The 72089-nt window shown below is 39.9% G+C and overlaps 1 protein-coding gene across 5 annotated transcripts; it reads right to left on the reverse strand.

The window, feature by feature from the left end:
• Positions 1-4193: 4193 nt before the first annotated feature.
• pbx3b (pre-B-cell leukemia homeobox 3b) lies at positions 4194-59642 on the reverse strand. Of its 5 annotated transcripts, XM_075468514.1 has the most exons (11): positions 58149-59642; positions 57505-57578; positions 16568-16809; positions 15541-15731; positions 14426-14561; positions 13601-13630; positions 9544-9709; positions 8909-8986; positions 8381-8493; positions 7459-7548; positions 4194-5856 (listed from the first exon to the last, which is right to left on the reverse strand). In XM_075468514.1, the coding sequence occupies exons 1-11, from the start codon at positions 58394-58396 to the stop codon at positions 5764-5766; spliced, it is 1461 nt and encodes a 486-aa protein (XP_075324629.1). In that variant the 5' UTR covers positions 58397-59642; the 3' UTR covers positions 4194-5763. The 5 variants fall into 5 exon arrangements, with proteins under 5 accessions (XP_075324629.1, XP_075324630.1, XP_075324631.1 ...); XM_075468515.1 differs by lacking the exon at positions 13601-13630; XM_075468516.1 differs by lacking the exon at positions 8381-8493 and having other exon boundaries at positions 5766-5856.
• Positions 59643-72089: the final 12447 nt, after the last annotated feature.

The raw sequence follows: 72089 nt of genomic DNA on the forward strand, positions 1-72089 counted from the left end.
ATATTTCTTTTGACATATCCAGCAAAAAACATGAATAAAAAAGAATATACTATTCCAAGCAGTATTGCTGTTTTGTTTGTTTTGTTTAAATTTTTCTAGTAGGTACTTCCAATATTTATATTTACAGCAGTCACAGCATTACTAACCTTGCCACTGTTATTGCCAAATTAGAAATCTAGACTGACTTCCTTTACCCTCAAATCCTGCAAACCCTTACCTGACATATGCACCATTTGCAATGATAATAGCCACAACCTTCAGGTAGTTCACGGGGAGAGTTTTCTTTCTTTTATGAATTCAGACAAGATGTTTGATGTATAATTTGAGTCTTTTGCTTACAAGTCATGATTTGTACACTAAAGGCTCTAACATTAATTTATACATATTCTAAAATATCTTTAGATACGATGTTCTACCTTCTAACTTGTTCACTGAACTCATTTGCGAACAAATGTGAATCCTCATGAATCTTTATGTGGTGAGCAAACCAGTTGGGATGATGTGTAACTGGCGCATGAGCCAAGCAGAGTGGCATGTTTCATGGTTCCATGGTGTTAGTATGTTCCAGTGTTTGTGTATTTATAGAGAAGACACATTAGAATATTGTTTCTCTAAGAGACATCTGTCATTTGCCACAGCTACTTCCACCTGCTTTGCAAGTTGTGAAGGCCCTATGACATCTTTCTGAAATCAAAGCAGGAAGTTAATAGGCTTAAAATAAAAGCAGCCTTGATCTATTTAAGTTGATATTGGTAATATTGAATCTAGAGTAAGTTGCATCATTTAGAGAAAGAAAAATAATTCTCTTTTGTGACCTGGCATCAGTATATTTTAGCAGCATGAAGGCAGTACTTGCTTGTTGACATGTGTTTGCGAAGAGGTAAGACAAACATCTGCTTTCTATCAAAAGCTTTTGCAAGCCTGTTTTTTTTGCTCCCAACTAGCTGAAAGGAGCGACCATCAGTTCAGAGATGAGAACTCCTAGAATACCAAAATGGCTGAATGGGTTGAAATGAAATTGAAAATGAACTTCTAAAGATGTAGGGAGAGTTAGGATCAAATGTTAATTAACTCCACAGTTTTAAGCTCAAAGGCCACTCAGAACTAATCTCTTAATAGTAGTCAGATCTGCTGAAGAGATTAGTTCAAGGAGTCTATGGCCCATAATACCTCTGCTCAGTAAATCACACCACATACGCTACTCTCAGCCTCATATCTCTGGCTTCATGAGCATCTCCTAAAGCAAGCTCTAATGGAGCAAAATCATGGATGGTGGTTATCAAGTTAACTAAACATTATACATTCAAATTCTGGTAAACTCAGGTCTAAATGAGATGCTCAAACTATAAAACGCTTTCATGCAAAATCTTGGAAAAACTAACGTGCTTTTGAACATACAAGGACACTTCCTTAATTGCTGTTTTAATAAACTTAGATTTACAAAAAATATATTGCAGAAGAGAGTAATTTAGGTAATAATTTCCCCCTTTTTTTTTTTTTTCAGATCTAACTTTTTAGCGGGATGTATGAAATAATTACTGTCTTACCTACAGCAGTCAGAGTGCTCTCAGTTCGGAGAAGCAGGGATGATTAATGATGTGTGAGCCAAGCTAACCACTGCAGGTAAGCGATGCACGACAAGAAAGACATTTTTGCCATTTAGGGCAGTGAAACTTAAAAGATTTCACAACAGTCTAAGCAAACACTATATTATATATATAACACAGTTTTGAATAAGACTTTTGTCAACTTTGTCACTGCATTTTCTCAAAAGAAGAACACCTTTGTTGCATCACCATCCATGGTTGATGTAACTGTAAAATGCAAACGTGACACAGTATAAGAATCCTCACTATGGCATTCACTCAAACCACAAAGAAACTGTTAAGGTTTTGGCTGTTTTAAAGACTAAAAAATATTTCTTGTTGTGGCCCTCTTCTAAGCAGCAGTTAGATTGGCTCGAACTTTAGAAATCTTACCTGATTCTACAAGCTGAGAGTGCACTGACCTCCACTTACAACAGGTAAGGCACTGACAGTTCATTTTAAACAAACTGGTTTATAGTCCCTATGATGTATTGTTGGTTGTTGGATTAAAGAGTAAGGATAAGAAATGAGAGTGAAGCTAGACACACTTCTAATTAACTAAAATGAAAGTAGAATTTTTACAACTAATTGCAACTGCTACAAGCATAAACTCAAAGATTCCCATATACACTTTTCATTTTCTTCTAAATAACTCTCACAGTAATTTTCGTTTTGAAACAAATTTCTATATGAAATCTGAATGATTACAATCTGAGGTTTCTTTTTTCTTATATCTTCTCAGTCTTTGATCAAACACCAAATTTACACCATATTGCATTTTGAAACTACTGCATACTTTCTGGAAACTCCATAAAGACTTATCGCATCACTTAAGTTTTCAGGAATGTATAATTGATTCCACTAAACGTAGAGTGAACATCATAATGCTTGCAAGCAGTGGCATTTTTTTGAAGCAGTTGTTAGTGCATCTCCATATGGAGCCACATTTAGACATGAAAAACAGATGTATATATGCCTGCTTATGTATTTCTGTTTCAACCTCATACCAATCCAATTTAGCAGTAGTGGGATGCAATTACAGCATTTTACATTTTAATATAAACAATCACTCTATTGAAATATGTTATAACATGGGTCTGTGAACAATGCACTATAGGCAATAAATCAAACCATGAAAAAATTGCATTTTATATTTAATCTAATATGAACTCTACCTTAATAATATAAATGATATCTTTCTCTAATTTAATTGGCACTAGCTTGGTGCATACTGCTAATATAATTCTGAATTTCCATATTTAATGATGCATGCTTTTCATGGTGAATTTTACTTAGAAAATGTCGTCTTTAATGAACCTTAGAAAAACCTCTAATAGGCCTAATCTGAGAAAATGTAACTTCTTTATTCAAAAGGTTCTGGGACCAATTTTGCTGAATGCAGTACTTAAAATCCAGTTGTTTAAGTCTTGGGGAAGCAAATGTATTTATTAGTAAAGGTAGAATGAGCAAATAGATTGTAATCTAAACAGCAACACTGCAGCGGCCTCTGTATTTAGGTTCACATGATATCATAATTCCTGAAAGAAGATGAAGGTATGGATATGCAACCTCCATTTTATCATTAAAGAATAGTCAGAAACCACATTACCTTGGAGCAAACTAGCTTCTATGGATTCACTAAATGTTAAATTAAAAAGCAGGGAAGTTGTAAAACTAGCCTTGAGCATATTTCTTGAAATCAATAAAAAATAGTATGATGCAAAGTAGTTATTCAAATAGCTACTTGATTCTAATCATTTGATTAACTCAGGCAACACGATTTTTCAAAATTTAGATTGCCAAGTAAAAATGCCATCTCTATGTTTTTGGACATATGTGGCATTGATATATAAAATCCAGATCAAGACAAGAAATTTTTAGAGAAAGGTGCTCAGTGAAGCTCTACACTGGTTGAGTGGACAAATATGCTCTTCTGGGATACCGGCTGCACATTGTGCTTGAACTAAACTAGTGCTGTTATGTCTCTTCTCTTCTTTTCCTGCCATATGTTTAAATGAAACCACACATGAACATTCCCGGTTGCATCCACAAGAGTCATACTTGCTGCTTATCACGAGTGCTGATATTCTTTACTTGCAGCAGTGGGCAAGCACTGTGTTTCAGAGGTGTTTGCAGTGTTGAAAATCTGGGAGGGCCTATGACCATGAGATACATACACTGAGCACAAGCTGAGGTGGAAGATGGGAATGAAGAACTCTGCTGAGAAAATGAGAATAAATGGATGTCAATTTCCATGTGGAATTGGTAACCAATGATCCATTAAGCCAGCCTTTCCACAACAGACAGACAAAAGAGCCTGAATTAGAAGTGCCTGACATTTCAGTTAATTGCACTAACCATGTCAGCTCACAGTAGCAGCAAACAGGATTCTCTTCCACTCGCCACGATATAAAAGGCATATACACATTCAATAAGTGACGCAAAATATTACCCCAAATTTACATTTGTTTTTTAAAAATGTGCACTACTAAAACAACGATAAAAAACAAAAAGTAGAAACAAACATCTGTTTCCGGCTGGTGAGAAAAGAGTCAAGCGTCCCCTACTTACTCTTTAAGAAATAAAGAGAAGGCAAAAGCACTCACCTTACTGTCATGAAAGCAAAGGGTTTATTCATGTTTGAAATTACACAACTACCACAAGGAAGACTTTTCTGTCCAGGGTGTAGTCTGGTTAGAAAGTAACACTAAACATCTTTAATACATTAGAATCACTGCCACAAATCATTTGTCATGACTTTTCAGTTTCAGAATCACATACAATAGAAAAGAGAGAAAAGAAGTCTTGAACCCTGTTGAACAGAGCTGGAAATTTACAGTTCTGAATACTGAAACCTCTATGCATTACAGTTTTATAGTGTTTTTTTTTTCCTTTTTTTGAATGATTTAGTAACAAGATGAGCAACATTCAAAATGTTTTTTTTTTTTTCTCAGTATTTACAACAGTTTTACTGTTTCGTGTTTATTTATCGACAATATTCATCGCACCCCCTCATAAAAGCCACATACCAACAACATCTTCATTCCCCTTCCCAGTCTATTTTCCATGGTATCCATTTTGTAATCATTTGATTTTTTTTTAAATTGTTTTTGTCATTTTACGTTGCACTGCAGCAACATCATTTTATTAAAAGATTAAAATATACATTAGATTACATAGAGAATGGAAAGTTTACAGTGTTCCGAGATGTAATCAAAATAACTACATAAAAACATTAAATAAGGGCCAAAGAAACTATGGTGGTGATATTGTTTAGAGGTAGTAAGTGAGCACTCTAAGCTACAGAAATGTTGTAAATGACTGCTTTCTATGAATGAGGTAATAAAGCTGTTTATTGATTGGTGGGATGTATAATTACTCTTAAGCTATATTATATACAAATTTTCCTGCGTAATGGGGCCGACTCCTGTGTGCCATAACAGAATGATCAACTGTGTGTGTCTGTTTGTGTATGGTTGGGTGGTTGATTCCATAAGCAGTACAAAAAAGCAATGTTTACATATGTACAACAAAACATCAAATGATAAAATATGGAATAGTGTCATGTTATAGTCAAGCAATTAATTACAGAGTTTGAAAAGTCATTTCCTTGTACTGATGTATACAGCTGTAAGGCAAAAATAAATCTTGAAAGTAACGACAAAGCTGCCATTGAGCTGTCAGCAGTAGCATTGTTGAGTTGTGGAACAAGATTGCGAGCACGTTATGAGTCAAAGAAACAGCTGTGTTAATTGTAAGAACTGAACCAATTATCAAAATGGAGATTAGCAATCAAATCGAGAATCAAACAAAGGGGTATTTGAATTGACATAAAATGTCATCCAGTATTTAGAGCTGAGCGTCGATAATTATCCTGAAAGTAACATCTGAGGGTTACAATATTTGTACATGTCTATGTGTTACCCCTACAACAAACAAATAAAAGCAAGGTGATTACACTTGATTTAAGCAGAGAGAAAAAAACCCTAAGCCACCAGGAAACACTTGGTGTTCATAATGGAGGATGTCATTTGCATGTGCGCAGCATGGTCGTGGAAAATTTCAAGGTACAGGAAAACCAATCCATTGGGAAAAATGTAATTCTTTTTATAACCTCTGCCGTTCAGCAAGTTAAAAGTCCATGTCCAGCTTGAGGCGGAAATGCATTTATAGCGGATCAATTCGAGGTATCGGAGTGCACACTGCCAGGTCCTTCTGTTGGAGAAATTACAGAAGACGGAGTTGTTGCATCTTGCCATCCTCCATTAGCCTAGGACACAAATGGGAAAGGCTGAGATTACAACCACACTCTGCAATATGAACCTGGTAAACTCTAGACACAATAAAAATGGAAAGGAAACGACAAAAAAAAGAGAAAGCCGAAACAATGGTTGCACGAAAGTGTCAACTGGTATTAAACTGCTGCAGATACAATGATGCCATATGATTACTCCAGTCTTTGCAATACAGTGGCATCAGCAAAGAGACTCATAGCAACAAATTTGTTCTGTGTCTGGACCAATGGGAACAGTCCCTGAAATCAGTGTCTAAGCAGATTTCAGCAGCAACCGACAGCTTGTCGCTACATATTCTCCTGTCAGTCAAGAGGAGGGAGGGCTCGACCGGGTGAGGTGGAGAGAGCTGAGTGAAAGTGACAAGGCAGAGCCTCTCCAGGAGAGCCAGTCTTAGCCAGCCTGACCATGCTTTGCTTCAGGCATGACCTAGCCTTTACTGGATCCCTCTACGTCACCGCCCACAAAGCTAAAGGTTAGTCTGTGCAAATATATCTATAAGACATTGGCTGGGTTGTTGCTAAAAAAAATAAGAGTCATAGTTGTTCTTTGCCATATTTCATCACTGTATCACTCTAATTTCCTTTTTTTTTTACGTGTTACTGTTATTCTGTAGTGTCAGTTAATGTACCAGCTCTCTAAAGTAGAGCTGATACTGAGCTTTGGTGAGCCAGTACACACAGGTCGACACTGCACATGGAAGTGAGAAACCTTGTGAGAAAGTGAAAAACACTTGATCCTGCTAGGAGCTGACATGTCTAAAGAGCTTACAGCAGTAAGGCCACAGCAAAGCCAAAATGACACCGAAGGCACAGCATGCTGGAAACAACTGCCCCCATTTGTTTACATAAAACACACAGATTTAGTTTCATAGAAATCTTTTTGTAATTCTAAGGTATCTGTAAATGTAATATTATGTTATGATGGTTAAGATCTAAATCATATTAGACTGTAAATATGTGTGCATTTTACCCAACAGGCATAAGGTAACAATAAAAAGAGAACAGCTCTGATAGAGTGCAGACATAGAGCTGTCGAATACTGTTTCTCTCTCATTCTCTCCCTCAGCCTTCATCCTCCCTCATCACCAAAATTAATCTTTACTCTGATAGCTTCAGATTATGTGCTGCTTTACAAAAAGGCGCCATATCAAACCTCATCAGGGAAGATGGAATTCATGTCTGAAAAAGGCTGCAGGCGATCGCATGTTCATATTTTATCGTGAAGCTAAGTCTATGGAAAATTCTGTGAAGCATTGCAAAACAGCACAAATGCAACAGACATGGTGGAGTAAAAGCTTCCTTTTTAAATCTTAGTTATGGTGTGAGTCAAACAAAGCAAAAATGGTAATCTTATTTCTCACATTAAATTGATATCAGTTAATGAAGTGACAATATTGCACGGTATACTGTACATGGAAAACACTTTTGGAGACTAGGTAAAAACTCCAGGAAACTAATATTTTGTACTATGTCATTAAATAGAATGAAAATATAAACAAGCAACATATTTCTTATGATAAATACAGAAGCTAACAATTTTAACAGTCTTCATGTGCAACTTATAAAGCCTCTACTTACATTTAAACCATGTGGACTATACATGGTGTTCCTCCCCAGAGCATCATTGTATCCTGCCGTCTGACTGATAACATGGCGCAGGGTATCCACCTGAAGGGACAGACAAGGTGGACAAGCTGGTCAGCTGGGTGTCTCGCAGCTGTCCAAAACTAACTGTAAACATGCTCAGTGAAGCAAAAGATGCTAACAAGTGTGAAATCAAAAAGAGAGACTGAGACAGCAAATGTACTAACCAGGTACCACAACTACTTGACTCGATAATGAAACAAAGAAAAGCTACTAATGTCACAAGCATGCTCAGATCTAATTTATTTTCATAGTGGCAACGAACTGATTAACAAAAGATGACAGCATAAGAGAAAATAATAACACATACATTATGGCTGTTTTAAATGAGATTTAATTTTTCTATCTTTATCATAAACAGGCATAGATTTTTGGTAGAGTGTGTTGGTTGTGTAGCAGCATTAAACTCACAAGATGGAAGACAGAGACAGCAAACAATAACAAGATGAGACAGGAAGACAGCAATACAGAGTACAGAAATAAAAGGGGAAAACATAGTACCATAAACCCAATACCAACCCAAGAGCTCAAGTCAAAGCCAAATGCATTCAACACAATGTTTGTAACCAGCTAATTGCTTTGTAGCATGATAGCAGTGGGGTGGGATTATATTTTGGCTGCCAAAATATTCCATCCAAAGCGAAATAGTCAGTACACACTTCAGTCAGTCGGATGTTGTCGGAGGCCTCACTTGGTAATTTGAACTGCCCTCGCATGAGCAGCGTGTTTTTTTTTATTTTCTATTTTTTTGGTTTCATGTGCTTCAGACTGCACTGTGGATGGCTCAGTACACAGGCAAGACAAGGACAGCTCTCTGCACTGATTGTCAGGAACTGTCCCTGATTGTTGATCCTACCTGTGACTGTACATTGGCTCCGACTTGTGCCCCTTGGTAAGAATCCCCATTCAGACTCTGCATGCTCAAGAACATGTCCCCAGAGTTTGGGAGGCTAAAAGAATCTGAAGAACCTGGAAAGGGAAGATGTAAGTAGCTGAATACATGAGAGGGCTATAAAAGGAAAGCAGAGACACACGAACCCACGCAGAAGTAACACAGACACACAGCACGCACATGTCTGCGAAAACAGACCCAACTCAAGCAGACAAGCACACAGAAGAAAGACTCCCACAGAGCAAGCAAATATGAAAGGGAAGGAAGCGAAGCAAGGGACCAAACAGAAGAAGACGATATGCAGATCTTTTTACGAATGGAGTGAACACAAATGGAATGAGAATCACATGACACAAAGGGACCAGTTCTACATGTGGTTGGTTGCTTAAGCTCCCAATAGTTCCACATCACCTACTTCCAATATAAAATTGTCAGGGAGGTATCACATGGTAAATGACAAGGACAATAAGAAGCTTATGAAAAGACCAGTACCAGTAAACATGTTGCTTAAAAGAGAGTTTTTGCTCTCTGCAGAATCCAGCTGAAACTCTTCATCTTTCATCTGGAATCCTGGGTGCAAGAAAAAGGGACCACTTCATAAGCTTACCACATCCCGACGCAGGTAAACCTAATCCATTCTCAGCAATACATCACTAATTACACTGGACTAAACATGATCTTTTAGCCTTTAAGCTTTTATACTTTTCAATAGAAACAGCATATGATGCCATTTTTACAGTTGGCAAAATGCTCCCAGCAATTACACCATATTTTGCAAAAAAATCAGTGGGATTACAAACCATTACATTACAAATGACAGGAAGTTGACAGAAAATCAGGGGAAAACAAATCCCATGGCAAGATTCTGAATTTCCTTCTTTTTATTTATTTCCCAAAAATACATGTGTTCTCGGTTCACAAGTCAGGAACGCACTCTTTATGCATGAGTTTGCTTGGCACCGACTGTCTTATAGACAGGAGACACTGTGATCCCCAAGCTGGGAGCAGAGCCTGTCACTCTTGCCAGTGTGAATGGTGCATGAGAGAGTGAGGCAGGCAGGCAGCAGGTTAAGGACTGAGGTAGAGGGCAGATCTTTTATTATTTGTCTATGTGCTGGAGTGCCTACCGGAGTTAGGAGTGGTAGGGGAGTTGGCCTGGCTGTTCTGCACTGCAGCGGCTGCAGCGTGTGCTGCATTTACAGCAGTCTTGGCGGCATACAGGTTGGCTTCTTCCTGAAACTTGCCAATGTTTTTCTTGTACCGGATCCTTTTGTTGCCAAACCAGTTGGAAACCTGTGTGGGAGAGCAGAAGGAGGAGGAGCAGAGGAGTCAGACGTCAAGCAGTCACAGCACCGTGCACTGAGCAGTGTGATTGTTTCAAGATGTCATGTTTGGGTCCATCAAGTACCCAATTCCCAGCCCCTGCAGTAATGTCCGCCGGGTACACAAGCTAATTAAGCCATAATCAGGAGCCACTTGTGTCTTCTCATGGATGGGAGCATGACATGCTCTCAGATCTGTCTCCTGACAAAACTAAAACACAAGAGGCTCCTACTGTATTGTGCAGACGTTAAAGTCAGTGTATTGTTTTTCCTGTATCAGTACTGGTTGTAAAAGGTTACAAATTTTGACATTTCTCCTTCATATTTAATCCCCTAAAGAATGCTCACTGATTCCACATCAGTGACTATATGTGTGACACCTCATGCAAATGCGATTTCTTGAATGATTAAATATCATCAAGCAAAGTAAAAAATAAGATGTTTAGCTTACATAAGGCAACATGTCAAATTTAGCATAAACTTTGCACAGATTTGTTTAATGTTGATATTTGACAATAATTATTATTCAAGCATGCACAAGACTCCATAATCAAACATAATGTTTCTCTTAATTAATCATACTTTAATTCAGAAAATAACAAAACAATACATCAATGAAACATTTGTGTATGTGTGAAGGTGCGTGTGTGTGTGTGTGTGTGTGTGTCTGAGTGCATGACTGATGATGTGGAGTGCAGCTTCTGTTAGAACTATTCAAAATAAGTGTTAAAGGTAAAGACCTTGTGTTAAAGGGTAAAGCCATGTGAACAGATTATTGGGGCAGCGAGGGTAAACTGATGCATACTAAAGATCGAGATGTATTTTTAATGGGAGAAAAAAGGACCTCTAATGGCACAAGGAAGAATTGAGATTAAATAAATATTTAAAAAGTGAGTGGAGTCAGATTTAGAAATGTTTATTTTTTTGCTGAAATTATGATGTCCACCATCGGGCACTGAAAAGTTGTGTGCAGAATGAACCTTATGTGTGAATGCTGGCTCTGCAATAACAGTGGAATAATAATGAGATGATGCTTGTTTTTAATGGTCCTATAAATTAGAGTGTCTTGTCGCTGTGCTGCAGCCCCCCTCTCAGACCTTGCAGCCCACGGCTGGACCAGCCAAAGAGCAGCTGCCCCTAATGACGCTTTATTTAATTTCCACCCATGTGCTTAAATTTTAATATCCCCAGCAGCCCGCCAATGCTGTGGTGTAAAAACTGACTGGATTTGCAGGACATCAGATCATTTCTATCCTGCACGTCTCTGTGCTCTAAATCTTTAATATCTAGGCAATTAAAATTAATGACCATTCAGGCAAGGCCCACTGTTGGCAGGGTTTCCTTGACATCAATTGTTTGATGGGTTTACCTAGAGGTTAAACTAACAAGCAAGGTTTAATTGGAAGCAATGAAAGCCCTGGCCATCATCCTTTTTACTTAACCTGCTTATAGTGGATTGTAGGGCTAAACACGGTGCAATATTCTCGCTCATTTAGACAGCTCACAATGTGCCCACAAACCCCTGAAAATCATAGAAAATGTTTTTTAATGCTGATCAGTCTGTTTAATTTAACAAATCTTGATACAGTGTATTAAACAGATCTACATTTACGAAAATGAAGACATATTTATACCATTAAGGGTGACTTTATAGACACGGACTATACATTAGTTTACCACAGATCATTACTTTCAGCAATAGAGCATAATGCAAGCAAATTCTGAAGTAAAATGTGACTGATTATTTAATTAAATATTAAGAGTTTTAAATTATATTTTTGTTACATTTTCATTTCTGTTTTACCATATAGTGTGTTATGATTTTATTCTAAAGCTACACTGTGTTACAAGCCTGGATGTCATTACATCTTCAAAACATCACTCCACACCTCTTTCCTACACACACACACACACACACACACACACACACACGTTTTTCTCCCCTGTCCACTGAACTCTGGCGTCAGTGATTCTCAGGTTCAGCTAAATATTGAACAATTGCACGGCACTGGAAGGTGTGCAGCACAACCTCATCTACAGAACTAATTCCCCTCTGTCTCGTGGCAGGCCATGCATTCAATTGACTCCTATGTTGGTGAGAACCTGGCTGTGAGACTGCATTGCCTGATATCAGCTGCATCAAAGGCACTGACTGTATAATGACCATGCAGACCCCTTGCAAAGACACGATGCCACTGCTTTCATTAATGCCCATGAGGCAGGCCAAAGCTGTAGATAATAATTCAAACCATTTCAGCATATTTAAGGTCAATACAACTCTCTGGTCAATATGTGGCAAATCATGATCATTTCTGAGATAAATTAAATCATTAAGAAACATTGAAGTGTCCCTCAGAACAACAACAAAAAAAAAATATATATATATATATAAATATATATATATATATATATATATATATATATATTGAAAATCCAAGGTTATCTTTTATCGAGCCAGGATTAAATATTAAAAAGTGAATAGGTTCCAAATTATATCAGATTATATCAAATGTTGCCTCTGAAGTATCTGACACAAACAACAACCATCTAATGCCATGCCTTTGTTGCAATGCACATGCAAAGTGACAAAGGAAATACGATGGAGTCCTGCATTTAAAGACCTACTTAGGAAATATTATCAATGTGAAGCCATCACTGTACTTGAAATATTTGCTAAAAAGAGGCAGGACTGAGTAATAAAATGGGACACATGAAACAGGGATATTAATGCACACATTCAGAATTTTGTTAGTACAAGGTTATCATTGCAGTATATTCAGAGGGCTTTAAATGAATAAAAGAAACACTGCTTCTGAGCTGCAAGAATCTGGGTTTACTCTAAGAGAAGAGGCCTGTGTGTCACATGCATTTTAAATTATCTCTGCCAAAAGGATGCAGGGTCTTTCATCAGTGATGATGCATCGAGAAAAGCTGCAGAGTGATATTGGCATACCATTCACAACGGATGGCGTTTACTTAATGAACTACGTGTGCAATCAACAAAGCACCGCTAAAAGAATACGGGGGTGTTTGAAAAATGACTTTGCCGTGCCCTCAAAGTGACCACAGAGAGCTGTTTGTGACTGAAAGGTTGAGCCACTGTGAAGGATGACATACTTATGTTGCACCTGGCATTATGTCAAGCTTCAGACTTTGTTACTCACGTAAAATGAGTCAGAATAAGTCAATAAGAACGTCTGCCATGGCCACCACTTATCGAGGAGTATGCCACTAATGGGGCCTGAGATGAGTTCAAGTGAAATTTTAAAAGCCCTCTAATTTCAGCATAGACTGAACGGTTCTCATGGGAACAAATCTGTGGCCTTGTTTTGGGAGACACTTGAAACACAGACAGGACCTCAGCTTGTTGAGGCCGGTGGTCATTTCTTTAAGCAATGTAAAACACGATGTCATCACGATGTGGGAGAGCAGTAAATAAACTCAGAGCACTGACTGAGGATTCTAAAGACCACACAATTATTCAACGCTCTACAACACACAAGAATAATAAAAAATGTGGTGAATAATAGCTAAAAATCAAAATTACATGTCACACATTTGTACACACATAATATGGTGATAACATGGGTATAGTGTAAAAATATGAGTCAATCAAAAATAGGCTGTGGTCTTGTGTGACTTACAGGTGGGATGTAAATGCTGAATACTGTCATCCACTCATTTTTAAAAGTAAATTCAAGCTTCACATACTGTATTCTAGCATTAGCATTGATCCAGTGGTGTGAGGGAGAGGGAGGGGAGGGGGGTTCTGTGCAGTGGAAAACTGTAAACCTATTACATACATAAACAAAGGAGGTACAGAGAAAATGAAAACAGTGGATCAGGAGAAGTTATGACATACCTGTGATACTGTGATGGTGCTTCCCACCCCCTGAAGGCAAAAAAGAATGGGCTTTTACAGTATCTGACTCTTCATGACTACACTCAATATTCCCCTCATCACCCCCTCCACACACAGACAAAACACTGCAGATTATTGTATAGATTCATGTTTCTATGATATTGTGTCTCATGAGGACAACCATAGAACAATAGAGGATAGTAGTCACAATCATAACAGAAAAAAATAGAGCACAGGATAATAATACTTTGGATGTGGGGGTAAGGTGTGAGAGATATTGCCTTCAGGTTTACTCAACGAGGAGGCTATGATATATAAAAAGTGGGAAAGTCACATCTGTATGTGTGAAATATAAATAAATTAGCCGACTCCTGCAAGGTCACTGAAGAGCAAACATACAGATAAATACCCAGTATCATCCGGTGTTTGGAAGCACCAGCCTTTAAATGCTTTTCTTAAAGTAATGGATGATACCATTTTTTTTCCCCAGCTTATGACCTGAATGACTGACCCGGCAGTAGAGAGAGCACACATGGTGGATGGGAATGAGAGGGAAAAATGTCAGGGGACCCAGCGTAAGGGCAGCTAAGGAAGGACAGCATAGTGCTTTGATTGAGGCTAAGATGATGTAGGCTTCCCTTCCCTGTGGCCCTGCTCTGACTGACTGGGACCTGCCTTGACTGAAGCATCATTAGGCAGTCACAATGTCAAGGTTAGCAGAGGACATTGTGTCTTGGTGGTGTGTCCTACTGTAACGATCCCTCTAGGCTTTAGCCTTCCCCACCTTGATTACCCACCAGTTACTGTTAGATGAGCAAAACCCACCTGGGAAACGGTGATGCTGCACTTCTTGGCCAGCTCCTCTTTAGCCTCCTCACTTGGGTATGGGTTGCTGAGGTGCGAGTAGAAGTATTCGTTCAAAATTTCTGTCGCCTGCTTGCTGAAGTTTCTCCTTTTCCGTCTGAGTGGGGAACAAAACGAGAGAAGGGCCAAGCAAACCTATTAGTGAGATCGACATTAACTCGTCCATTTGGATTGCACAAATTGCACAATCAATCTCACACATAAATGGTGGAAATAATGAGGAATGGGTTCTAAGGGCCTTCAGGAGCATATTATCATGTCCTGCTCCAAGTGAAAAAACTCTGACCAATAAACTGATATACACAAGCTCGCACAAACAAATGCGCACAGTCTCAAAACACATACAATGTTTAATTTGGTCTGTTGGTCTCCAATCTCCAGTCCAAGCGTGTAATGTGTAGAGTTTAGAGCACCGGATGGGTGGGCTTCATGATGGAGCGCAAGGCCCAGTCGGAATGCATCTCGGTACATTATAGAAATCATGGCATGCACAGTTGAGCATTGTTCCTGAAGTGCCACAGCCCCGGGGATCTCCAGCAGAAACAAGGAAACTCTAACTAGATCTGGGTCCCCTACCCTCCCAAGGGCACTACTTATCATGTTGTTGAGCATTTGCTTATTTTGCCTTGTTTACTGCGCTTCTCACAGGCAGCGAGCAGCAAATGTGCTTCCGCTTGGCTGGTTTGGCCGGAGCTTGTGCCGCTCTCAGCATAGCTCCACACTGCATCGTACTGTTAGTGATTAGATTAATCCACAACACCTGCTGATGACCTTCCCTCCACCCATTACACATGACTCGGTCCCCATTTCATTTGGTCTTAACTGCTCTCAGGTGTGAGAGCATGGTTGTCTTGAAAATGGATAACGCATGGAACATGGACATAATTAAAATCATGCATCTCGGCGGTGCTCAAACTGTGTGGTGTGCCAGAAAAGCGAAAGTAACTTCAGACATGCACAAAGTCTAAAACTAACCGTGCCCACTGAGCTTACTTATATGGGTCATACAGAAGCAATAGAAGTTTCTAAATACCTATTGCACTCACAAGTATACACTAAACACACAATCCACTGACCTGGCATCAAGGAATCTGGAGCGCAGGATCATGACAGCCTCACAGGTGCTTTGCTTCAGTTGCATCTGGATGGAGCTGAATTTGCGGTGGATTATTCCCACCATGCGCTCAATCTCCTTTGGCGAGATGGGTCGCGTGCGAGACTGTTCTCTCAGCAAGTTCATCACATGGGTAGTGAACTCGTTACATGCCTGTAAAGAAACAGAGTGGCATAAAACGGCCAAAGTCAGCTGGCAAAAATTCACAACGGGGGGGTTTTTAGAACTTAAAGATTTTTTTTTGATGTTGTTTTGATTTTTGATTCATCAAATTAGTTATTTACGAACTGGTGCTCAAAGCTTAAGCAAAGTGCTTTGTTTGCATGCAACTTTGATAACATAATAGGTGAAGTCATCTTTGAATAAATGCGGATTTGCAGTTTGGCTTGGCCATAATGCAGAGTGAATTTAAACAGCTTTTCGTTAAACCAGTAGTTCATACATGATTAATTAGAATAACTCATTTACGTAGTGCACACTTTAGCTCATTACTCTGAGTAAAATTCGTTAAGTATTTACATTTAGATAATTAAAACCTGGAAACACCCTTAAGAAAGATGCATTTACTCCAGGCGAAGCGTTGTGTGCCCTCACGCCTCCTTTTGGAGAGCACAAAGTAAATTAGTCTAATTTAGCTCAATGGCTTGCTGAGGCATCACTGTTACACCTTCTATTTTCGCCCATAATGTCTCTGTGTCTAATGGCAGGCTCAAAGTGCTAAGTGAAGGAGCTGATCATACTTTCATTTAACACAGATGACGAGGGAACTCCTTTGGATCTCCATAATAAACTACAACACAGTGAATAACACAGCAATTTATTTTCTGAGCTGATTTTGTTACATCATATCTACAGTGTTCTCAGTAAAACAATGTCCATTTCGTATTCATATGTTAATGTAGACCTTGCAATACTGAAAAAGAACATATGCTATCCTTTTTTAGAAGTACAGAAAAACAACCTTGAGAGTTGCAAAGATATGTCCTTACCTGTTCATATTTCTCTAGCTCTGTGTGGTAGATCTGTCTGATCTGGGTGAGTTTGGCTCTGTAGTCGGAATGTTCGATAGAATTGTCGGCCGCCCCGCCCGAGGCCGCGGCTGCAGCTGCAGCAGCAGCGGATCCGCCGCCTTTCTCCGGTCCTGCAACTCCCTCTGCCAGCAGCATGTTGTCTAAACGCATGAGCTGGGGGTCTGGTGGGTCCTCCTCTTGGGCACCACGGATGCTGAGACCTGCAGCAGCACATGAACGGGGAAATGTTTTTTCAGCTGATGACATTCAGTGACATGATAAGACTGGAACATTTGCTTAAGAAGAAAAGTAGAAAAAAACAGAACAAATTTGTGCCATATTGTGATTTTTTTCCTTGCAGGTATGAATTGTGGGCCTCCCGTATATGTGCTGTGTTCCTGTCGCCCATGTCGATGCCTGTTGTCTTTTATTTACACACTGCGCTGCACACTGTGTGTATGGGAAGGCTGACATGACAGCAACATCTATAAACTGACAAATGCTCAATGGTGAAGTGGCACTTCTACCCTGTGAAAGGATGCTAAACAGAAAACTATACCTCCAGTGAGTGTCTCATGTCTTTCACACGCTTAACGCTGGGAACTCAAAGTTATCACAGTTTTCCTCACTATGATCAGTTTGATCATTTTTGAATCTCCTATTATTTTATTTTCCTGATTTTACATACTTTAGGATGTAATAAAAAATGGTGGAAAAAAATCTTCACACAGCAAGATGAGTGCAGAGTCATTTCTATGCAAAGGGCTTATTCATGAATTCTGATTTTGTTCTCAGGTCCTGCTATTTATTTTCACTGATTTTCAGTCTCGCCAGCCTGTCGGCATGTTGTAATCACACAGCAGATAGCATATAAGTACACCTGGATGCATAAGCAATGCATCCACAATGCCAGGCTTTCCAGAGAGTAAACACACGTAAAAACACTGCAGGTCAAAATTACAGCAAAAACAAGCAAGAGCAATCCAGTCTAGTAAGTGGATAAAAATGTGACTCAATGGGCAGTAAATACTGAGTGGCTACTCGAACATTATGATTACCAGAGTTGTTTCAATTCAATAATCCCTCCCGCAATTCAGGGATTTTCAACAGCTCATTACAGCTTCATTAAGATAGGGCCAGCCTCTGGTTTCTAAATAAGAAGATTAGTGGCTCTATTGTGTCAGCCAGTAGGCATGCAATCAGAGAAGCCCTTTTACTATGCTTTGACCGTCTGACCCTGCTCACCATCAACAGGAGTAAATACTAGAGGAAAAAACAACTCTTTTCCTCTTTATATTTTTTTTTATAAAGACAGTCGTGAGTTTAAAGGAAAATATTATGGCCACTTCTCTGATGTTTTCATCTCTGTTGGTGTTTTGTTTGTCCGCAGGGCCACTGAAACACAAATTTGCCTCTATTTATGGATCGGCTGGCTTTGAGTCTTTTAGGTGTAATGGTGTGAGAGGAGTGGATGAATGTGGCTATTTGTGTTGGAGACACTGAGATGCTGGACAAGGCTCCATCAGGCTCACAGAGCCAAGCCATCCGAGTGGACAATATGCCGCTGCTCCACTAACCCTCAACCACATCACGGTGCATTTGAACAACTCCACCCAAAGCTATCGCTCTGGACAGACTCCATTGTTTCCATTCCAGTTTGTGTGGCATAAAACAAAATGGCACATGATTCAAATGTTGATTGACCAGATGCCTGGCTACATATTTCCACATAGCCTAATAGCTGGTGGTTTATCTGCCACAACAGTTCATATTTGCCTAATTTGCTATTTACTCCCACTCTCTGATTCAACACAGGCTCAGCAGGCCGCACTTTCCTTTGTGCTGCGGGTGGTGGTAAGTAGGTAGGCACGTTTTTCATGTCAGGTATATTAAATATAACTCTGGGACGCAGCGTACATTTCCACTCCAAACCCAGTTGTCACTTTCACTCCACTCAGTCTGAATCCAGGGGAAATGCAGCTGAGGGAATTTACAGGGCTTTTCAGCTAAATGGGCATAAATCACTGGTTTCATTCAAACTAAATAATCACAGACCATAAAGAGCCACTTGTCTCTTACCATATATTACCACAACGTTCCCGTGCGCAATACTGTGGCCATTCACAGCAAAGGAAAACAGAGCGAGACATTACAAAGTGACATGTAATCCTGTTAGTTCACTGACATGTGGAGTGGCCGTGACATTTTTATCATACATGTCCATTTCTATTTGGGAAATCAGCAGGATAAAAATGATTACTCCACTGCTCCAAGAAGCAGACGGCCCTGCAGGAGTCCACCAGGGTGTGTTTGTGCCACAGCAGCTCAGGTTGGCCATTCATAACACGTGTTTAGGAGGGATGGTGCATCTGTCTCAAGCAAAATAAATACAGAAAAAATAAGAATCAAAAAAACGAAGCCATATCTCTGTCTCGCTGTCTCTCTCTGTGCACCTTTGTTGGGAGAGCTAAAGATTTAGGATTTACTGCTTAAGCTTAGCATCATCACACAACTTCCACAATATAAGCTCGAGCGAGATAATATCTTTAATTTGCTGTGCGGTTGACAAATCTGTATAGTAAGTTGAAACTCCACAGTCACATTCTAGCATTGCAATGCTGGTTTTCCTGCTCAAATCTTTATCCTGTTTTTGTCTGATGATATAGGTATTAAAACAAGTTTGGGCACCCGACTTTAGCTCTAATCCACCTCCACAGTCAAAGTGGGATTAATCTCAGTGCAAAGGGAGAGTACGAAAGTCATGTCACCTTGGTAAACCCGAGCAATGCAAACTTAAGAATGGAAAATCTACACGTTTCAGTTATTTCACATAGACCTGATGATTATGCAGTCTCACTTTGATTACCAGAACACATTAAATGACATAAAAGAGAATAGCTAAATCAGAAACTGCACTAATAATAATGTCACAATTGCCCTCATTTGTCATTCAACAATACAGGCGGGTAGCTGGAAAAATCACTTGCATATACAGTACGATTGTTCCTCATTTCTCTTCTATGGCTGAGACAAAAGGGGACAATGTGATTAATCTGTGCCTATCAGTCAGGGGCAGTTCATCTTTTCACTTCTTACAGGTTTCACAACTGCTATCAAATCTTGGCAAGGAGCAATTTGACAGATACAGACAAAGCAGTCCTTTCCTCTTATATATCCCCTCCCCTGTTCCCTGTTTATAATCATTTCCGGTTCATGGCTGCTGTCTCGTACATCATTCCCTGCTTGAAGCCCTGACAGTGATCTGAGCACTGCCTCGGGCTACTCTCCGTTCCTCCCACCTCTTTTCCCCTTGTGCCCTCTTTTATTCTGTGGGCTTAGCTGACCTTTGGCCCGCTGCTTGTTTACTCTCATCACTGAAGTGTGAGCAGGAGAGCCATAAAGGCAGAGCCCTGCTGGGTTAATGTGGCCTGCTGAAAAGGGAAGGGGTGGCTCAGGGCTTCTCCACCTCAGTTTGCTGCACCGACTGCACTGTCAAGCCACAAGATGATACATTGAAAGAGGGGCCCTTCTTACAAACAAGAGATTTTTCTGTCCAAATACCTTGATGCTTCTTGTTTGGAGTTTTTTGCCTTTGCGTATTAATGCATGTTTCTTCCACAACTGTTTCCAAAACAGCCCGTTCATTATAAATAACCCTGACCTCCTGCAGCACCTCGCTTACCCAGTGCCTTCAATGAACAGCTCCAAGCACACATCGACAGTCTGTTCATCTAATTGCATCGATCCGCTAAGGTCTCCAAAAGCTAACTAATCGAAACAGAATTTATTTTCTGTCAATATTTGCAAAGGTCATCTCTCTTAAAGCTGTGGACTAGACTAGTGTGAGGATGGAAGCATCTCAGAGGAGGAAGAGAAGGAGGAAAACTATGGCATCTCGCCTGTTACTGAGGCTTGTCCAAGGTGAGCTTTAATTCGAGCTTGGCACTCAGGATTCAAGGCTTCTAATCCACCGTGTTATTAAAAACCCCTGCCAAAGCAACACACCAGAGACTACAGAGGGCTTAGAGTATCCATTTCACAAAGAGGCCAGTGTCACTGCAGCCGCGTTCCCCGTCTCCTTTGACTTCATATCATCTCCTTTGTCGTGGCGCCTGGATCAGTAACCTTCAGCTGCAGAAGCTGAGAGCTGGATCAAATTACCATTAAAAATCTTTTGTTCTGACAAATGAAACATAAGGATCCTCTTTCATCGATGTTCTTAAAGACTTTTTTTTTTAAGGTTGGCCTACATCCACATGGCACAAAGAATCTGAGAGAATGCCTGCAGGCACTTTCTAGCATGTACAGTAATTAACATGCCATTAACACATTAATACACATTAACTATTCCCAATGTTAATGGCAGAGTAATTACCATACCTGATACTGCACTGTGGGGAAGCCAAAGCACTTTGCCACTTTGTGTTTCACTTTCTTTGTTGAGTGAGCTGAAAAGAATAATTTGGGGAGATGGCTCAGTCTGCTTTCCTTCACAGAGAAATTAGCAGTGTCCATCCGTGAGTCTGGAATGTTGCATTGTTTGCTTTGTGCTTTCCCACAAATGATCTATCTGTTGTGATTTTACTAAATCCAGAAGTAAAGCTCCTGGTGTAAACCACTAAGGACTGGTTTTAGAGAGATGAAGTTGAAACAATAAAGGGGACAAAGAGTCTTGCAGTGATTAAATGCTGTATAAAAGAAGGCACAGAATGGACTCCAAACTGGGGAATCCCTGTCTGGAATGATGATGTATTTCCTCCCAGTGCAGTGAGTGATAAGCTAATCAGCTGCACTGACAGTGAAGTGTTTCAGCCCCCCAGTGCTGGGTCAAGACTTCTCCCATCATACACCAGCAGCACACACTAAACAGACAGCGCAGCGAGGTGGTGGTGAGGACTGACAAAAAAAGTGGCTCCGGTCAGAAAAGAAGATCTCTGTCAGTTCAGGTAGCCTTTGTCCCTCGATGAAGATGATGAGGCACTCCTCCACCCACTAAGGAGGAGGTTGTGACAGCAACGGGGGGTTGAGGGGTGTGAAGCATGGAGGAGGAGGGCTTGCCACTCTCGACCCACGACTCCAAGACATGCAGGGAGTGGGGGTGGGAAAAGACAACCCAAACAAACATCTTGAAGACATTTTGCCAGGCACACCAAAATTAATCACTGTCCCACGGTGGCACTGACATTTGTGGGAAGTGACACACAACATGACAGACTAGAAGGAAAGGATGAAAGGAGACTCAGAGAGGGTGGGAGGGCCGGGTAAACAAGAGCCACTGTCACTCGCTGTGATCATGTGTGTGTGATGTGTGCATTTGTGTGTCTATTTGCAAATGTGTGAGAGTGCCCACTTTGTTTTCAAAAAGTGGGCACTCAAAAACTCAGTGTGGGCAAATGGCCAAGTAGTGTAGTGATGGCTGACCAGACCTGGCTGTGGCGACCGCACGCAGCGGTCGGGGAGACTGGCCAAATGAGTGGACAGGACCTCCGCTACAGATCAGCACACTGACTGACCCTACAGGACATATACAGCATGGGGCTCCATCATAGGGCTCACATAGTTCTCATGGTCTAATAGTCACAGAAAGAGCCAAAAAACACAAAAACACTTGTGTTTTTCAGGCAGATATCCCACACATTCGATGAGCATGAAGCAAAACATGCTCAATGTTTTTGTCAGAGAATATCTGAATCCCCGCTTATTGCATCTCATGTTTCAATATTTCATTTTATCCCTCTTATATTGAATTAGCATGTTTTGCTTATTTCTTTTCTTCAGTTTCATTTTACATTTCATGTATTGATGGCCTTTAGCTGCTAGCCTCAATTTGCTGCAAAGGTAGGCTGATTTGTTATTCAGACCCCAAGCAAATAATGCAAATGTGGCACTGAAAGCCACTTATGAAATACCCAAAGGCAACTAATCACTCGCCTCATTCCAGCCTTTCTGCAGCCTCCTAATTAGAAGCTGGAGATTGCATGAAACCAGGTCACACAGCGGGTCTCGTACACACCGATAACCAGGAAAATACGAGGGCAAAACTCCATCCAGACACCAAGCCAAGCACGCATTATTCTAGAGGGTAGAGGTGAAAAAAAAATGCTATTCACTTTATTAATCCCATATATTTCACTGTATGCTTCCAAAGAAAGGATTTAGTCTCGAAGCATTTAGTATATGTGTTTTGTATTTGTGTATTTTTCAGTGCGTGTGACTGCGTGTGTGCAAACGTCGGCTTGCGTGCGTTTGAAAGCAGCATGCTCACATAAGCAAAGAAACGGCATTGGTAGCATACAGCCAACCATGATCTACCGCCAGAGAGATTATTCTTTGCAGTGCCATTTCTGCAAGAGAGTTGACAGTCCATCATTTAGATTTTGCAGTGTATCCACGAAAAGGCTGCATTGCCTGAAGCAGAGGGAGCTGCTCCTTCCTTCAGTGTCTTTTATATAAGAGAATTCAGCTCCAAATTGTAAAGCCAGAATCCTTTGCTTGGTGTACTAGCGTGTAAGGACTCTGCTACGAGGCACCTGAGGTTATGACAATGGAATAACACTGTGCTTGACGTGCTGATTCTCAGAGCAGTACTTGGGAAGCTCTGGTAAATCTACCAAAAACGCATCCAACTATCGTGTTTTTGTTGGATGTTCCTGCGTTGTTGCTGGTTAGTGCTAGGTTTGCAAAGTGCAGTGTGAGGAGTAGCTGGGCAGATCAGGTCCAGGCCAAACAACAGCTTGTGACAGAAGCAGGCCAAAGAGGACGTTGAGACACACAGAGACTTAACAGGCAGCCGGCCTGCCATCCACTTTTTTTCAGCTCTCCTTACACTCAACACATCACTTCAGATCCATCGCAAGTCTCTCACAGAACACGGCAAGAGCAAAGTTTCATATTACCATAAGAAAGGAACAAAATAACTCTGCCTTGTTTGTAGGAAATGAGTGAAAGATTGCTGGGAGAATATCATCTCCCTCATTTCATTTGACCAGCTGAATAGTTTTATTGTACACCTACAGATGATACTCCACATTTTGTTGTTGTGTGACACTCTGAGAACAAGGTAGCAAAAAAAAAAGGTTACTTGGTGCTAATTATTCCCAGCATGTACTTTACACACCATTTAATGAGTTAGACTGGAGGCGTGGCCATTGGCTGTGACTTGCTCTCCCAGTTATCCAAGATGAACCATGCAATCTCCCTCACATCACCCCTGTCATGTGTAAGTCCCCCTCCACATCCAATTCCCTGCTAGGGCTTCACTGGAGCAGAGACAAGGCGCCACTGAAGCAACACAACAGCTCCCGTAGCGTCTCTGCACACCACGGAGGGAGGAGTTTGAGGGGTGGGGGAGAGCTGAGAGCTCACTCTCATAATTACAATAATTAACAGTTGCAGATTTAATTGGAAGGGAAGGCATTAACAGGAGGAACATTGTGGTGGCGCGTGCAGAGGGAACCTTTGCTGCAAGAAGCTTTTGTCTTCTCTGTACCTAATGACGCCTTGGCTGCGGCTGGCGTGTGCTGACACAACACAACACAACACAACCAAGCTGCGGGTTCAGACAGTGGGGCTTGTCAGGACTCAGACTGGAGGCAGATAATTAGATGCCAGGTTAATGAGAGCACAGGCTCTTGATGGCATTTGGTTACTGTATGTGGGCAATTAATGACTTTGTTTTTGTTTTTATTGCCCACTTGTGTGGAATGTATAATACGTCATTCACCTCAAGCCCGTGTGAGGTGTTTGATGGAGTGGTGGTGACTCTGGCTAAAGAATCCATTTTGTTCACTTTGGTGTGTGGTAAATTCAAAACAATACATATGATGTGGAGTGGTAAAATGTAATCTCAGTTCACTCATGGCTACTGCACTGCATGACCTTTTCAGATTGTATTGCTTCATGTTGCTGGAAATGATGTTAAAAACTCAAATATGTCAAGCAAACATTGAGTCCGGAGGTCAGGTGCAGGACAAAACACAGCAGAATAAAGAAACCATACCCTGTGTCCAGGAGTGTTCGGTTAATTCACCGTATCACATTTCATAATGTATTTGTGAAATCTCAGACACTCTAGAAAAGCCCTGCTTTCATTTTAGAGGATTTATCGGCAATGAATCCACTGAGAGGTCTTTAGACATCCTCTTCTTTAGCCCAACCACTCGACGCCTCCTGTTTTGGAGTTAGTTGTTCTCCAGCCTGTGGTGGCCAATTAGAGTGCTCTAAGATAAATGGGCGCCCGCAACTTTGATGTCCATCTTTTTAATAAGCTTTGGTTAAGATGACATCTGTGTGGAAGAGTTCAATATCTTCACAGTGGGAGAGAAAAGAGGTTTATTCTAAAATGAAAAATCATGTAAATACTGCTGGAGGTTTAGGCTGGGTGGGGTGGATCATAGTGTCGGCTGTGGCTCTGGCATTGGCATTCATTATCTTCCACTGCAGTTGTGCAGATTAGTCAACGAAAGATGATTTTTAGAGCTTTGTGAAATCTATACTTTTTATAGAATCAGCTTCAGCATAAACATAAAGTCTTTTTAAGGTGTCTTCAACTTTGGAGCCTGAAGAACAGTTTGGCAGTTTTTATGTATATTCAATACAATACTTCGTATAAATATAAATGCTGAATAATGAAATACAACCATAATTGAAGAAAAGTATAGCATGCTAATATCTAAAGTTGTGCTGTAATAAAAAGGTGCATGAGTCTGTACAAAGGGAAGTGGAAAAAAAGCATATATCTAACCTTGCCTGCAGACGTGCCCCTTTATATGTGTGTGTAACTCAGTCAGGAATAATGTAAATGTCTGGAGTGTCTTAAGACTGAGCAGGCCCGTATAAAAGCACCCTGTTTCAGGCTAGTAAAACAAGTCAATAAATACAGCGGAGAAGCCCGTGCTGTCTGCTGCACTCTCCTGAATGAAAACAGAGGTGAACTGCTTATTTTCAGTATGGCACTGCGTGTTTGACAGCAACATTATGGGTGCTCATACATTCTGACTATCACTCGTCACAAGCTATATCTGTCAACATTACACTCAAGTGCATTTTAGATGTAAAACAAGTGTTCTCTGAGAAGACTATTTATGACTTTACGTGGTCAGTTGCTAAATGAGCTAAACACTTCCTACAGAAGTGGGTGACCACAGTTACGATGCTTTCAAAATACTAATCTTTCTCACCCAATTTGTCAGTTTGTCTCTTTTTGTTGATTTGTCACCGATAGAACAAACACAGAAATATTACATCCTCTGCCTCCGCAGCTTGGCAGTTACTGTGTTAGGAGGAAGATCCAAATGGGAAGCCAATGATACAGACTCGCACAAAATGGAAACACCATTTGGAAGGCAAACACTTCTCTGCGATAGCAGCTACCTGATTACAGGAGGAAAGCACAGCCACGGTTCTCCTTTTTTCATACTGTGTCAACACTTTAAGAAAGCGAATATTTCAGTGACTACCTTCCCTGCGCTTTAATCCATATGGTGCATTCTGTTTGTCACCACAGATGTTCCACTCCCAGGATGGTTTTTCAGAAGAGGAGAAACTGCTCTCCACAAGCAATGCTCACCTGCTCCCAACCCCACAATGAATACACAGAGGTCACACACCATATCACACCAGGGCCAGCGTCAATCCTTTATTAAATTACCCAGCTATCTTATTTCCTGTCACCACATAGATATGAGGGTTATCTTTTTCATTTATGTAGCGGATTTTCAGGGGATTATGCATTAAAGATTAAGGGTGTGTATACCTAACACCTCAGCGCAACAAAATGCAATACCTCAGACAGTGGATGGCTGATGTGTGTGAAGGGGAAGGAGGTGCTACGAAACAAATCTTCAACAGCCAGAACTGGACAGGGTTTATTCTCCTCAGACAATACAAGCTGTGACTACACAGAATGTTTCAGCCCTAAAATACTGTGGTAAGCAATACAAATCCCTTGGACAAAATGAAATGTATTAAACATGTGGATTTCATAAATCTCCCTTTCCTCGGTCTGGGTCAGAGGTATATTCACTGTTGAGCTCAGCAGGCATTTTTCCCTCAGCATTGTTACTCTGAGTCGCAAGTGCTCCGAGTGGTTTCAAAATGAATGTCAGCAAAAGCTGCGTGTGTATAGCAAACAGCAGATCCTCACAGTAAAATGGTTCAGATCACTTACCCCTGCTACTTTACTGGAGTATTACAGTGGTATAGGGATTTAAAGGTCTGCTGCAGAAAAATTACTGCTGGAATACTAAAGCAAGCTCTACATTATAAATGTAAAAGGCTACTAAGATGAACAGCTCTGGATAGTTCACCAGCTTTACTCCCTACAATACAGACAGAAAAAGCCATTCAGATTTGAGCACAACACTGTTAAACACCCAACTGGGATCCCTTTAACCTTGAGCAGCATACCAAAGGTAGAAGCAGCCTAGGGCTATGGGGGGACTGGCTACCACAAATCCCAGTGCCATGCTGTTCCACAGTGGGGGCCCAGCATGGCCAGATTGCTAGAGAGGCCAGTCGAGGTGGTGCTACAGAGTTAGCAGGGGCTGATCACTCATCTGCTGCAACATTCATTTAAGTTGCTCCTTTATCTGTTTTGTTTTCCAAATGATTCTGCTCTGGTAACCTCGCTGAGGATACCAGAAGTGTTCCCATACTCACCTTGTGGGTGTTGGAGCATCTGTTGGTGGCTTGTTCATGAGAAATTTCAGCTAATTATTTAGCTGCACTGATAGATAATATGTGACTGTTAAATATGAGAAGAATGAGGGAGTTATTATTGCACTTTGGCTCTCACTCTACAAATAAATGTGGGCCTTTGAAACAGCAAGCAACATGGATACACAATTAAATACTCAGGCTCTAGTATTTTGATTTGCCTCGGACTAAAAGCTTGTAAACAAAGTATGAAAGATGTATGAATGTCATACGTGGCTTTGCCTCGTGTGGGGGACATGGAGAAAAGATGAATAAAGACGGAAGATAAATCAGTCTGTGAAAAGAATATTCTTTCCCTCAAGCTCACGCTACAGATGAAGCAAAACAAATAATTAAGCCTACAACCTATGAGTCACTTCAACCCTATTGTATAATTCAATCATTTTTGTGACAGCTGATGTCTACTTCATCATTGCACAAAGACAGATTAAAAAGTTGTCAAATTAAATATTAAAGAGGCACTGCAGGCAAGTGTGAATTTTTAAAGGAATAACACAGATTGGAGATGAAATGAGGCACCTATATGCATATTTTATGCCATAAGGACTGAATGCATATACTTTACTCTAGGCCACCTACTTTGCAATAAAGAATAGCGAGTGTATAGATGTGGTAATGCAGCACAGCGGAAATGATATGAAAGAGAAATTGGTTTTATGAAATGATGTCAAAGGGAATATGGCTCTGCATGGTCATGCAGGGTAAAGATAAGATTCTATTTCAACGCGAGAGAATATTTTGTTAATGGTTTCTTCATTTCCTTGAAGAAGAAAGAGAAGCCAGAGTTGTATGCACCTTGAATGTGGTTTCTAGTGAATGAAGTTAACATCTTATCTATCAATAGCAGAGGGGATCTGTTGAAAATACCCATGTGTGGAGTAGAATGGCGAATGTAAAAGCTTTGTCATCTCTTGAAATAAAGCGAAAGTGACAAGTGACAGTAAATGCTATCGCATTTTCAACAGGAGAAAGGTTTGAAGAGGAGAACAAAGCCATAAAATGCTGTGCAGAGAGGGTTAAATCTCTATAAAGAACAGAGAGGAGGCAGCATTTCACTAAGTCAGCATCGATTGGAGTAAACAATGACTGATCAATAAGCATATAAAAGGCTCCTTCCCACAAAGACTTACATGTAGATTTCAAATATCATGTCTCACAGTGCATGTTCTATCAAATCTGTTAAATTAGCAGATTATGGGTTTTTTTAATACAAAAAATTTCCAATTCAGCACTACTATACAGATACACTCCTGTGTCCATACACACTTAGTCATGCAATAAGCATCATTGTCACAGAGACTTCCTTTCCAAATGGTTCAGCCTCCACCATCTGCAGGCGTTCCCAGATACACCGCTTTGAGTCTGCCATAATGATGCATGACTAAGTACAGTTAAAGTGTTGCAGTCTGTTGGCAAAAAGCAGTCAAGCACTTTGCTATAGTGTCACTACGGATAAACCATACAGCTGAAGGTTGACGATGGATAAAAGGCAGTGACAGGCCTGGTGATGCGACTCCGTGTGTGTGTTTTTGTGTGTGTGCTGGTGCGGATTCACATGCGGATGAGAGGTTAGAAACCATGGCACAGCAGATTTGTATGTGTACTTAACTAGGATGTGAAATAGGGTTGGACACAGTGAAATAAAATGCTGTGCTGGAGTCTGTTGAAACTGGGACACACTTTAAAAGTTATTCCTCCTGCTAGTAGACAGTCGTCTTCCTCTACTTCTGTGGGGAATCGCAGCCTCATCGGTTTGATAAGGCTACACACATTTCTCCAAGTTGCTCTTGGCCATCACAACATAAAATTGTAACTGCAGTCCAAGAAAATATTTCTTGATGTACTTGGATTTAATTCTGTAAATTATTTATGGATGTAAGGCTTACAGAAGATTATTACTTTTAAAAATGTCCAGCCTGAGCAGAGTATTCATTATTTAACTTATTTGACCATGTGTACGGTTATTTTTTTGTTAAATTGAGCATTAAGGGACCCAGTCCCTCTCGTCATTACGCCGTCTCCTCCAGTACCATTCAGAGTAGATATTCAGCATAAAGTGAATACATAGGAGACAAAGAACTCTCCATTATACTGTACTCTGTTTGCCAAAGTCTTTAGTGTCAAAACGCTCGGCAGACTTTGTTGCTGCTTTGTTGGGTTCACCGCTGCAGCCGCTTTCATGTAAATGATCCTGAATGTTATTTTCTAAAGAATGCTTTTTAAAGCGAAATCCCCATTTCTGCCTCTGCATCTTGTCACAAACCCTTTTCTCTTCTATCTCCTCCCCTCTCTCCCACTCCCTCCTGCCGCAGCCGTAGACTGCATAATTGATGCAAATACTGTCACATGTGTCAGGATTGGAAGCTCTTCTAGTTTACTTCTGTGCTACACTTTATCGGGGAACATTAAGTGGAGAAAGCAGCCTCATGCCAGGGGTGGAAAATCAGCTTGTCAGTGGTCTCATTCGCATAGCCATTTCCACGGGATTGTTTCATCAAGGTGATTGAGAACAAAAAGTATGGCAGCAAATTCCAGCTTATGTTTAGGAGCCCTACCACATACATTATTTATATTTGTTGCCCACCCTAGTCTCTCTATTCACCTATCTGAATACATCATCCCCTAATTCTCAGATATTTCCTCAGATTTCCTCCTATTTGGGCAATATCCCTTCCACATGAACCACGCCAAACCATTAAGCCTGTAAAGCCTGCTTTTTGTGTGACACAGACCTGAAATTACAGATAGCTGCTTTCAAGGATTGCTAGGCCATGCTGGGAAAGCTGTAATGGCTGTAGAGTGACTGGAGTGCAGTCAGAGACAGAAACAGGATTTCATTTACAACAACGATACAGGAGGATTTATGTAAAATGGTAACATTCCATGCCATTTAATGAGCCATATTCACTAATGTCTGAGTCTATGGTCTAGTAGTAATAAAATGCTCTGCCTGTAAGAGCAGTGCTGCTATGCTGTTTCTGTCTATTTCCAGCTCCGTATGAAACAATGGTGTATAACAGAACAGACAGACATTTGCAGTTTTTTACCCTGCGTGCTGAATGCTCTGCATTTAGAAAGAGTGAGGCACTTGTCTTGTTACCCTCTCTTCTCCTATCCCCTGTGCTCCCCCCATTTTACTTTTTTCTGGCCTCAGTCTATGCCACAGATTAAGTGACTTGATCCTGCAAACATCTGAGGAATTCAGCTCCACAAAGAGGTCAGACAAAGGCCAGGGGATAGCCTTACAGGTTCTCCTCCATTAGCAGATCTACCGAGTTGTCATCGAGGGGGCTCCATCGACAACAAAGAAGCCTGGAAAAAGTAGCTTTCAAATTGATGTTTATCTTTGCACTCATGATTAAATCCTTCTGCGTCTGCCTGATCATATTTTAGATGTTGGAAACTAATGGGAGAAATATCATAAGCCTTTCACTCCGCAAATGTTGTGTGATGAGTTGCATTCGAAAACAATATATTTTGGACTGGTAAATTATATCTCACAACTTTGCTCAAATCTTCACAGATTTTTGCTATTTTTTTTCTCAAACAAGCTCTCACTTGTGAACTGCAACACTCGTGCCAAGTCAGCCGCAAGTGCTGACTGACTCTTTGTTTACACATCTCTTCAGAGAGACAAACAAAAATACCCCATATTTTCCAGGCAATAGCATTCACAAAGAATATCTGGGGCTCCTAGAAAAACATTTCAGCTGTAATAAGTTTTCTCCATGAGCATCTGAAACATTTCAGAGGGCTTCTTTGAAGCTCTCACTATGTTGACTGTTCCTATATAGACAGTGCTTGGAAAGCCTGAGTGCCATATCGCTGTAACCTCTCAGTGGTTCTGCATCAATAATTAATTGCCAATGTGAGTAAACACCACTGAAGATACGAGAATGCCCCTAACAACACAAACCACGCTGCTCCCACTTAAAGCGGTATGCTCAACAAATTTAGTTGAGTTTGCGGATACATGCTAATGTGGTGTAGTCTGCTCACATTATGGACACAATTCTAGCAATAACTTGTGTGTATCAGGGTGTGCAATTAAGCCACATTTGGGATATTTTACTACTTTCAGAGGAATTCAAGCAGGTGGCTCCATCTTTTGTCACAGATGTCATGTGTCATCAGCGCTGCTCAAGAGGAGATCTGGAGATGTTACTCATGCACACTTACCCTTTCACTTGCAGGCAACACGCTGTGTGTTTACAGCTAACACAGCCTCATTTATATTACTTATTGCATGGTTTGTATGTACCGGGCCTGTAGAACATGCTGACCTTGTCAGTATGTGCAGCATCTCCTAGTGCCAATGAAGAGCCTTCTTAGGTATCGTGATCCAGCTACTAAAATGCCTCCTGCTCATGTTATATACAGTATAACAAAGGAGCTGCAAGCTGTGCATAGATGAACAGTTGCTTATTGAATGGCCAAACAATATAACACGCCCGTTCAGCTCTGATGAAAAGATGTCATTACATGTACAGCATGAGCACATATCACAGCACAGTTTAATATCTGGTTTTGAACACCCAGCTTGTTTCTGAATAAAAGAGAAATGAGAGGCTCTGTAATATACAATCCAATCCATACTCTAATTTTATCACTACGACTGTGTATGCATCACCAATGAGCCTATTTCAGCTTTTGGTGGTGGAATATGACCAGCTATTCAAAATTCAGGAGCAGGGAAAGTGTCTTTTATCTTACTATAAATTCTCATTATTTCTAATAGCACTTCTGAAGGCTAAAGAGTAGAGCAGAGCATGTTCTCTTTATTCTTCAGTCGCTGACAGACATGGCCAAGCACTATGGGTTAATGTAATATCACAGTTGGATGCCTCCTCTACTCACTTACATTCCCTGTTAGCTTAAAAGTCCTTCAGTGAAAAAAAAGAGAGAAAAAGTATGCAGTGCATGAAAGGAGATGACGACTACGGGAGCCCATGACGACAGAAGGCCTGAAAATTACACCAAAAACTAGTCTCTCAATAGCCCCTTAAGAGAATTCTTTTGATCGATTAAAAGCACATTTTATTTTAATTCTAAATAAAGCAATGCATCATCATAATAACATCTGAGGAAAACAAAAGAGTTAGAAATTCCCATTTATTTTGTTGTGGGGAAACGTTGGTCTAAGAATAGAAAAATGGACCGTAAGAAGTCCATGGCTCATCTACTGAGACTGGCATATCAATTAGGATTGTGAATAAGAGTGTAATTGAAAGCAACAGGAGCAGAAAGAAGCGGAAATTCATCAAGGCAAGCATGGAAAAGCACAAATGAGGTCTGAGCGAGACACTGAGAGCCTCGTCCCTGTTCTTCTGCTCTGTTTTAGCCCAGAATACATCCACCTAATCTCTCCAACCATTACCAAACAATGAAATCAGCAACCAAACAACTCTGCCCGCTGTAGTTTCCTTTAATAATTCTAAGCAGGCTAATTGTTTTATTAGAGGTACAAATAAATGTATTTCTTGGACTGGCTCTCTTTTCAGCCACAGTAGATTCATAAACTTTGTGTTAACGCCACATTGGCTGCTCACGTCTGCAGCCTCGGGGCCTCAATAAGTGGTAAATCTGGTTTTATAAAGAAAAAAGGAGTTCACTGTGTAGCATTAACCACTTACTGTTGGCTCATCAGTCACAACCTGTTGAAGTGGTTCACCACCTCTTAGTGTGTAATTTTGTACAGACTAAGAAATATAAGTGTTGTTGAGGTCAAAGGTCACCATGGTGGGACCTTAATAGGAAGGTTTTATTGGCTGTGTCTCTGGTCTGTGCTTATGATTGCTTTACAGAGTCTGACTTATGGGCCAGTAGCATCTGTGTCTTCCTATACTCTTATCTCTGCTGGCAAGCGAGCACACTAGTGCAGGCCTGCCACACGATCATTGTACCATGGCTCCACTGTCACTAAATGGCACGTTCTCTCAGCCCCATTCCTCCTTTTCCTCGGCACGGGCTTCTCCAGCTGCAGCCTAATTTCCTGTGACTTGCCTAATTACTGTAATTAAGGATTAATTGCCATTAATTATTCACACATAAGCTCATCGCAAATCATGGGGTAAATGTCTTATGAAAGCTGCCATACAAGCCATGTATAAACACACTAGGATGCTCCAGGCTGCTGAATCGATCACTCAACCCTCCAGCAAATCTCCACGCCACACTTAGGAAAACAGCGATAACTCTCCCCAAAATCATCCAGGTGATGGAAGAATCAATTCAGATGCTTTACTCATCTCAGCAACATTCGGTCACTGTGATGTGCTTTCAGGACTTTGAAGGCATGAAACAAACGGAGAAGAGTCTGTGAAGCATGCCGTAAACACAAACTTTTGATAAAAGGGTGTGCTGTCTCGAAAAGAATAGATAGTGTAGGTAAAAGGTTTGGGGAATGAGGAAAAGTAGAAGCTAAACCTACTCGGATCTACTTTTGCTATCCTATTCTCGTGGCGCAATAATCAGTCCATTAGATCTGCTTTTTCAGCAAAGAGATGAGTCATTCCTGTAAGCAAACCAAAAAAAAAAAGTCTAAATTATAAGCGATTCGCTTAAACCTGAAGGATTGATATTGAGTCGAGAAGAAACTTGCCATTATTCTCTCTTGGGATGAGTTTTTGTCTTGTGACCAGTGATTTCTAGGACCTTCTGGCTTTTCATGAGAGAAACACTAGGGCATAACACAGGCAAATATTTACACTTGCATGTACTCTCATTATTCCCAGGCATTTTTAGGGAAATACTTTTTAGGGCTTTGGCATCATAAAATCATAATAATGGCTGTAATGTAAATCTGCTGAGCATGAAATGTCTTCCAGAGACCTGCATGCAAACAGTTTTTAAAATGAGACATTTTTACAAGGCTTTAAATCAGCAGTGGAGCCATGTGTTGATAGAGGGGGGGGGGGGGGGGGGGGGGGGGAGTAAACGTCTGGTATGTCACACCAGGTCTGTGAGACCTTACAGTAAACTTTATCATAAAGTACAAGAGTGAAAATTGTGTTCTTGATTCTGGTAAGGCCTGTGGAAGCTGCTGCCTCAGCAGTGATGTGGCACACCCCATATCCCTTTCTCTATGTCTTCATATCTATAATCTCTGGTCACTGTTTGAGAAGTTGATTGGATGAGAGAAGACTAATTGTTGGGCCAAAGGCAGATGTGGCAGATTAATGCAGGGAACAGCTTCATTTTGGGTGCATAAGTTTGTGTGTTTGATTTAAACATTTATGTTAATGGACCTTCTGGCAGCCCTTTAATGCTCTACGCTCTCTTGTAAACAGCCCACTTTGCAAATCCATCATTGGACCATCCAGCAAAAAAAAAAAAAAAGACCAAAGCTGCACAAGGAGTGGGGAATGGATAATACCATTCAAGATCAAGGGGATAACAAGACCTCAGACATACAGAGGCAGCTTGAGCCAATGCTGACAAAATTTCTCGTGATCAGCATTACTGCAGCCAGAGTTTAATTTATGGAGCTGAGCTGGTCCTGTTTTATGTGTTTGTTAGATTAATGTGCAGAGCCTCAGTTTTTTTACAGCCAAAGTCTTTGATCAAGTTCAATTTATTGGGATTAACCTAAAGGTTCAAGCACAGTCCATGATCCATTTTAAGTCATTATATGAAGCCTCTACTCTCTCCAGTTGTGATTGGGTTTCTAGTCCTTATAATTACGCATGAGCTTAAGCTGTCAAATCTCTCCTCCAGTTATTTAATGACCCTTTGCTATAACATATTAATTTCCTGTTATTTTGAACCTAACTTTTATACCTTTTGACTTAGCAACGTGCACCTTAAATTAGCATGTGTTAATTGTTACCTTAGAAGAAGTGCAGTGCTGTGATAAATGCTACTTTTCACTGAGACACAAGAGAAGTGCCTGATTGTGCCTTGGTGTTAATATGGAAACGTGTGTTACAGTCAACGTGTCGAGGCGCCGTGTGTCAGCATGTGAGTTACAAGACCACACAGCCTGTGCAACTTTGTGTGGACCTTGCTGCCCCCACACGTTTCACACTCCCACCTCCCTCTGTGTGACACCACCCAGCATGCACATGCATCATCGCGTCATTGATGCCTAATTGATACTTTCCTATTTATTGTCACCTTCCCTCTCTGTCAGCTGACTTGGCTCTCCATGTCGCTTTGCATTTATGGACTCCCGGTTGCCTTGATCTCAGTAATTAGAGTTTATGTGCTAATTGGTGTAAATACAAAGATGGGAGTTGCAGGCAAACACTTTCACGTTGCAGCTATAAATTGTGGCTCTGATAAGTGTGGGTTGTAGTGCTGAGGGGATAGCAGAAGTGTCTCCTGGAAACAGATATTTCTGTCACCAGCTCTCATCTCTTTTTTTCCCTTTTTTTTCTTACACATTCGAAGCGCTATATGACTTGAATAATATTCATACAGCTTTGGACATCTTTGCAACTTCTGGCTTTGAAAGTCTCATTTACCTTTTGGTGACAAATGTCACATTTATTATTTCAAGGCCAAGTTGTCAACTTAATTATCATGACATGACAGTGTTTTCCAGCGTACCTATATCTATATCTATAGATATATCTATATATATATCGATGTATGGTTCTGCATCTCTGTCAGATCTGCAACTACTTTATTCAATAGAGTCATCTTTAATCAAACACAATATATTTAGAAATGTGTAGTATGCAGTTACTCCTTCCTGTCTGCAACACATGAGATGACCAGAATTGTGGCAACTTGATGGTTTGCCTCTGTTTTGCACAGTGATTGGTTCACTGCTCAAAGAAAAACCTGATGGTTACAGGGTAAAGCTAATGTGTTGTAAGTATCATAAGATGAGAACAGGTCTAACAATGAGGGATTAATGATGAGAGTAATTTTTGGATTAAAATTGACACAAAAAAAAGGAAAAAAAGAGTAGAAATGTCATTTGTGTGGCATGAAAATGTACATCAACGTAGAAAATAATTGCATACACAAAAGCAAAGACATCCTTCATTCTCCTTTTTATGTGTTTCTGTCCTCACATAAGGCAGCCTGTAACCGTGAACAAAGGGTTAAATTGCAAATAGATATCAAGATAACAAATTGCAAACTTTCACACTGATTTAAAACACGCTTCAGCATGTGTTCATCACATGCTGGAACACAGATGCATGTTTCTTAACCCCCTTTTCATTTTCAACTTGGTTCTTTTTAAACTCAGTGTTGTCAGCAGATGTCCTTCTAACGGAGACAAAGAAAATGAGAGGGGGCTGGATATCATCAGCATAGAAATGAGCCTCCTCCATGCCACTTCTAAGGCACAGCCACAGTGCCGCTCCAGCCACTACACTACCTTTTCAACTTGCAAATGACAGTGTCACCAAATGCTATCCTTCCATCAATCAAGTCAGGGGGGTCATGAATATACAAAAGGCAAAGCGGAGTCTGGCTGCCTCCCGCAGCTCTACTTGGCCCAATTATACAGGCTCAGCTTTCTCCTGTGAGCTTCCACTTTTTGTTTCAGTCTAAAGGGTACAATCCAAGGCAGCCCCAGGCCTAATCAAGGTAGGTCACGCATACTGGACCTCTCAAGTGGACCGCAAATGCAAGTTAAATGTGGACACCAAATGTCATCTTTCTTTTACATCATTGCTGCTTGGGGGCAAAGACAGCAGGGGTCAGGTCTGCACCCCTTTTTCCTGCTCACACTCTGCCACATCCCATGAACTGAAGTCCTCTTCTTTATCCAAACACAACAGCAGCCCCCTTCTTTCTTCTCTCTGCAGCAGCCTGCTTGCCCCTTTCTTTACCCCAGCTGTCAGATCATAGCAGTGAATTAGCATTCTAACGGATACGCCTCAATCCGGGGATGAATTAGCACACAGGACTAACTAATGACCTCCCTGCTGAAAGTGGACCTTATAGTCGATGGTACAGCTGATCAATACCACCGCTTCAGCTCAGCTTACACTCGCTTCTCTCTTTTTAGTGTTCCCTGACATGCTTTCACTGCCTTACAAAAGATATTTTAAGACAAAACTTAACTGGAATATTCAAAGTTTTATTTGTGCTACAGTTTATTGGTATAGAAATGTAGCAATAACATTGACCAATACAGTCTCACGGCTATGTCTCCATTATGAACGGGACTATAAACAAGGCAAATCCATGTGTTAATGTAAGTAATGGCAATGGTACCAGATAGCATCAGTCACAGAATGCAGTCATTGTGCTCTTGCTTCTTGTTGACAAAGTGTTCCAAGAGCTGATCTATAAATCGCCAAAACTGATGATTCTAATTGTTTTAGATAAATGTGGCACTGATGCAAAGGTTAAGACCATTTTGTTACACTGAAAGCCAGCTTGCTGAATGAAGGAGTTATAACTTTGTCAGGTGACACAATACTAATGAGGCAAGAATGGACTTTTTTTTCGAATATTTAACACAAAATTATTTCTGAATAAACTATCCCCATATAATCACCCCCCGACCTATCAAAGAAAGAAAGGTGGGCCAGTTACACCATGTAATGAAAAGAACATAAAAGGAGATTGCTGTCAGTGTTGTTTATCAGAATTCAAAATCTTTCCCAAACAAACTCACAGATAAGTGTAAAAGAAAAGCATGTCACGCAGGCTTTGATCAGCTTTTTTGATGTGTTCATGTGTCAGCAGAAGCACTGCAATCAAGCTACAATACGTCTCTGAGGAAGCAAATGGTTAATGTAGGCCCACGGCTGTGAAAATAAATTACTCTAAATATGTAAGTGGACGTTGGAATGGGGCCTGTAAGAGCAGAGTGAGTTTGGGTAAACCAACAGTCTGTCTGCGGTAATTTATAGACAGCTATGATAAATACTATTTGTCCATGACAGTCACATGAAATAATAAACCAAGGCTGGCTATAAACATTACGAAATCCTGACACTATTGATTTATAATGTCTAACAGTGACATCAAACCAAACAAGTGACAGAAACAATGCCAGGGCTTTAGGAGCAGTTTGTCAACTATTAATTCTGTCAAAGGGGGTTTTGCTCTAAGCCGAGAGAGCTCGTCTTGCAATTGTCAATCCCTTTGCTGGAAATGACTGCAGCACATTCATGGGTAAGGGCTCAAGGCACAGCACCGTTAGCCCTAATTACCCCCATCCCTGCTTTGGCAACGACAAGACCAGCCTCTATTTAAAATGCATGTTAATTATGCAAATTATTAATTGGGCTGGTGCTTGAGGATTTGTGTTTATGCCCGGATTAGAGTTAATAACTGTATCAAGCCACGTTTTAAGCCTGACCTATGACAAGTAATGCTGAGGTGCTGAAAGGGATATTTTCCAATACATTACCCTCTCTTCTCTTCCAAGTCCGTTCCCCATTACAGGAGGCTGAATAAATGACACACAGATTCTCTTACCTCGCAACAACAGCCAGTTTGGATCTAGACACTGCTGTATAACATCATCGAACAATACAGCACAGTGGTACTTTGTTAAAAGCTCTGGTGGAGGAACAGCACTTTATATTTACCCGTAACTACGTTGCTCACAAAAGCAGACACCTAAATGCAGTCACAAAATAGCAGAGGGTCTTATTTCATGGCAGTCCAGGAGTTGCTGTCAGGCTAATTGCACACACCTGTGATGGGGACCACACACTGTCACCACCTGCCATGGATAACAGTCAACAAAAGTCTGAACTCTGAACGCAGAGATCACAATATCAACCCACAGTTCTTGAACTTTACCCCAGTCTTAAAATCTTTTCAGCAACATGCACGGTGGGCATGCTTGTTTGTACTAATTTCATGCATACAAAATAAAAGAGTTAATTCAGTTGCAATTGAAGAAAAAGCTGCAACCCATCGCTAATGAACCCATTTCAAATTTTTCCTTTTGTGTGCATATTTAATTATATGTCCCATGAAATTGTCAGTGTATGCTCATTATGGATTTTCCTCAGCTCCGTTCAATCCTCAGACATCCTGTCTGAGCTTGCCAAAACCTTTGGGAGCTCTGGGAGCGATCCCTCCATAGGGTTAAGCTTAACTTTGTGTGCCAACAGTCATGCATGAACGAAGAGCCGTTACATGATACCCGAGAGGTATGAAAGGAAAATCAACTGCCAACAGTTGCATTAGAGGACCAGATAAACACGTCAATAATCATAGTGATTTCTCACCATTTTAGCTCTTTGAGTTTCTTCACAAGTCAAGACCAAGAATCAATATCTGACCCTGATGTTGAAAAACTCAAAATGGTTTTGAGTGAATATATTAGCCTTATAGTACTGAGAGTTTCATCATATACAAAATGTTAAGTTATTTTTTTAAAAATGTAACCAAATTCTGGGAATTTTGGTATTACCTGCACCCCAATATATGATGAAACAGATGTTTTTTATTTTCTCAAATGCCATAGCCAAATTTTTATGTAACGGTTATCATGAGTTGTACTTTGTTACTTTGAATTCTGTGTTTTTTCATCACCAGCCATGTATACACATAGTAGGCCTATATATCTTTTCTTGTCTCACCTAATTTCAAATCCCTCTCTTTCAAACTAAAATAATAATGATTTTTGCATGCATTTTCCAGAAAATTTGACACACTTTATGTTTCAACAATAAACAGACCGCACAGGATGTCTGTCCTTCTGTCAGCAAGTCAGCAGTCTTTCCACTTCCTGCCATGAATGAAATGGTTAAGGGGGCATTAAGCTGTTTTGCTCAATGGCCCTTAACCAATATAAAAAAGTACTGAGATAGCATGGTCTGATTTATGCCCTGTGAAGACATTATCAGTGCATGCAAGCACATGCATGAACAGAAATACAGTTGATGTAAAAAAGAAAATGATAAATAGATCAATCATAACAAAAATAAAGGTTAAAATAAAATCAGTGAAACAACAGCAGACTAGATGAATTTAGCAACATAAAAAAGTCTCTAAAACAGCAAATAGACTTTTCCTTTATTTTCTAGAGAACCTTTTGTTTGTTGGAACTAAATTATAGCTTGATTAAAGTCTAACAGAGAGCTACAGTAAATCCTGTGTGAATGTTTGCTGCAGTTCCTCTAAAATGGGAAATATTGATCAGCATGATTTCCCTGGGTACTAGGTAGCTGTGGAGGAAGAGTGAGGGACATTATTTCAGGGACATATAGCCTAAGTTAAAAAAAAAGGAAAGAAAAAAAGGGGACATTTTGGTGTATGCTTTAAAACATGACTTTGTCATAGTGGCCTTTGATGGTGAGGCAAAAAGGTAGTTCATCATTGCCTGCATGGGAACCACAGAGGTGGTTGTCTTATGTTGATTTTCCATTATTAATTTGAGGCACACAAGGTCATTGGGGCCGATATAGCCATGAGAACCAGTTGTTATCTTAACACAGCTGTCAGGCTGAATCTGCATTGACTGATTATGCCATTGATTGGTAACATTGTGAGAAGGAAGCCCTGAGGATATTGCTCTAAAATGTGGTACCAAAAGCATCACCTAAAATAAGGCCTTATTATTTGTACTTTACATTACCTACAGCAGTGAAAAGTGCAGCTTCAAGAGTGTTGTATAACCATGCCTAAGACAGCAACAATCTGCTCTACGCAAATCAGATATAAATGTTAAATTGTTGCAAACATATGCAAATACAAGATAAACCTTGTATGTGAGAGAGGGAATGGGGGACCAAAAAGAAAATAAACATTACAAAAACTGTGAAATCTTAAACAAAAGGGGGTTGAATCCTGAGCAGCTGGCATGGAATGAACTCTTCTGGAGAGGGAATGCCAGTTTCAGAGCGCCCCGAGCATCGATTTAGAGCCAAGGCAGTAAACAGCTTTTATCAGCAATAATGATGGCATAATCCCAGCTAAAGAGGAAAGTAGCATATGGTGCAAAGCTTACAACTGCAATCCCAACAAAGTAGGGGGGATTTTCATCACTTTGTCCACTTGAAAGACACTGCCAATTCATTTTTTTTCTTTTGTCTTTTTAAAGATAACAATCTACATGGCAATTTTTTTTTTCAGAGTCTTTTTGGGCACCAGTGGCAGTTATTGGAAAGTGGGCGGAGAGTATGGATGAAATAAAAAGGGACATAGTTCAGGACTCGAACTTAGGCTGGCTGTGTCGGAGCACCTGGTCACTCAGTTGAGACACCCAGCACCGCAATCTGCATGATAGAATTAACACTTCAATCACACAACCAAAATCCTTACTGGTTAACTCTAAGCCAGTATAAGTTGTTGAACAATGCTTTTGCAAGTATCTGAATGTGAAATTGCAGTGCAGGCACAATAATGTACACATTGTTGTACCTATATGCTTGACAAGGTGACAACTATTGCTGTCTAACAATGTGATTCTGCATTACACCCGCACATACACATAGAGCATCTTTGCAGGGATTCATCCTGTAGCTGCCATCTACACTAACGTCAAACAATATTGTCTTGTGTGTCTGTATTTCACCTGTCAGTTTCATCATATCCTCCCATCATTAAAACAATCAAACTCTCCTTTTGATCAGACAGCCTAGACCAGGAGACAGCTCTTTTCCAACAACAGTTTAATGTTGCCAAGTAGCACTCTAGACTGGCTTCAACCTCTGTCATTGATTTTCTTCCAAGCTGTGACCATTCATTGTTTGTGACATTCTCCTGTCGGCTCTTTAACACCCTTCAACCAAATCAATTTCATATTTTTGTCAATGTCTTGCAACTGGATGAGCCAGATGGGAAGGGACGTCATATGATTTAAAATGTCGATTTTCTGGCAACAGTTTTATCTGCACATTTTATAAGACGTGGCTGGCACGATGAGTTTATTTAAGGATATATAATGCAGGAGAAACAAAAAAAAACACTGCGTTTCGGATTGTACATATTGTTCAACCAAATATTCTTCTATTTTGTAAGTGAGCATTTCTTTGATCATTGATTATTACAGTTATTAGTTGACATTGACATCCGTTTTCGATAACTGACACAACTGTTTGTCTTTAGTCTCAAGCTAACACCCAATACCACAAAGTCTGATCATCATATGAACTACCCTACTTCCGAAAGTAGCTACAAGTGGTGCTAAGTTTTTGTGCAGCATATCTTAGTTGGCCTTTCATACCTATAAACCAAAAAGAAAACTGCTTTCTCTAACTCTAACAAATAACTAATTTTTTTCCTCTCCGTATGTGTAGCAGACCATATGGCATTGCCCTCCATTATACTTTCAATATCACACACTAACAATGACAACAATAATAGAGCGGGTGACCTTGACTTCCCGTCTGGACTCTAAGAATAATATCTGATAGCAATATTAAGTGCAACAATAATGAGATGAATATTCCCCATTTATTGTAGACAGCTTTAGGACAAATTCTGAAGGGAGAGCCGCCTGCTGCAGCTACATGCTGGTCACTCTTAGTTGTCAAGGCTGATTTATTGCCTCCTAGCTGTTCAATTTCACATTTTGTCCTCGTCATATCCCCGACTCATGATCATTCTGCACTGACCCTTGTAGGGCAGGCAGGGAATATTGATAAAACAATTATCTGCTTGCCGTTCATTTGATTTTCCATTTCAATTACGGATTGGAGGAGGCAAAAAGAAAAGATTGCGGCATTGATTTTTTTTCCCCTACCTTACAACAGGAAGGAGGCAGGCTTTGATGGGATGCTTTGGTGACATGGAATAGGGGAAATAGAAGAGTGCTAGCTTTAGGTATTTTACTTTGAGCGTCATAAACAGTTTGTGAATTTGGTGCTCCTTCACATGGACAAACAGCAGTTTTTCTAAATCCAAAAAGATACGCAATAATTCTACATCTAACTTTTAAAAATGATTTTCCAGACACATGTATCGCATACTCGTGACATTGTTAACCTGAGGTAAACACTGTATGCGCCTTGCACTCTGGAGGCCAAAGGACCCAAAGGTCATAGCAGTTTGTCAGTGACACCATTCAACTCTAGCCCCCTTTCTGATGGTCTGCCACTGTCCATTTGTCACTCTAAAATGACAACACAGTTACATCATACTTGTTTTCCTGCAGCACTGACACAATGCTCTACCACCTCTACACTGTACAACATTGTACTGTGATGGGGATGATTTAAGACACACCACTGCTGCAACAGATGGAAATAAAGCAGTTCAAGAAACATGGTAAATATTTCATTTTCAGTGAGGTGTATGGTAAAAGCAGAGTTTTAGTCCAAAGAGCTGTGTCAAATGAATCCATTACTACAAAGAATAAATAGATTCTTCTGTAAATGATTTGGAACATTGGTAATGGCAAAAGACCTAATGGTAATCCTGGTAAAATAGCCTTTGGGGAGCCTGGGAAAATCTGCCTTAGTGAAGTGTCCGGCTCTCGGCCAAAACCCTGTGTAGAAGGGGGAAAGGGGGAGGGGAGGCACAGACTTCACAGAGATGACAGAAAGTGCGCGGGAGAGAATGACAGACAGAGAGTTGAAGGGGGAGGGAGATGCACTCTCAAGGAATCTCCAGCCGTGGATGAAGTTAAGTTCCACTGTTGAGCATAATCGAGTAAAAATGCTGAGGACTTGAAAGGGCTGATGATAATGCTATTGCTGTCCAGTGATCCAGCACGGTCACAGGCAGCAGCAGCAAGGCACAGTGCTGTACTACTTCCTATATCACAGTCCGCTCCGGCGCACACAGCAGCTCCCAGGAGATTTCACATGGCTGACCTCAAATAAGTTTGGCTTTGATCAAAGTTTAGCGTTAGCATGATCAGTCTGCTTACTGCAGATCAGGTGATCAGGGAGATGAGACCTGGGCTGGGTTGAGGTCCTGGCAAAGACTCCTTCCCAAAGCTCCAGTGCACCCTTCCAACACCAGATTATGTTGGGTAATTAAGGTAATGAACTGGCTAACGTAACAGCGCATAATGAACCTTTTTATCCCTGTTCTCTAAGGTGCCTCTTGCAGTTCATCTGACACATCTCTCTCTGCATCACTTGAAAACAGCTTTACTTTAATTTTATATCCTGATTTCTGGTGCTTTAAATGCTGGAACTGTTATAACAGGTAATTTAAGACAAAAGAAAAGTTCCACAAGAATTGTCTGTGTGTTATACAATGTAACAATGGCGCTCTTGTTCATAGATTGGGCAGCAAGGAAGAAGAAGAAAGAGTGCAAAGGCACCTTTGTGGATATGTGCACTTGCCTGCACTGGTGTACATCCGAGTGAATGGCCAGGCCTCATGTCGCTCTGTGAGGCAGTGAAAGGCTGCAGTCCAGTTCCCCCCAGTCAACCTCCTACCCCATCAGTGCATGACTTGTCTGCCTGCTCCCTTTTCATTTGAACACATTTTCTAGCCAAAAATTTCACTTCAATCTCACCTCATCTCTCCATACTACATTAACCCCTGGCAATTGCCTTCCAAATGACCCCATTAAGCTGTAATTGCCTCAGCAGGCCTGCTCCCTCGCTTGTAATTCTGTGCAGCGAACCCACCAGACGTTCCCCCGGCATTGTTTCATGTTCTGGCTCCCATCAAACAGTTCAGATGCTGAACCCCCACCCATCCCACTACTCGCCATCTCCTCTCTGTCGTGGCTGGAGCTGTTGGTGCTCACCAGTAGCACTGCCAGTGGCATTCTCTCCTTGTCTCCACAGCAAGCCCACACAGAAGGTGCTGTGTCCTCATTCCCTCCTTAACAGCCAAACTCACTGTCAAATCACAGAAGTGCATACTTTCATGACAAGAGACCTTTGAAATAAACCTTGATGTGTTTTTAAAAAAAAATCTTATGATGTCAGTCTGTAAATATAGCGGAGTATTTGGTGTAACCTGTTAAAAAGAGCAAACCAACATCTTGGTTTGTAGCTGCTGAATTTTTCTTCACTTGTCAGTTGCTGAATTAGCTGTGGCATAATATTTGTATGTAAAAACCATAATTTCTCTTCACTTGCCATTACAATGCTGTTGGGTGCAGGGGAGCACTTCTAGTGATGACACAAGCCACAGCAACCCCCACCCCCTCGAGCACAACTTCACCTTTGCTGCTCCCACTAGGGAGCTGATGTCAAGACTGCTCAACTTTTTGAAGAAGGCCTCTGTGGATAACTAACGCACAAATGCGGATAGGTGGAGAAAGTGATCCTGACAGTGATGTATTGCAACTAGTTGCAGGTGTCAAAAAGAAGATGCTCTGCCAGCCATCGGTGTGCATGCACTGTATATATGCATGCGTGCACACATCTGGGCCCCCGCATGTTTTTTTCAGAACATGTGTCCCGACTGTATGCACAGCATGCTTGTATGTTTTTGTGTGTGTGCTGCCAGACATTTAATGTGTGCACATGTGACTGTTCATGATGTCTCTAAGCTTTTACATGTGACCTGGTATGGGGGGACTCTGACTAATTATCCGTTCAACACTCCCTCCATCTCAAGCAATACATCCTCCCTTATACCCATATTAGCACATAAATGCGCTTCACTCACACACTGCTTCTTTGTCTGCAAGTCAAACTGTGGTGTATTTAAGTTAACACAATCTTCAAAAACTATCTTCCTTCTACACACTTTATTTGTTTATAATAACTCTCTGGATTGTGGAAGAGCTTCCCTGTAGAACAGTAAAACTGGGTTCCAGTTTTTATGCTGCGGCCCTTTATTGTGATTTGAAAAGAGGTTCTGAATTCATTCTAAGCCAAGCTTTTTCTGAACACGCAAACCTTCAAAAATGCTTTAGATCATTTCATTCTCTCATTGCCTGTTTATTTAAATTCATTCTTTTCCTAAGCAAATGTTCCCAGGAATATCAAGGTGTTTTTGTTGCAAAGCTCTAACTGATCCACGGGGATTTGCTTCCAACAGCCTGTCTCTCCCTTGCCTTTCAACACAAAACTCTGCGCTCCAATCAAAATGAACCACCAGGGACCCCCCCTCCTTTCCCTCCCCCCTGAGCTACGCCTGCTCCGAGTGCTGTGATAGCAGCCTCTCTGCCATTGATCGCGGAGTATAGCACAGAGCATGTATGCCACCGTTAGCAGAAAACAAAGACCTCTCTCCTTTTAATAGCGGAGCAGACTATTAATGCACCTAACGTCTTCTGCTTCTCTGTGCCCTGAAGAATGAATGAAAGAAAGCAGGTTGCAATTAAAAAGGTTAACTAGGGTCCACGTCTCGTCTCAACTCATCTTTTTCAAACAAATCTTTTTACCTTGTATACAGATTGATATCTTTTGGGAGTGCGCATACACTTGCCACAAGAGATAAAAACACGCATTCATGTCTTACTTATAATTGTGTTCCATGTTGCAAATCTAATTGTAGACACTGAATTCAAAAAGGAGACACAGCTTTATTGATCCACCTAACACAGACCAGGAAGATCTCATGAATTAGGAATGAGATAAATCACCATTAACCCCAGAGAACCCACCTTGTGGTCGACCACTGACAAACCGCACTATCCTTTTTTTTTCCTTTTTTTTTTTTAATATTCATGATAATTCATTCTGGCAAAGTATAAATATAACTATTCAATGAATTCAGCATGTGTCTGTTTATTTAATCAAGAGCTGATTTACTTGTGACAGAGAATAAATTCTTCTATTTTCTTTGAGCCTCTATAAAATTGCCATCATTTTTAATTAATTCTTAATTAAAATATATTACACCACAGCTTCTACCCATCTCTCTTGATATTCTAACATAATCAATTCAGAACCATTTACATATCATTAATTAAAAGCTTTCCTCTCTCATCCTTAAAATCATAATGAGGGCCGATTCCTCATTAGTAACCTATAAGGGAGAAAATAACAATACAGTGGAGAATGGATGGCACATTCCACAGCGAGTCCTTTGTCTCTGAGTTTTTTTCTAACACTTCTAAATTGGATTTCAGAATTACTTAGTCAATTTTCAAGGAAAACAAGTGAAGCAACAGAGACTATATATTATACATGTGTGTCTCCATGTTGCTTGGAACAGTACTACAAAGCCCATCTGTGTCATGAGGCAGGCTGATTTTGCACAAATAGTGTAAACTTGAAGGAAACAGAATTTATCATTAGCGATTTAGAATAACGATGCTACACACGGGACGAATTGCAATTATAAAACAGCGTCTCAATGAAAAAAATTCATATGTATATATACACCTGTGAATAGTGACTCTTCACGATAAATGTCAGACATGCAGTTTTCTCTGAGCAATAAACAATTCTGCATTAATATAAAAGCCAGTTTAATGCTTGTTGTCATGCATTCAGACGGCATAATTGAATCTAAACTTGTTTGCATCTTCACAAACAACGGGACAAAAATCATTTATTATCCTGACTTTAAAAAAATAAAAAAAACATTGTTTCTGCTATCTTTCCATCTGGAGCTCTCTCTTAAAGAAGAGTAATAATATCAAGTAATGATAGGTATTGTTATGCCGAGGATCAGGCACATTCTGATTTTTATCGCTCGTCTCTCACAGGTGCTCTGGCGTTACTTGTCAGGACTGCATGTCTGGGTCTTCCACATGTCAGATAAAAATCGCTGCACTTGGTGTTTCGGCAGCCTGACAGCAATTTATTTGAATGTTTTGTCACACTGGTGTTGGTGCATTTTGTGTGGGCTGCTCGCCGGAATGGAAACAGCTCATAGCTTCCTGACACTCTCTGATACACACACACACACAAACATAAAATCACAGATGCATACTGCACTGCAATTTCACTCACAATTTAATATATATATATATATATATATATATATATATATATATATATATACATATATATATATATATATATATATATATATATATATATATATATATAGAGCAGCTGGTAAACAATGTATTAATTTATATCTAACACCCCATAAAGCAGGTGACGCTACTCATTAACACTAGCTATCATTTAAAAAATGTAATTTACACCTATATGACCACACACACCACCCTATACTGTATGAACGCCAAATAAAATGTCAAACTAGCTGGCAAACGCTGATGGTGATCGACAATTACAGTCATGAAAGCACAGAGTATATTTTCTTACGTAAACGTACTTACTCTTCAACTCTAATATTGTCCACAGTATTTAACAAAATAATACACGCTGTTTGGAGCATGTCAAATACAAACCATGCTGCAATCGTTTGATTCTCTGAGCTGACATGGAATATCGAGTAAGTTAATGAAATCCTCTCAAAGACAGGAACTCTATTTTTACACTGTGATAATTAAAGTACAGCACAGTTATAATTTACAGCCCTCGCCTAATTGCATAGGAAAAGTAAAATGGGAGAGCTCTACAGTATGAGAGGAGATTAAATGTGTGTCTCTGTGTGTGTATCTTTAGTCAAGAAGAGTGAGCGTAAAAGAGTTTCACGTGCATCTAAACAGCAGGATTGTATCTTTCACCATCATGGAACATATCAAAGATAAGGTAATGAAACATACACTCTTCTGCTTTTTTACTACCAGGCCTTTTGACAAATCGAGTACAAACCAAAATCTCCATAAATCATTATTAAAGACAAGTATATCATCACCAGCGCATATATCTTCCCCAGCCTGACCTGTAGACTAATGAGAAAAGGCCCAGACTATCTTGTCTGATTAATTAATTCAAAATGTCGGCTGTTATTCAAATGTGAGGCTGGTGTTATTTGAATAACACTTGACAGCGACGCCTGAAGAAATAATTTCTGGTTTGTGAGGCTGCTGCGGCATTACTGATGATGGCTCATGGAAATGTTAGAAGCCGAGGAGGATTTCTCCCCTCTTTGCTAGTCCATTCGCTTTCCCTCCCTCACTTTCTCAATCATGATAGCTCCGAGAAGTATTTCATTACTTCAACCAGGCTCCCCACCTTACCCTCTCCACAATTATGGCTCTTTCTGCTTTTTTTTTTTTTTTTACTGTCTGTCCTTTCTCTGTGTTTGTATTCCCTCCCAGAGCCCTGATCTACGGGGCAGTGCTTTGGCTCTGCGAGAGACATGCTGGCAAAGAGGAAGGTCATGGTTTTTACAACTGCAGCTCCCCAATGCTGACAGCCCGTACTGCCAAAGTGACACACTCTGTTTGGCTTTCCCACGTTCATACAGCTCCACAGCACTTCGTCTTTATCAAGGAGCACGCCACACACACGCACGCACACACACACACACACACACACACACACACAAATGTGTGCATTTAATCAGCCTCAGAGCGTCATTTCTTGTCAGTGTGTAACAAAATGATCACATGTACTGACACAGAATATGACAACAGACAATAGTGGAATTTTTCCCATTTGGTGCCTCACTTTTCCTTTTTCTGTCTTTTTTATTTTAGTGTACGAGCCAGTGGATTGGGGGTAGGGAAAGTAGTCACGAGAGAAAGAAAACCATGAATGTACGTGCTGAGGCCCAGAGGCAGCGCACACCCCTCTATCGCTTCCCTCATCAAGCATGGATTCTAATCAGGGCTGGGGAGATATAAGACGCTCAGTCATTAAATAAATTAACTCTGCCACTCCATGCTCTCCTTCAGCACCCGTGCAAGGCCCGTCGTGCTCTGCATACTTACAGGGGCTCACCTTCACGCTGTACCCTAGCATGCCTGCCAACACTCACACACAGGTTAGAAACAAAACTTGTATATTTAGAGAAGGAGATAAAACCACACCTCCTGTCCCTCAGCAAGCCACAGAAAGCTTTTACATAATTGCATTGAGAGACAAAATGATGAAACAATCCCTTTGGAAATTAAAGGTATGTCTCACAATTGTGAATTAAAAAAATTGGGATAGCTGTTTTCTGAAATCCAGTGTTGATTCAGAGGGTCGGTGAGATGGCAATGCCATGAGTTTGTTTTTTGTTGTTTTTTTTCTTTCTTTTTTTTTAAGGATCCGAGCAGTGTGCTGCCATTCATCAAGAGGAAGCAAGTGCAGTGACGAACAGTAAGGGAGCTCAGTGTCGGCTCGGATCACTGACACAAACAATCAAAGCTGACACAGTCTTCGTATAGCACCTGCCACTCTGGCAACACAAATAGATCAATATGAGGGGAGCTCATTCACTGTTTAAAACTCATATCCTTGCACCCACATCATCTTCCAGAGCACTGTGATGTAAAAAGTGCATGCTTAATACATATCAATCATTCTGACAGAGGAAATGCTTATTTGAGGTGCCAACGTGAGGCAAATACACGGTGTCAGCAGAATGTCCGTTGTCAAAACTTGCCATTTGAATTTTCAAGCACATTGTGCCGAGACAAATGTCCTTAGAAATCCCTTACATTGCAATTTATATCATTTTTAATGCGCAATTTAATTCTCCATTACTTATAGAGGAAGTACCTGGGAGGGTGGAAACGCATTAGAAAAAGTAAGAAATGAACAGAAGGGTCTGGGGATCTCTCGAGCAGACACAATTAAATATTCATGTGTCTCCTCCTAGGACACAACAGATACAGATCATTATCATGGCAACAGCACACCACCATTTTGTTCACACGTTTGGCTTGAAATCAATGGGTGTGTATGAAATTCCATATGAAAAGAAGGCACAGATAGAAGGCTAGTTATTGACTCCATCATCAAAATTAGAAGTGCTCCTTTTATAGTTCAAACAGCTTATATAAATATTAATCAGTGTTATATTCAGAGTCTTCATTAATATAGCTAAAATTACCAGCCGTGGGTGAATTTCCTTTCAAAGGTATATGTGTCCTGTCCTTCTTTCAAGGCACATGCCACAGGACAGCCCAATAGCCCACAATGTTAGTGAATCATTCCAAAATTCATTACAAGCAATCAGCCCTTCCCAGATGCCTGCTTGAGGAAAAACCAAGAGAAAAATAGCAGTAATGTACTCTGGATGACCTCCACCTTCTGAAGAGGAGAAAAAGCAGCCTTTTTTTTTTTTTTTGCTTTTCAATCCCCATCAAAGAGGAGCAAAAGGAGGGACAGCATTCCCCTGCTCTCGATCATTAATCATAGTTTTCTGGGAGCAAGTGCATATTAATTTCTGTCATCCTAAACATCATTTGGTATTGTTATGCCACAGCTTAGTCCTCATTCACCAGCAGACGTTGGCCGTTCCTCCTAGTTTGAGGGAAGACAGTGCCTGTGTGGCTGTGTTTCAGAGCAAGAGGCCTTTATCCCTGGGGCTCTGACACCAATTAAGCCATTTCACCGAGAGACGAAAACAGGGCCCGCAGTTTCTCTGTAACATGAGCCAGCACCTAGCTGCTGGCCCCTTGCCATCTTTCCATTACTTCAGACGGAAAAATGAACTTCAAGGACTTAAGAAAACAAAAAGATAGTCTGTGCAGCAAATGGTTTTACTTGGCTAACCCCTAACAAAATTACATACAGGGAGGTGTTGACGTGTTTGTCCACAGAACACCAGCAGTAGCACACCAGTTTCACTCTCATAGGCTCCAATAAAACAATAATAGAAAATTATTCAATAAATACTTAACTTCAAAAGTACAACCAAAATAATGTGATATTTTATGTCACAACTGCAAAGAAAAATGCACCTCTTTTTAGACCCCCCTTCATCCAGTGTTGCCTTTTAGCAGGCGGTAGAGTGGAGTTTGTCTTAAGGCTATACCAGAATAACGCAAGGTTTGTTATGAATTAAATATTAGAAATCTTAACACAGCAGCCAATAAGAATTATTTGCCTTATTAAAGCAGCAGAAGACGCTGATTAAAATTTCATTGCATTGCAGTCTTTTTCCCATTTCTGCCGTCGATATATCATTGTAATGTATGAAACGTGGAACAATAGCATCTGGAACAATGGAAAGAGAGGTTCAGATTTCAAGCTTGCTAATGAGGAAACGATAGCAGAGATTCCCTTTTCCTATCAATGGAAGACAATCTCGTGTAAAGAAAAGACAGGTGACAGTTATATACCACACTGCCTTTGAGGAGCCATGGACTGCCACCGTGACAAACTTTTTTAAAGTGAGATTTAAAATTGTGGTTTTCCTCATCTCTTGCTCAAATTTACTTTTGCTACAAAATGCCATCACCTGTTGGAGTAACCCTTGCACATATTCACCCACACACACACAAATAAACACACTCCAAATCAAAAAATAAAGAGGGTTGTAGTCTTCCATAAATGTTAAACATAAAATGTTACTTGTGCAAAAGCAGAATATAAATAAATGCAAGATTGAATTATTGCACTCACAAATGATAGTCATTAGTTGTCCACATGTAATGTGTACAGAGTAAATGGACATCATGGTGTGTATTGTCCCATGAGAAAAACTCCCTGAAACAGTAGAACTAATGAAATAGGGCCCTATAAATAGTGGAGTCATTACTGAGAAAGGATTTGGTTTGCACCAGTCTTTTACTTGAACCTTTCTTACAGTTTTAACCATGTCTACGGCATAGGATAAAGACCGGGTAAAGTTCATGTAAAAAAAAAAAGAAAAAAAAGAATGTGGGGTTTAATAAAACAGGCTGCTTTTTGAGAAAAAAAATCTAAAAATAAGGAACATAAATTTGATCATTTTAAAATTCCTCAAGACTTCTATTTACATAGAAAAGTAATATTTCAAAATTCTCTTTAAGTGTGTCTGGCAGGTCAAAGATCTTTTACAGTTAATCTCAATGATGCGTGATAACATAGTCCTAACTTGCCACAGCATGACCAGTTGTATCACTCACATGTGTTTACTCTATTATTACTCTATCGCTTTCAACAGGAAATCATAATTTGATCCACCTTCTTCCCGTCTGCTTCAGATTCATATTTTTGTATTCAGCAACAAACAGATGCCACAAAAAGCAAGAGGGGTGTGTAAAGAGTCTCCAACAGGCATGCTCCTACTGCTGTAAACTAATTTCAATCAATCCTTCCTCTTTGCATCCAAAGCAGCCTCTGCTGGCTGCCACCGCCTGAAGATAACTATTTCACCACCTCTGTCATGCCTAATTAACAACTCAGATGTACAATTCAGAAATTTCGCAATTAACCTACTAAAATATTGTTGGAGGATGCTAATTGTTATGCCAGTTGCCATAAAGACTAATTTGCATAACGTATGTGCAAAAAACAATTATGAGCTGTTGATCGCGCAGGAGCCTGCAGTAAATGCTTGGAGCGATGGGGGGAGAGGGGAACGTGTGCTCCAGTGTGCAGATGGAGGGACAGCACCGGATCATTGTGCAAAAAAAAAAAAAAAAAACAGATTTGAGGATCTGTGAATGCAGACACAAGCCAGCACCGCTGCAGAGACATCTATCCCCACAGCACAAAAGCATTTACCCTTCCAAATGAAACTGATATGGATACTTCTGGATTTTTTTCCCAGTCCTCTTTGTTTAGCTCTCCTCCTTTTCATCTTTGCTGATGGGGAAATGGAGGGTATTTGGGAGCTACTTAGATAATAGCCACATATTCCCCGGTCCCCCTTGTGCTTTAGAGGAGGAAGCAGTGGCCATGCCATTGAGCCAGTCAGGAACCCAGCTGTGCACGAACCATTCGGCACAACACTATCTAGTCACTGCAGCCGCATCACTGGGGCTCCCTGAGACAAAAAGCAGCCAAAGTCAATTGTCTCTGCTGCTGAATAGCTTTCTGTTCTCTGTCATGCATTTACCAAGGCTTTTTTTAGGCTTTAAGAAGCCCAATAAAATAAAATAAAAATATTTTTTGTTTACCAGCTATTTTAATGCATTTTTATTTCTGCCACAGCGGTGACAATTTTTTTTTACAAAAATTAATAAATAGTAACAATAATAATATTACCAATAATAATGCTAATAATAATTAATAATGACAATTATTTCTATAAATAATGATAACCCAATAGGAAGGGTTATGGAGAAGGCTCATTAACTTTATCAGAGAACATTGAAATTAATGTTCCCTGAAGATTTTCATGAAAAATGCTTACCTCCTCACTTCTAACTCTATTTACTCCAGGTAATGCTTTTAGTCTGCCTTGCATGTGGTTAATTACAAGCTCATCCAGAGCTGTGTTCGGTTTACACATTCTTTCAGACCTGAACATCACATGTAATATAGAGAAAACAATACAGATACATAAAAGCATGTCACACTTTTTTCAGAAGCGAAGTGTAACATGTGCAACAAAACGGCGACACTTGCTCCACCTATGAGCGCAATCCCTCCCTAATCCACTGCTTCAAACACTGGATCACAGCATTTATCAGCCTAGATCTACCACATTCCCTCCCTCTCCTACCTCCCCAGACCCCCCGTTTCTGAACCTGATGAGTCAAAGGTCAGGAAAACAACAAGTCAATACGCAACCAGAAGAAGCGCCTTGCAGCTGAGAGAGCTGTGGAGAGGGCTAAGCCGCTCTGTAGCACTCCATGATTTAGCCTGTAATAGTTTTCTGTAATCTCTTTCTATTGATTAAACCTCACATCAAAGAGGAGTCTTGCTACAGAATCTCTCTTTTCCTGGTCAGAAATACCATATGGAGGTAATCTTTCACCTTTGTTATTCTTGCCGCTCCCGCTGGTGCTGCTGTGAGCCCCTCTTCCAAGCATGAGAGCGAGACAAGGGAGTAGCCAGCAGGATAAAACAAACCCAGCGCAGAGGAATAACTGCAAAACTCCTCTGAATCCATGGCAAATTTTATTCAATGCTTTCACTGTCTTCTCGTGCAGCCTACACAGCAAAAGGTACGATGTGAATGTATCCTTTGTCTTGAGACATGGGAGCATTTTGTCTGCCATGTTTTACATTTTCTCCAAAAGAAAAAATATCACACACAGAAGAACAAAGAACAACACATGCCAATAGAATCTCACTTTTCATTTAGCTTATCTAAATGCAAAACCAAGAAAATATAAGGGGGCCCTCCTGCTAAAAACACTCAATTTAGTGACAGGCAAATGACTTCATGCTGCCACTTAATCTCATTTCTTGCATAATGCTCTCTAATTAGCATATCAAAGTGAATTAATACTTCTAGGGCATTAGCAATGCAGAAATATGCTGCAGCTCTACAATAACAGTGAAAAGAGTGTTATAAACTTCTAAACCCCATGACAGATCCTCAAAACATCTTACTATCAGTATAAAAAACACTTTCAAGCTACAAATAAAAATAAAAATAATGATAAAAAATACACCTTGATCACAAAACGAAGCCAGACCTTAATCTCGCTTTCATCAGCACACATGACAATAAGTCCTGATAACATGATGCATGTGCACAGTAATTACGCTGATGATGCTTGGTCCGCTTTCAGATTTATTATCAAAAGTTATCTTCAGCCAGTGGTGGGTTTCATGACTAAAAGACAGTAGTCCCATGTGTCATCTGAACAGACATGAAAGGGCCAAAGAAGCCCTGCGAACAATGTCACAGGAGCCAGTGAAAGGCTCACTGTGTACTAAAAAAACAGGCCGGTCAACAAGGCCAGCAGACCAGCTGAGCTCTGTCAGTGGCTAAGAGGGGGAGGCTGTGACTCTAAACCACAGGTTAACCATGCACACACACACGCGCACACACCACCCCTTTCTCCTGCTTCTTCTTATCGCAAGACACATGGACCAGTCGGTAAGTGTGTGTTCTAATGCAAGAACAGACGTTCTTATGCATACATTTCTTTAAAATGTTGATTTCATTTTCATTTGTAATTCTGAAACTGTTTTTTTTTTTTTGTTTTGTTTTGTTTTCTCAAACTAAGGAGCTTAGCTGAAACTTTCAAATTATAATTTTGGAATGGTGTTTTAAAAAAAAAATCAGTTATCAGTTTCCTCTTTTTTTCTTTTTATTCCTATATCAACATCCTGCAGTCACAGAAGTACTTCTACACTGGAAAAGATGTTCTCATCGGATCTGGCATGTGGTGGGATGTGTTATCTGCATCTTCGGTCTTCAAACTGTAACTCTTTCACTGTCATAAGCGAGACCGGAGCACAAACATAGCACAGCTCTTTGGTTAGACAGAGGACCCCTGCCTGTCCCTGTGGACACCACCTGTGTTGAGGAAGTTCATAAAGTTTTATGATCTCTTACAAGCTCATTTCCTCATAAACTGCACAAAGGTCACAAATCTGACAAGGGATCAGGTTTTGCTTAATGTTTTTTTTTTTAATCTACATTCCTATTTTGTTTGGCTGAGAAATACATATATAGATATATATACATAGATAGATAGATAGATAGATAGATAGATAGATAGATAGATAGATAGATAGATAGATAGATAGATAGATAGATAGAAAAATATCAATGTACAGCAAGTTGAATATTTGAATGTTTTCAGTTGTGCTTTGGCTCCAGTCTCTTTGTTTCTAGAACAGAGCAGTCACATAAGTGAAAAAGATAGACACCCTGGTCTGTTAAAAAAGAATAAAGAAAAGAAATAAAAAATGTATGAGGGCTTTATTTCAGAATTTCAAGTGACGTAGTTTATAATATGCCCAAAAGCATAAACATTGAGGGTAAATTGTAGGAATCAGTATTGAGAAACATGAAATTCTAATTCTAATATGGCAAATTTAGACCTACAAAACTAAAATAACATAAGAAAAACATCCCCTGCATTTTCTGCTGGGGCTCATGCTTGTATAAGTGTGCAAGCACATTTTTTTAAGTTTATTAACCCAGTTCCTAAGTACACAAAGACCTACTTCTTACTAATTACTTTTTTTTTTCAAAGTAAAATTTTTCCAATTAATTTTCTCTAAGTATATTCTATCCTCCGAATTTCACCAGAATTAACCATCCAAATTTTTTTTTTAAAGAAGTCTGCATACAGCAGCACTCTAATCGTAGCTAAAGAGCGTAGTCTCCTTGAAACCGTGGCACTTGTTGTCATGTTATAAAGCATGAATTCTGTGTGATCTTCGCAGTGTACAGCATATGCTACGGGATTTCCCCATCCTGCTCTGTGCCAGGGTGGTGAGTCTGAAAGCTGGAGCACACTTGCAGTTTAAATCCAAGCAACCAGTGCTGGAAAAAACAGTCCTGCATAAACGAGAAGATCTTGGGGGGGAAACAAAATCTACCTGCTGTTCTGAGACAACAGTATTGTTTCCGCATGGCACAATGACAGATTTAAAAGGGTGATTGATTTATTTGGCCAGAGGTCCCCTGTAATCTGGATGCATGATGCCACTGGATCACCAAGAGGTAAAAATGCCTGTAAGCTATTGTTTTAGTTCTATAACAAATTCTGTGTTTCTCTGAATTTAGTACATAATATCAGGATATGTTTAACAGAAAAATCTTACCTGTCTTTTCTTTGATTTCACAGAGAACGCTGAAGAGAGCTGGTTTCATTCTGTGACAGTTCAGTCCATGTTTCCTGTTTCAGTATAAGAAAAAATAAAATACTGAAATAAGTTCACTGATAAATCACACACTAGTTGTGAACAAGTAAATTGATTTATCAAGAAACGAATTGAAGTTGTCTCTGTGCCATTCACCAACATACTTTTATGAGTTATCATCTACCACTACACAGTACAGCTTTCTTTCTTCAGAGTTAAGTAGAAGCAAGTGTAGATGAAATTCCATAATGAATATTACTCCCAATTAAAATGTATTGTAGTTAATGAGGCGTTAACTGTACTGTAATGAAATCAACTGGATTTTTACAAGTTATAATTTCGCAGATGTTTGACTTTAGTGCGCACAAACTTTTTGTACAGCACCTCTTCTCTCAGATACATGCTGGCAGGTACTTTCAATAAAATTGTGACAACTTTGTCATGCTTTGTGTGGCAACAAACAGGCAACACCTAAGATAATCATTACAGCCACTCCAGCCTATTGTTAAACATAGGGGAGTTCAGTTAATCGGGCCACATCTCAACAGTGATGCGTGCAGCGATTTGTTTGGGGTGAAGTTAGTAAAACATATAAATCAACCAACTTTGCTTGCGCCTCGTCCAGACTTTGATCAGTTATGGTCATTATTTGATGCAGAATGTCACCAATGTCTTGCTTTCTTCCGTCTCCGTCTGTCCCATCGTGTCCATGTGGAGGCGGCAGTGCCATGCCTCCTTGCACCGAGTGGCCAGCTAGACTGACACCGCCGATCGACTGCATGATCCGGGCTTGATCGTCCATCGTAGCCGCTAAAGAGTCTGTGCACTGAGCCACACAAATTGAAAAACTCATATACGAAATCGGCTATAGCATGTGCCGTAGACTGGGTAGATGAACGACTGTGTGGTTGTTCGCAAAAATCGAGCACACACAGTTTTATATATATATATATGTATATATAAACACATATATATATATATATATATATATATATATATATTTGGATAGCAATAGCAGTAGAGATGTTTTCGCGTAATTTTTTTCCAAGTTCTCGCTGTCCTCTTGTTGTTTTACGCGCGGTCCAAAGTGCCAAAACGCGTGGCTCTGTTTGTAGAAAAACGCATAAATCTTTCTTCTCCTTCTGAAAACTTCTTTATCAGAATTGACGGTCCATCATATCCCGCACCGATCCTCGTACCAATCTGTCTTTTCTCTGGGATTTGATTGTGGTGTAGACAGTAACGCTCCTTGAAGATCTTTCATTTATTGGCGCTCTTCGTGAGAATCCCGGCGCATTTCCTCCCGAAAATGTCCAAATCCTTCTCGCGAAGCACCGGCAACAACAACAAAAACAAAAATTATCCAATGTGGAAAACGTGTATACAAATCAAACAATCTCAGCTTCGCAGGTGTTGCCAACAGTAAATGTGCAGAAATGTTTCCAGCGCCAACTGACAGTATTTAAGAAAAAAAACACACAATCTGTGGCATAAGATGTCCAAATGTTACTATAAAAAATATGAAATGTACAAAAAGTTGGGAGATTTCTGCTTGGAAAAAAAAAGCAACAGCAAGACGAAATTAATTAGGATACAAGGTTGTAAAAAGGCGATGCGCAAAAAAATATCTCGCCCTGCTGAAATTTATGAGCTCCAGCCTCTGCCTGTGTGTGTTTTATGTTGTTTGATGGCAGCGGTAGTGAGCGATTGACAGTGTGCCAATGCCACTCACTCAGTGCAGACGTGTCAGAGCAGGGTACAGGGGTGGAATTTTTTTTTTAAAAAGATACAAAATACAAGATGAAAATGCACGCTCCGCCCTGCAGAGGAGGGGTCTATATTCTTGTCACTTCTCGCCTGAACACCGAAAAACAAAATGTTAAGAGCTAGTACTTAGGATGGTGATTATAATGATGAAAGCACGGCAGAGTCCCCTCTCTCTTTCTTGCAGCAGCGGCAGCAGGGTATCCTCGTTTCCTTACGCGTGCACGTGCAGCTATGTGCATATTCTCTATCAATGATAAAGATTTAGCCCTGCAACACCACAGGCAAATACATAATGAGAGTTTTTATACAGTTTGATGTAGAACTGCATAGTCGCTTGTAAGCCTCGATTCAAGCCAGGCGAGCAGTAGACATGTTTATATTATTGGATGTAAAGCCCATCGACCAATCCCAGGCGAGAAGGACGAAGACTGACGATCCGTCTGTCCTATTGCTGGCAGATGCATGTTGCCGAAAACCCACCCACTTCATCCCTCCATCTTCACGCTGCTCGTGTAGAAGGATAGGAACTTCTGATTGGTCGTTGCCACGAGTGACATCCATTGCACAAGCAGGCGGCGCTGCTCAGTGCTCCTCCGCAGTTGCTATGGCAGCAGACTAGTTGTTGAGCTGGATGCAAGGCAACAAATATACTGTGTACCTCTACAGTAAGCATGTGGATCATGGATTCATGAGGGAAAGAGGGGGAAAAAAGACAAACAGAGGACTGTTTTCAATTTAATGAAATTACATGATAAAATTGCAGGACTGAAGCTTGTGGCGATACAGGCCGCTCTGTTTTTCCAGTACTGGAGTTCCACATAAAGAGCATTTTTCAAAGAAAAGATTGTGTGGTATAAAGCCTTACTACTTAACTTTTTATACAAAAGGTATTCTGTGATGTAGTTTTGATCCTTGAATAAAATCATAAAACCTTAAGACCACTTTTAAAGGAAAACCTTGGCCCTCCCGGTTGTTCTTGCAAGTAAGATTCTAAATTGCTATTGCAGGCGTCATCAATCAAAACATTTTTTCTCAACATTTTGAAGTTTCCTATACGTGTGTCTGTTTCTATTTAAAGAAAAGTTTAATAGCCGTATACCTGGAAAAGATTTAATGTCAATTTCAATAGGACTTTTTGGTTGAACATTAATGTCTCCAAAGGGGTTGAGAGTCCAGACAGATCTGATCCTTGTGGAACACAGTTTGTTCTGAGGCACTTGATGCTCAATAATTATAACTGAGTTATAAGATTCATAACTTTAAGTTACTATGGTGGAGAGGACTTTAGTGTTCCTGTGAAAAGTGGTGGCAGTTTGGTTTGTGTTGTTCATGATTTTGTTTCTCAGGATTAACAGAATCTATCTGCCTCACTTGAGCCGTCTCTATGCTGTTTTAGGCAAAAAGCAAGGGGAATAAATGTATTTTTCGCACCAAATGAAAAAAAAAAGGAAAAGGAAACCTAACACTTGAAGGACTGCATTTATTAAATAGCAGCATACCTGACATGGCAGCTCTTGACCTTATTTCTTTATAGTAATTACATGCTGTTTTGACAGTGATGTTACAGTGTTTGTTTAAATTATACTATATAATTTCAACTCACTCTTGTCAGCACAGAACAGACAGAAAAAAGATTGTTGATAATGAAGCACAATTTTTTCCACTTTCTGTTATTGCCCATAATTTGCTACTCATTAATCTTACTTCTTTAGAATACAGAGTTAAGTGGATCCATTAAAATGTTGTCCTAAACTGTCCTCTTATAACATATTCTGTGTTCTTATGGGTCAGTGTGACGTGGTGAAGACTCTCAGTGGATGATTCACCTTCATGAGTCAGAATTGAGTGACTAGATTAAACCGCAAAACATGAAGCAAGTTTAGCCAAAAGAAAATAATTTAAAGTGCAAGATGTCATAAAATAGATTAAAGCCTACAGTATTAGAAGTATAAGAATGCACTTGATTTGACAGAAGCTACACATTCTCATAAATGGAGTTTTATTTATCAAAAACTCAGCATGATAATTACGGTATTCAATTTGAGGACATGACTGGTGTTAAAAAATTCTCAAAAGTTACAAAAGTCAGAAATCTTAATATTACAATGAAATGTGAGAAAAAAATGCGTTTTGACTCGATGGTTTGCGTGGTTCTACTCATTCATTTGACCTTGACGCATGGGAGCAACACACTCTAGAGTTTAGTGAATGGAAGTCCCAGGACTACTGCATTTATCATTGAAATACTGAGCTGTCAAGTCACACTACATACCTGTCAAGTAGGGCTCAAAGGTACAGCTCCAGCTCCTCTCCTCTCTTGCAGTGCATGATTCTTCATTGCATTGCATAGCAGGCCTATTCACTGTTGTTTTCAGCCATATGTCAACATAATTCATTTCCTTATGTGACAGCTCTGTACAGTAAAACACTGTGGGTGAAATAGTTCACAAATGCATGTTTACAGAACCAAGAGGTTGTACTTCTATAACCACTGTTACTTCTGGTGTTAAAAAGAAAAGAAAGAAATATTATAAAAATATTTTATTTGACATATCAGATATGTAAATTGACATGTTGTTTCCTTACCGTAGTTAGTTAAATGAAATGACAATATTTTTACAAATGAGCTGAGCGAGGCAAAGGAATCAGCACTTACGAGTGTAGAGACAACACTTTGTCATCATGCTTCTCATTGTGACATCTGAAGAGACCCACAGGTGCTGTAGAAAGTGACTGTGTTGTCATATTTCATTTAGGCATCCTTCTGCAAAGCTGTAATTGCCTAATTAGCTTGTTAATTAGGAGATTAGCATTTACTGATAGAGTGGCTTGCTCTGTTGTGATGAGAGTAATACAGATTAAGTGAGAAGTTATGGGTGCATGAGTTCACAGTTTTGCTGTCCATAAGGGTCACAAATCATTAAAAGATTTGTGAAATCGCCTCTTGTAGTACATATGATAATGATGCTTGCCACTCCTTTAGGCTTCCTTGTCTCAGAATAGGTGTTAAGGATGGTGAAAGAATGTAGAGGGCAGCCTGTCACACAGACGCAAGATAACTCCTGGTCTCAGTGTCGCCTGTATGATCCCCTGTTGCTCGGGGAGATTGGAGGAAATGACCAAGCAGACAGTGCCAGAGACATTACTAACCCAATTATGAACAGTCTTTCTTCTCATTTGGTTACTTCATTTTATTTATATCCTGATATTTGTCGCTGCTCGGTAAGCACTTTGTCCTAATTATGGTGGATGATGTGAAAGGAGAGTGAAGTAGCTTGACTACCGGTTGAATCTGCTCTTGGGTTTGATGCCATGAACTTATACAAATGTTCCCTTTGAAAAAATTCTATTGCATGGGTCAGACTCATGAAGTGAAGAACCACACATACGCCAAATTTACCACCAAGTACTTAAATGTAAAAACAAATCCAAATCCTGTTTTCAGGAGTATTATAGGCAACATTTACTTGAAGCATCAACTCAATTAAAAGTGTTCATTACGCAGAAGCATGGCTTTTGCAGAATTACATTACGATGAACTATATTATTGAATTAATAATGATGATGATGAATAAACATTAACATATATCTGTATTTCACTTGTATAGCTGCTCAAGATGGTTTTCAGAATCACCGGAGATGTCTGGAATTCAGGTCTAGACTTTGTCCCCAGGTGCCCATTTACACATGGCAGAGGGAGGTTATCCACATGAGATGCACTTTCATAACAATACTTAGGTAAAGCACACACAAGGGAGGACATGATGTTAAAAGTATGTTGCAGAAATCACAGTGTTTTGTTCATATCATAGTGAGGATGACAAGGTCCCCTACTAATCCTCAGGGATGACTGATTCTGTGCTAATATCAATTCTATGTAACTGTAGCAGGCTGTGGATAGCTCTCTTAGAAGATGTTCCACTAAATATAGGGATAAATGTAGAGTATGATACAATTCAGAGACAAAAGATTTGATTGAAATGTAGTTTGATAAAGTTCAAAACATTTGTTTGGCATAGATTTGTTAGGCATTTTTCATCTTAATTGAAAACAAAACCAGTTCTATAAATGTGGCATTGGTTAAGTGTTGAATACAAAGATCAATTAAAAGACCAGGGAAGCATTTATGATCAATTTGATTGTATTGTCATTATTTCATATCACAGAAACAAATAAGATGGGCTTTCCATCATATATACAATATCATAGTATTTATTACTTTCCAAGAGGCACAGTTAGTCAAAGGCTGTCTGAACCAACAGACTTCGTTATAGAAATACCTGAACTGAAGTCTGCCTCCCACACCAATGCCTGGGAACCTTACTTGAGTGGTTTCTTAAGTTTGTTAAGATTAATTTGGTCACAATTTTACCATGCCATCTCACCAAGTGGGAGTTCAGATTTATCATACTAATGCATTACTTAATCAATCAATATAAATCTTAAAAATGGCCAGTTTTGTTCAAATTTCCTTCCTAACTTTTTAAATCCCAATGTTAAACCTCAGATTTGATGGTGCATTGTAAACAGTGCCATTGTTAACAGACATGGTCTTTTTTTGGTGTAGCCCAATAAAACTGATATCACAATAGCAGGTACGCTTTGATGTTTTTCCAGTTTGTCAAGCACCTTTCAATTTTTGGTAACCTGGTGCACTCTGCGTGAAGGATGCATCTGAAAAACAGGAACTTTTGTAAACATTACAAAAACTTTAGAAAGTGCTTAAAAGTAAAATAGAGAAGTTGAAACTGCGCAGCTATGTTGATTTCTGAAAAGTTGTTCTCTGCATATTGTGCTTCATGAATGACTTCCTCAGAAGAGGTTGTGCAGTCAGTTGTCTCAGTAGTGAGGCCTACTGATTTGGACGAAAACTGTAGTAAGTTCAGTGCGTCTGAAGAGCTGGCATGTACAGTTATGGCGCTGTGTTGACATCACAATTCACTCTCGCAAGGACCAATTTACACTGGTGCTAAGCTAGCAAAGTGCTGTATGCGTTATATGTGCATTGCTGAACCAATGTGTCCTGGCTGCTTGTATGTTCTCACCCCCAACCTTTCTGTTGAGGCACTGTGATATTCTACATAGCAATGATTTTGGTTGTTGCCTATGGAAATTGATGTTTTAGCAGTGTATTTTGCTAAGAGCTGCTTGCCTGTTGCTTACCTCAAAAGCAGGCAGTTAATTGTCAACATTCTAACCCTTGCAGATGGCAGCGCACACCAAAATCATCAAAAAAAAGCGAGTACATCTGGCTATTTGGAGCCGTTTCAGATGGTCATCCACCTCTTGATTTTTGTTACCTAAAGCATGTCCGTCGCATTTGAAAAACAGGAAGAGCTGCAGAACAGACTGTGGGAGATGGTCTGTCAGACATACAGTATGTGTTATATAAACATCAGAAACCAATCAAGACTTAAAGGGACACTGTGTAATTTCTTCCCCCATCTAGTGGTGCAATTTTATTTTGCAAAGTCGAATGAATTTGCTCTCTAGCGCCTCACGTTTTCAAATGTGCGCTGCAACTTCTTGAACTACGGCAGGCGGTATGTGTCAAGATTCAAGAAGCTATAGCTTCAGACTCATGGTCCATACAAACAAAAAGACATCAAGACACACAGTACAAAGGATTACATAACACACATACAATAGCACTATAAATACAGATGACAGATAACATGTCAGATAACATAAGTTGACATAGCCTTTGGTGTGCAAGCAATGCAATTAGTCATATTCCGGGAGTTACCGGAAGTGACGTTGACGCAGCGGTAGCGTTAGCAGCAGTGTGTAGTTGCTGGAAAGTGTTCTTTTAAATAAACTCCCGGTAAACTTACAAACTTTCTAATGCCTCGTTTTGTGAGTTAAGAGCCTATGTGTACTACGGCAGAAGTTTGGTAACAATCAATGCATTATTAGTGGGATAATTTACAAGATAAAATCTATTTAGCATTAGCGGCTGTAATAAGCCATTCGGCGGAAATGACATCACAATGACGTCATTTCCGCTTGCAGGCCTGGCGGGGAAATCGCGATTCGAAGTGCTTTATGTCCCTCTCGGCACTTCGTCGTTTTTCATAGACCGGAAGGACATGGCAGCCTCCATAGAGCTTGCCCGCTCTATGTAGATACAGACAAGTTATTCTTCACTCAGGAGGATAAGTGAGATTGTTGACAGAGATAATTTTACACCAATGAGGACTAATTTATGAATGAATATGTTGATTTGAGCTAATAAATGACTTAATTTATTACATAGTGTCCCTTTAAACAGAGAAGTTGAAACTGTGTCATTACATTTTTGTTTGCATATAGCTCTTCCTGTACAACTTCAGCTAAAGTTATACTTGTGATGTCACATTGCCATTTTGTCACAGCCTTAGTCAACTGCCCTTTAACTGTTGAATCTGGCCGTGGACCCATTATGAAAATCAGTGGTTAGCATATAGAGATAATTAAAGCTGGAATGTTAAAACATGGATCCAATTTTTATTATTACATCTTTACATCCCTAATTCGTATGTATCAGTTGTATTGAGAAACAAGTGAAAAGCAATTAGCAGGTGAGCAGAAAAATGTATAAAGCCGTTATTGTTACCATGGAGAACTGCTTTCTCTCTTTATCTACAGACTCACTCAAGCATTTTCTACACTTAATACAAGAGAGCCGAGATGTTATAATCTGCATAACGTCCTGTGTCTTTGTCACATGCACAGCCTCTGGAAAATTTCAGACTTTTTTTTTCATGACTCTTACAAGGTGATTTTGCTGCCTAAACCTAACCCAGCAGTTTCTGTGCTTTAACAAAACTAAGTCATTTTGTCGAGTTTATTTAGTGTATCCAAATTATTAGTCATAGTATTAAACCAATATTTTTCCTCTAAAGTTGAAGGTTAATAAGGATCATACTAATGATATGGCATGCACTTGTGCAGGGTCTGCTCAGAAAATCTGAAAAGGCACGGTTATCTCAAATATATTTTTGGGACATGAGAACATCCTTTTAATGAAGTTTGTTCATGGTTTGAAAGTTTTGGTGATGAATATACAAAAAGAGCGGTGTCAACTCCTGCCCTCTAATCTTTAACTTTATGCCTATTGTAACTCATATATCTCCAATGGAGCCACTTAGTGTCATCCTCTGCCCATACAGGGCAACTTATTTTTGTGTATAACTACAAAAAGTAAATAAGGATGTCACCTAAAAAAAAAATCAAGGTTTTTATAAAGTTTTAATCCCACGAGAATTATATTTAAGGAATCTGTTTCTTTAGTAAGTCAAGACAGATGTGAGAGATCAGGAGCAGGCACTAATCAGGAGGGGAAGGTGAGAGGTACACAGCTATACTGCTCACCACGATCAATCATACTATACTTGTCCTCCCTCGACTCTCTGGCTGTTACTGTCTCCAGTGAATGCACTTCTCTCTTTGCTTAAATTATTACACAGGCCATAAACTCAGAGAGGTGAGCGTCCTGCTAATGCGGGTACATGTAGTGGTTGCAGTAACCTTTAAGATTGGCCAGCGAGCAGTGGTGGCTTGGACACGGGCCATATATTCTGGTCAATACCAGAGGCATGGATTGACTTGATGGGGCATTTTAAGGCCTTACATTTTAATTGACATCAAGGCTGCAGCCCAAATTGATTCTCAAGAGCAGAATTTTCATTATTATTCAATATTTTCATTGCCAAATTCTAATTGATTTAAAAGATTCCTCAAAGTTTTTATTTGACTAAAAGCTTAAAGAGAACATTGGGGAAAGGAATGTCTCCTGTTGCCATTTGGACAATGATGTTAATCTACTATCAGAAAACTGTTAGATAACTAAAAATGTTCATAAATTTCAACTGATGTCCATTCATTCAAATTGGTAACTTAAACGAGTCACTCATTTGAATCCGAAGCCCTCATCTAATCTATTTAATCTCTTTCATATTTTCAATTATAAAGATTAAAACATACTTTTTCAAAAAAAAATTTCCTTCCAACATCAATTTGTCTGGTAATGAAGAGAAAATCTCTGAAGAGGTCAGACTGGAGCGTGTCTAAATCACAGTGGCCAGACTGCCCTCAGCTCAGCTTGAGTATTGACATTATGCCAGCTATGACACCATAACTCAGCCCACTGTGATGGTCATTTGATAAATGGTGTCATAAATTGTTGACAAAACAATTTGTGATGTATTATGTTACCGATGGGTTGTACTGCTTATCAAATCAAGTAATCTGGCAGGGCTCTCCATTCATCAGCATAATGCAAGCGCTAGCTGTAGATAGTGATGACTTTGTTGCTTTGTCAACATACAGTTCAAATGTAGTGTTGCAGGAAACAAGGAGACCGGCTAGCATCAGACTGTCATTATTTTTATGAGGCTCTTAGAGAAGTGCAGTGTTGCTATCTTTTTCTCACTTGAGGGAACGAGGGTGACGCAAGTAGATGTGAAGTAGAGTGCGTTGTTCAGAAAGACCTCATCAAAATGAAACAGTTATTATACTGAAAAGCTCCTGTGCATAGAAGAATAGTGGTGTGTCACATGAACAAATAAGAGGCACTGCACATATTGACAACTAAAACCCATGATGCTTTCACAAGTGACGGAGTCCAAATCTTCTTTTATAATTTTTCGAACAATTATTTGTTGTTGTGATAATAATTAGATGCCAGAGTTTGATACTACTCTCATGCTTGTACAGCAAATAGATTACAAACGATTAGCATAATGGCTGATGTGTAAAATGATTTATTTTACACTGTAAAGGATCAATGTAATTACACACAATGTATTAATTACTAAACTTTAGAAATACAGACTTTTTAAAGCCCTTAGACCAGAGATGTACCATTATCGCTTATGCCAGACCAAGTACGAATACTTACACACCTCCTAATACTTAGGGCCTTCCACAAATGACTGTCAACAAATGTCATTGAAACATACAGCAGCTCCTCATTTTGTAACAACAGTTAAATGAAACAGAAAAGAATGGGAATCAATCAGCATAGACCCTGATGTCAATCCTAACTTCAGGGGAAAAAAATATTGTAAACATGTTAATGCCTTACATGAAAAGAAAAAATTATAATCCCAACTTTTTGTGTTTTAAAACAATATGATCAGGGTTAAACTTTTCTCAGCTGCATCAGGGCTTAAATTTATGCCAAACGAAAAGTGAGGTCAAATTAAGTGGCAGGTGTGCTGTATCTGCTACCAAATGGATCTAGGTGGTGTCTTCAGGTTCTCATTTAGATCCATTCTTTGCAAATCCCAAACAGTGTGATACCAGTGGCCAAATGACAGACTTGATGCTTTTAATGGTATCACACAAACCACTTGGGGTCACTGTGATAGCCACCTTTATCTTTTACATTGTTTTGTGGCAGAGGACTGATTTGGGGAGTCCCACAGGATTCTTACTCACTAAGGAGCAGGCAGGTTTAACATTGTTGTGGGCAGGAGCAGGTGGTCAACAATAAAGAGCGGGTCCTGGTGTCGTACCTCCTTTGTTATTAAGCCAGCACCACACCGATGGTGTCAACAAATTAATTTGAGGAGAAGAAGGAAAAATGACTTCACTATACAAAAGCAAAGCTGGGCGAGTCTCCCATCTGAACAATTATCTCTGTTGTGAACTTGTGAAACACATTAAACGAAGATAGGAGAAGGCACAAAATAAATAGAAATAAGATGTGTGGCAGAAGTAGTGCGATATCCAGCGGGCAGGACTAAAATAGAAGAAAACAGTACAGTCTCACATAGGGCTCTGGTGTATGGCTCGAGTAAATTTAGCTGAAAAATCACATTTAATGACAACTTTTTCTTAGTTATTCAGAGTTTCAAGCTAAATTTATGGCTGCTCTTTCCCACAGCAATGAGTAACAAACTGCTTGAACTCTGCACTGCATTGGTTCTTCATAGGTTTTATCTGATCTTTTTTTTTAAACTCCTCCCCTTTACAAGTACCCGATAGCAGAGTATTGTTTCCATGACTTCATTACGGACTGAAATATTTCCAAACTAGTGACATAGATTCTTGTCAAACTACCTGCTCAACTAAGTAGGTGAGAGCCATAAGGTATTATTGGATGTGGTTGCATTATGAGCAAAGTGTCGGACTGTTTTATTGGGGTCAGTGCATCCCTATTTTTGAGAGGTCTATTTATCTCCTTTGAATGCAAAGCTAAGCCAGGTGGCTGCTATGTGTCCCTTCATTTTGACTGTACATATAATCTCAATGGAATATCAATGTTTCCATGAAACAGTTTTACATATATTGAATATGTTTTACATGTTTTGCATAATTCAATGATGAAAATATAAAAATTATAATCCATTGTTTTATGAGAAAGCTTAATCCTTAAACTTATTCCACAGTTCTGTGTAGAAACCTCTGTAATATGAGCCCAAAACTTCCCTTTACTTTGTAATATTTCTGTTTGACATGCTAACACACATGTCAGCATTTAAAACAGTTGTTTTTCTCCTTTCCAACCATTTGTCAACATTTATTTCTCATGAAAACATGCCAAATAGAAAATATTCCTATTGTAACAAACAGCTCAATGATGAGATCATTAATGTTGGGTTCCTGACAGGCAGTGGTGTAAATGTGACCAATAGCTGCTTGTTTTTTCTAATAAGTGTCCTGTATTGAGAGCTCAAAGAGAAGTGAAAGGAAAACAGCAGTCAGCCTGGTTTGTGTGATACAGAGACATTTTTAGTAAATGTTAAAAGCACAAGTCTTTATTTTTAGCTTCTATGAAGTATACAGAGATTACACTTTTAATTGTCAGCTTTCTTCAAACATGTTCAGGTGACTGTGTCCCATTTGTCTCGGCATTAATGTGAAACATACACGACAATATTTATGAAGTGCACCACCAGCTTAAAAATCAGTGCTCAATAGAAACCTCATGCTCTTGATCAAGAAACAATACTGCATCTTTTCATCATGCTGTTCTTTGCTAGGAGTTGCCTGTCCATCCTCTCCCTGACAGTGGCAGGCAGTAAGCGACCCCTGGGCTTCAAAGAGACATTGAAGTTCCGCAAATAATCTGTCAAGCATGGAGACCAATGACTATAACCACATCTGTCCACCACACCTCAAACAAACCTATTCATGCATGCACCGTTTGTTGTCGATATGATGGAAAACGTTTGTTGTCATCAGGGTGTTTTAGCACAGTGAAACCCTCGTATAGACCATTGTTTCCATGTGGTTTATTGAGAAAAGGGGATTAGATGACCCACTGGTTTGTGACATTTAGTATCGGCTATCTCACTGAGGAGGCGACAGGATTTATGAAATGGGTCACACACGTGCACATGAGTCTTACTTAAGCCTCCAGTTAAAGCCACATGACCTTAAAAGAGAGGGAAACGTATCACTGGAAAATGCTAATGTGGTTCACTTGGTGCACATTAATTCTGTGCATGAATAATCGCACTTCAGCAAAAATAAAAATGTAGCTTTAGAGTGATGTGTTCTTTCATATATCTTAAACATTAATGAAATCTGCTCTTTCGCAATTAGTAATTTGTGAACTGCTGACATTGCGACTATATTTATTTTTCTTGTGACGATATTGGAATTAGAGAAAACTGCTGATTTGAGAGGTTTTCATTATATCAGCTAAATCATTTTTAAACTCAGTAAATACTGTGTATGCATGTCAGTATGCTAGTAGAGGCAGGACGTTTGTTAGCGTAAGCACTAAGATATTTTGTTTTGATGGCATCATGACCTTTGGGGGAGGATTTGTGATAGAAGCCCTTGATTTATACTGTTTGGTAAATTTTGCTGCACATTTTTTCGTGTTTTTGACATTGATCTGCAGCTCTAGCTTCTCTGAGAAGTGCGCTGCTCTACAATCTCAAGGTTAATGCTTCTCGGGAAAATTTACCTCTGGCCTTCAGTGCAGATCACTGCAATTAGGCTTTTCACTTGTGAATTCAAACAGTTTGAAATGAAGGGGTCAGCTTATATTATTTGACCCCTGTGCCCTGAAAAAGAAAGATAACACAGAGGTCAGATGTGTCATGTTACAGGGCTGGAATTATGGTGAACTCTGAGCAGTGAATAATATGAGGAGAGGTTTTACTTTTTCTCTTGCATGTATGTGCAAGTATTGTGCGGCTCAGCTGGGTTTTCATCTAAATGTATTCATTCATTCATTTTTTTCCATTAAAGTGGAAATATAATGTTTTTGTTTACAGTATACTCAGACTGTTACATTTTTGGGTAAACATTACTGATGATTATATTCAGTGGGGCCTTTTTTTTTCAGTGATCAAAGCACAGTATTCTCTAGTTTGGGACGTGAGGACATAGGGTTGTTGATGGTAAATATAATGTGTAAAACATAGCATTCTGACCACTGAGGCTGATACACAGCGCACATACATCTGTATTATTGAAATGCCTATCTTTTTCTAACCTTTGTTTGTTTTTTTTGATGACTGAAGCCAACCACTGATGAGAGTTTCCATGTCAACCTTAGTTTCTGATGTACTGTATGTCTTGTGTGCTTTGCACATCCACTGTCCACCTCAACTACCACCTGCTGACTAAACTGCATAAATGTGACACCCCATACAATCAAACTGAACTGTAATTTAATAACAACCATAAATGGAGCACCGCGTTAGTTCTGGCAGACCACGTAGTCAACGCGCCCTTTGCCTATTGGCTGACGCCGACCCAACCCTTATGGCTGTCCACAAACCAACTGCGCTTATGGGTAATCAGCTGCTGCTCGTAATTGGATGCTGGCATTT

This window comes from Odontesthes bonariensis, chromosome 6, assembly GCF_027942865.1.
Source record: "Odontesthes bonariensis isolate fOdoBon6 chromosome 6, fOdoBon6.hap1, whole genome shotgun sequence".
NCBI lineage: Eukaryota > Metazoa > Chordata > Actinopteri > Atheriniformes > Atherinopsidae > Odontesthes > Odontesthes bonariensis.

Coding starts and splice junctions, on each gene's coding strand:
- pbx3b (XM_075468514.1), bottom strand. CDS start 58,396: ATGAGTTTTTCAATTTGTGTGGCTCAGTGCACAGACTCTTTAGCGGCT. Junction 9,710..13,600: donor GCACCATCACAGTATCACAG/GTATGTCATAAC, acceptor TCTCCCACACAG/GTTTCCAACTGGTTTGGCAA. Junction 5,857..7,458: donor ATAGTCCACATGGTTTAAAT/GTAAGTAGAGGC, acceptor TTTGTGTCCTAG/GCTAATGGAGGATGGCAAGA.